Source organism: Rhinolophus hipposideros (assembly GCF_964194185.1).
Source record: "Rhinolophus hipposideros genome assembly, chromosome: 24".
NCBI classification, from domain to species: domain Eukaryota; kingdom Metazoa; phylum Chordata; class Mammalia; order Chiroptera; family Rhinolophidae; genus Rhinolophus; species Rhinolophus hipposideros.
In genome coordinates this window covers 28,091,366-28,163,454 of record NC_138070.1, presented here as the reverse complement: position 1 = coordinate 28,163,454, position 72,089 = coordinate 28,091,366, and the positions used below count along the sequence as shown (strand labels likewise).

Below are 72,089 nucleotides of genomic sequence, written 5' to 3'. Positions count from 1 at the left end.
AAGAAAATATAGGAAGAAACATCACAGACATTACCCAGAGTAAGATTTTTACTGATATATCCCCTCGCGCAAGGGAAGTAAGAGAAAAAAAAAACATGTGGGATTACATCAAACAAAAAGTTTTTTCACACCAAAGGAAACCATCAATAAAACAAAAAGGGATCCTACTGAATGGGAAAAGATGTTTGCCAATGATATATCTGATAAGGGGTTAATATCACAAATCTATAAAAAAACTCACTCAACTTAATTCCAAAAAAACAAACAACCCAATTAAAAAATGGGCAGAGGACATGAAGAGACATTTTTCTAAAAAAGACATACAGATGGCAAACAGACATATGAAAAAATGCTCAACCTCACTAACCATCAGAGAAATGCAAATAAAAACCACAATGAGATACCACCTCACCCCAGTCAAAATGGCTATCATCAATAAATCAACGTACTGTGTCTCCACTGTTTCTTTGCCCTTTTGTTGCTGTCTATTATTTCAGTGTGGTGGTATTCTATGATTTTTATTCTTTTTTTATGTTATATATACATATATATATCAGTTCTGGATTTTTTTTTTGAGTGGTTACCTTAAGTTTATGTAAAAGAAAGTTTCATATTTAAAGTATTCCATTTTCTTCAGCATGCTTACTTTCTCCATTCCGGTGTGCCAGTTCAGACCTTTACTCTGTCCCCTTTTAAGTTTTTGTTGTCACAAATTATCCCTACTTATGCTGTGATTTCTGAACTGCAATACCATATTGTCTTTTTCTTCTTTTTTAAAGTGTTTTTTTTTTTTTTTAATTTCCCTTCTTTACCCTGTATGTTATGTTTAAGTGTACAGTGTCTTATTTGGTGTAAGGGTTGCCATTTCCTGCTTCTGTCTGTTTGTAATACTACTCATGTTTTCGTATTCTTTTGCTTTTTTGTTTCAGGTCAAATGGCCTCCCTCAGTATTTCTTGTAGTGCAGATCATGTGTTAGAAAATTTCTTCAGCTTCTGTGTGTCGTGAAAAGTCTTTAATCCTCCTTCATATCTAAAGGATATCTTTGCTGGATATAGTATTCTTGGCTCATAACATCTTTCTTTCAATAGTTTGAATATTTGATTCCACTCGCTCCTGGCTTGTAGAGTTTCTGCTGAAAAATCTGATGATAATCTAATGAGTTTTCCTTTGTACAAAAAACAAGTGCTGGTGCGGATGTGGAGAAAAGGGAACCCTTGTGCACTGTTGGTGGGATTGCAGATTGGTGCAGCCAGTATGGAAAACAGTATGGAGGTGTCTCAAAAATCTGAAAATGGAACTACCTCATGATCCAGCAATTCCACTCCTAGGTATCTATCTGGAGAAATCCAAAACTCTAATTCAAAAACTTTATGCGCTCCTATGTTTATAGTAGCACTATACACAATAGCCAAGACATGGAAACAACCGAAATGTCCATCGGTAGATGCCTGGGTTAAGAAACTGTAGTACATTTATACAATGGAGTATTACACAGCCATAAAGAAGAAAGAATTCTTACCATTTGCAACAACATGGATGGACCTAGAGAACATTATGTTCAGGGAAATAAGTCAGACAGAGAAAGACAAATACCATATGATCTCACTTATATGTGGAATCTAAAGAAAAGAATAAGTGAATGAACTAATCAGAAACAGTATTGGAGACATAGAGGAAAACCTGAGGGTTGCTAGATTGGAGCGGGGGTGGAGATAAGGGGGAAGGTGAGGGGATTAGAAAACAGTCAGTAACCACAAGATGGCCATGGGGCTTTGAAAATTAATTTGGGGAATGTAATCAATAATGTTGTAAATATTTTGTAGGGTATCCAATCGGTGCTTGTCTCATTAGGGAGACTACCTCAGGGAAGATGTAGATGCCTGATCACTGCACTGTACACCTGAAGCTGAACAATAATGAATGTCAACTACAAGTTTATATGTATATACTTACAAGAAGCAGAGTACAGCATTAGGAATAGAGACAGTGGAAATGTAATGGCTCTGTGTGATGTCAGAGGGATAGTGGATGGGGGTGGGGGGTTCATACAGTGTGAGGGATATAAATGATAAACGTCTAAGTATTACTTTGTCTTGTGCACCTGAAACTAATTTAAAAAAAAGAAAAGCAGAGGTGATAGGGGACAGCCCTGTCGTTTTCCTGAACATAGAGCAAAGGACTTTTCATCATTTTTTCATCATTAATTATTCATCATTAATTATGATATTAGCTGAGGGTTTATCATATATGGCCTTTCTTATGTTGAGGTATTTTCCTTTCTATACCCATTTTATTAAGTTTTTTAATCATAAATGGATGTTGTACCTTGTCAAACGCTTCTGCATCTATTGATATAATCATATGATTTTTGTCCTTTATTTTTTTTATGTGATGTATCACATTGATTGATTTCTATATGTTGAACCATCCTTGTGCCCCTGGCGTGAACCCCAGTTGGTCATGATGTATAACCTTTTTAATGCATTGTTGCATTTGATTTGCTAGAATTTTGTTTAGGATTTTTGCATCTGTATTCATCAGAGATATTGGTCTGTAATTTTTCTTTTGTGTGTGTGTTATCCTTAATGGTTTTGGCATCAGGGTAACGTTGGCCTCATCAAACGATTTAGGGAATATTGTCTCTTCTTCAATTTTTGGAAGAGTTTGAGTAGGACAGCTATTAGATCCTCTTTGAATGTTTGGTAGAATTCACTAGTGAAGCCATCTGGTCCCAGATTTTTGCCTTTGGGAAGGTTTTGGATGACTGATTCAATTTCCTTACTGGTGATCGGTCTGTTCAGATTTTCCAGTTCTTTGTGATCCAGCCTAGGAAGGCTATATGTTTCTAAGAACATGTCCATTTCTTCTAGGTTATTGAATTTGGTGGCATAATATTCTTGGGTGATCCTTTGTATTTCTGTGGCACCCATGGTAACTTCCCCTCTTCATTTCTGATTTTGTTTATTTGTGTCTTCTCTCTTTTTATCTTAGTGAGTCTAGCGAAAGGTTTGTCAATTTTGTTAATCTTTTCAAAGAACCAGCTCTTTGTCACATTAATTTTTTTCTATTGTCTTTTTGTTCTCTGTTTCATTTAGCTCTGCTCTGATTTTAATTATTTCCTTTCTTCTGCTGACCTTGGGTTTCATTTGTTCTTCTTTTTCTAGTTCTTTAAGGTGTAACGTGAGGTTATTTATTTAGGATTTTTCTTGTTTCTTGAGATAGGCCTGTAATGACATAAATTTCCCTCTTAAAACTGCTTTCGCTGCATCCCAAAAATTTTTGTAGGATATATTTTCATTGTCATTTGTTTCTGTATCTTTTGATCTCTCCTCTTATTTCTTCTTTGACCCATTTGTTCTTTTTCCTGCTTTCTCTTTGCAGTTGATATCCAATTTCAAAGCCTTGTGATCAGAGAATATGCTTGGTATGATTTCAATCTTCTTAAATTTGCTGAGGCTGATTTTATGTCCAAATATATGATCTATCCTTGAGAAAATTCCATGTACACTAGAAAAGAATGCACAGTCTGATGTTTTAGTATGAAGTGCTCTATAAATGTCAATTATATCCATTTCATCTAATGTGTCATTTAGGGCTGATATTTCATTATGTATTTTCTGTTTGGATGATCTATCCATAGCTGTCAATGATGTATTTAGGTCCACTACTATAATTGTCTTTTGGTCAATTTTTCCCTTTAGTTCTTTTAGTAGTTGCTTGGTATATTTCGGTGCTCCCTGATTGAGGGCATAAAAATTGATGACTGTTATGTCTTCTTGTTGTATAGTCCCCTTTACCATTACGAAACGTTCATCTTTGTCTCTTGTTATCTTTTTTATCCTGAAGTCTGTTTCATCTGATATCAGTATGAGTACACCTGATTTTCTCTGAATACCATTTGCTTGGAGTGTCAATTTCCACCCCTTCACTTTGAGTCTATATTTGTCCTTGTAGCTGAGATGTGTCTCTTGGAGTCAGCATATGGTTGGGTTTCATTTTTTTGATACAATCTGCTACTCTGTGCCTTTTTATTGGTGAGTTCAGTCCATTTACATTTAGGGTGATTATTGATTTATGAGGATTTCCTATCATTTTACCTTTGGTTTTCTGGTAGGACTGTGTCTCCACTGTTTCTTTGCCCTTTTGTTGTTGTCTATTATTTCAGTGTGGTGGTATTCTATGATTTTTATTCTTTTTTTATGTTATATATACATATATACATATATATATATATATATATATATATATATATATATATATATATATATATATCAGTTCTGGATTTTTTTTGAGTGGTTACCTTAAGTTTATGTAAAAGAAAGTTTCATATTTAAAGTATTCCATTTTCTTCAGCATGCTTACTTTCTCCATTCCCGTGTGCCAGTTCAGACCTTTACTCTGTCCCCTTTTAAGTTTTTGTTGTCACAAATTATCCCTACTTATGCTGTGATTTTTGAACTGCAATGCCATATTGTCTTTTTCTTCTTTTTTAAAGTTTTTTTTTTTTTTTTAATTTCCCTTCTTTACTCTGTATGTTATGTTTAAGTGTACAGTGTCTTATTTGGTGTAAGGGTTGCCATTTCCTGCTTCTGTCTGTTTGTAATACTACTCATGGTTTCGTATTCTTTTGCTTTTTTGTTTCAGGTCAAATGGCCTCCCTCAGTATTTCTTGTAGTGCAGATCATGTGTTAGAAAATTTCTTCAGCTTCTGTGTGTCGTGAAAAGTCTTTAATCCTCCTTCATATCTAAAGGATATCTTTGCTGGATATAGTATTCTTGGCTCATAACATCTTTCTTTCAATAGTTTGAATATTTGATTCCACTCGCTCCTGGCTTGTAGAGTTTCTGCTGAAAAATCTGATGATAATCTAATGGGCTTTCCTTTGTACGTTGCCATCTTCTTTTCCCTGGCTGCCTTGAGGTTTCTTTCTTTGTCGTTAACTTTTGACAGCTTCAATTCAATGTGCCTTGGAGAAGGCCTGTTGGGGTTGAGGTAATCAAGTATTCTATTTGCTTCTTGGATTTTAGGATTCAGTTCTTTCCACAAGTTTGGGAAGTTCTCATTGGCTGTGTGTTTGACTATACTCTCTGTTCCCTTCTTCCTTTATTCTCCTTCTGGTATGCTCTCATATTGCTCTTTCTGATAGCATCAGAAAGTTCTTGTAGAGTTCTTTCTTTTTTTTTTTTTTTAACCTCTCAAGTCTCTCTCTTCTTCCATTTGTGTCATTTCCAGATTTCTATTTTTGATGTCACTAATTCTTTCCTCCATCTGGTCAGCTCTATTACCTAAGCTGGCTATTTCATTCTTCATTTCTTTTATTAAATTCTTAATCTCAAGAAATTCTATTTGTTTCTTTTTTAAAATTTCAATCTCTTTGGGAAAATGTTCATTTTGTTCTTTGATTGTGTTTCTGAGTTCATTGAACTGCCTGTCTATGTTGTCTTGCATCTCATTGAGTTTTTTAAGAACTACAATCTTGAATTCTCTGTCATTTAAGTCACATATTTCCATGCCTTTAAGTTCATTTTCTGGAGAGTTTTCATTTTCTTTCTGAGCTGTCTTGTTGCCTTTGTTATAAATGGTAATTAATGAGTTATTGTTTCTCTTCCTAGACATCTGCATGAGTGGGTTCGGATAGGAAGAGGTCTTTTGTTTTCCAGTAGATGTTGGTGGAATGTTTTATTTTCTTTCTGACTGCAGCCTTTTATTCTCTTTCATGCTATAGTGTTATATTTTCTCTGCGTTGTTCCAACTTTTCACACAATGGGAGGATTCCCTGAAAGGCAGGCTTCTCCTCTGTGAACAGGTCACCTGGGTCGCAGGGCACCACCTCTATTGGGGGATGTGGAGAGCTTCTGAAGTTCCAAAGCTCTTCCTGCACCAGTTTCAGAGCCTGTGTGTTTTAAGCGGCTCTGTTTACTTCTGCAGGGATTTGCCTAGATAGGTGGGGACAGGGGAGGGGTTGGTTGTGAGAGGTGGCCCAGAGCCATGGCAGCGACCATCAGCACAGCCAGTCCTGCAACCAAGGCTCCCTCCTGTTCACTGGAACTAGTTGGGCTGGGAGTCTGTGGCTGCAGGCTGCAATTCTCAGAACTGCAAATATTCTGTTCTTTTGATCTGACACTGCTACTGTTCCACTTCTAGGCTGGGAGGGTGGGGGTAAGGGGAGCTCTGGGAGGGTAGGGAGGGGGTGGCTAGTCTCAGTGCCTATGCCTTCTGTCCTCTGCTTGGCAGTAAGGGCTTAAACCACCGTTTTTACCTGTCTTTCCTCAGTCTTTTCTCCAAGGTCTCTGCTGTGGGCGTTGGGTTCAGCCATGTTACATGCTGGTCCCTCAGGCAGGACTGTGGGCCATAAGCAGAGTCCTAGCAGTCTGAATTCTTCCCTCTCCCACCACTGCTGTAGCTCCAGAATGCAGGGAGCTCGGAGCTCCAAGCTCCCTGCATCCGCACGGCCCACATCTCCACACTTTCCCCTTCCTTCCTCCCCTGCTCCCCCAATTTGTCCACCTTTAGATGATTTCAGTTGCATGCCTCTTAGTCTTGTCTGTCTGCTGCGCAGGAAGTCCTTTGTGGAATTATAGTTGTTCAATCTGTTGTAAATTCCAAGGGAGATTTCAAGAGCCTCACCTCACACCGCCATTTTTATGACATAATCCTGTTTGTTATTGTCAGATCTTATAAACAATGTCAAAACTCTTTTCAAGAGGGGTGTTTACTGCTGGGATTCTCTTGCTGGAGGATGGGCACAGCCCTGCACTATAGTACCCAAGCCAAGTTCTATTTGTGCTCGCCAGTCTGCAAAGAGCACCCAGCCACCCAACACCTCCATGTCCACAGCTCTGTGGTCCACAGGACCAGTGGAGATGGCTGTCTCTACCTCTGTGTCACGGTTGAGAAGAGCATGGCATGGCTTTGTCTGTGCATTGGTAGAGGACTTAGAACTGATGCCAGATTTCCTAGTCTCTGGTTATGTCTGATCTTAGTATTACACGTAATAATAATAATAGCAGCAATGCTGTTGATATAGCACTTAGTAACAATGAGGCACTTTGCCACAGTGTTGTATAAAGCAACCTCAATTTGTCCCTTTTTCAAATGAGGAAGCTGAGACTCAGTGAAGTTATGTAACTTCCCTAGCGTCACCCTGCTATGAAGTGGCAAAGGCCATCTCAAACCCAGATTTTCTGACTCCAAGTTCAGTGTTTTTCCTACTACCCAAGCTTCCTGAGGCTGTCACTCTGACATGTAGGGCCCTTATTCTAAAACAGGTACCCTCCCTCAAATGAAATCCTCATTATGTAGCACCGAAAGTCACAGTGGGGACCAAGAGAGAGCGGGGATATTGGCTGGAAGGCTAGTGAGACCCGCTCATTGGAATCCAAATTTTAGATATTCCAAGAGGGCCCAGGATTTGTGATTTGTCCTTTAGGGACAGTGGATCTTGAAGAGTGGCTCATAGCATTAGGTCTGGACATTAGAATCTTTAAGCACAATGGTCAGGGCTAGTCACCCTAGAGGGAAAACATCATTCACATCAGTTAGTGTGGCCCAAATGGCATCAACTTCAAGGTCACTGGACTGGCTCTGGGTACTGTTCTTTGTGATTCCAGAAGTTGGCAATTTCCAGAGCCTAGGTTTGTGTGCCTGAGTCAAGAAGCTGTCCCTCATGAATATGTGAGCCTGGGAGAAAGTGCCTGCCAAGTGTCTGCACGAGGGGAATTTGCTACCTGCCCCCTCCCCTTTCCCTGAGCACTCAGTGAGCACAGAGGGTGACCAGCTGGGAACGTGTGAATGGATTTGACTTGACTTCTGATTTTATGGGGACACATGTGAACAACAGAGAATTTAGAACAAAGTGTCTGAGACACTTAGGTGAGAAACCCTAAAAAAACCACTGTCCAGTCTAGTTGCAGTGTAGAACTAGGAGCCCCTCAGAGCCCTTCCCTCTAGCTTTCCAAACATTCCCAGCATGGCTCTCTGGTTCTCTGCTCTGCCAGGTCCTCACCCCAGACCTGCTCCCCAATAGACCAATAGGAAGGGCAGGGAGAGCCACCACCCCTTCTTCCTCTGGTCAGCTGTTCTGGCTTAAACTGCATGCTCTGTGGGGTTCCACAAACCTGGGCGTGACTGAGACAGCGTGAGGGTGCTCCTCCAACAATCTAATGGCAGCCACAGGGATTGCAGCCCTAAGGGAAGAACATCAGCCAGACACTGTCACCAGGTAGCCACCCTTGGTCTTTGAGCACCTTGTGATAGGTCCACTCAGTGTTGTCCTTAACTCAGGCCCCCATGGGTGTGTGTGTTGGTCTTGGCAAGGCTATCTGGGTAACTTTCCAGCCCCTTAAATGAAAAGTGCATCCTCTGCTCATTTTGCCAAAACCTGGCACAGTATCAGGACCCCTGTGTGTCCCCCCGAGTGAAGAAAGGCATAGGGTGCTCTGTGAATACGACATCACCACCAGGGTACCAGGGCAGCAGAAAAAAAACCTACAGGATGTTACATGCAACTTGTACCTTGATCTTGAACACACCAGCTGGCAACGGCTAGAAGAAACTTTCTTTTGCAGGGAAACGAGCATCCTACATTAGCAGGCTGTGTAAGGCAAAGGAAAGAGGAAACTTGATTTTAGTCATTCATTTATTCTTTGGACAAGGTTTCAAGCTTCTTGGCTTTAGAGCTTGAAGAATTCTGGAGAGGTAACGATAACTCGGACGAGAAACCTGTTTCCCAGGAACCTCGAATCAGCAAGGGGAAAAGCCATGCTCATGGATACAAGTGACCAGAAAAGTGACAACCGGGACTGCAAGGATTAGGGGCTGCTGGCTCAGGGATCTGGGATTCTTGGCTGAGCAGCCCAGGAAGACAGCTTTCTGGACGCAGCTATCTTCCCTTCTGCTCGCATGAGACAGTGGTCGGAAAAGGTGGAGTCTTCAGGATGAAAAGCAAGTTTCGGTGATGAAGCCACCCCTGGGGCTTGTGGGAAGTCTTCCTGCCCTATTTGTATTCATCACTTCAGGTTCCAGACAGCCTCTCTGTCCAAAGTGCTAAGACGACCTGTATATATTACATCTTTTTCAAAGATTTATTTTTAGATAGTTATATTTTTTAAATTCATAGTAAGTTGCCCACATTTGTTTTTTTTTTGCAGGAGTTCTCAGGTTATAAAAGAAATCACACATTTCAAAAAATAAGGGAAATGTAAAAGAAATTTGAAAAAGGAAAGAGGGGGCTCTTTGTGACCTGTGTTTGTAATTTCATTATCAAGCCCAGAGTTCTCTCCCCCGGGCGCTGGGGAGAGGAGATCTTAGGTCCTCCTGGAGGCTTATCACGTTTCCTGCCCAGTTCCTGGATGTTCAAAGACCAGGAAGGATATTAGGGGAGTATTTTGTCTTTGTGAGTTGCTTAATGTTTGCCCCTCCATCGCAAAGTGGAATCAGGGTCTTGGATCTGAGTTCTGGTTCCTCTACAGATGATAAATCTGTGGTTTTCTGCAAGTCAGCTGAACGCAAGCCCTTCAGCTGCAGACTGGGGGATATATGGGTTGTTGGACACTTGTAAACAAAACAAAAGCCACCTCTATCTCTACATGAATCTCCCCATGCATTCTAAGGGGGCATGAATCAGAACATTATGTCTAGAATGAAGGAGGTGGTGGTCCTGTTCTACTTGGGCTGATTGGAGTGTGCCTCTAGAGTGCTGTGCTCCAAAGGCCAGGCTTTTTAAAGAAGACGATAGGCAGTCTGGAGTGTTTGGGTGGATGTCATTGAGGGGGCGAAAGCCTGGGAAATGTGGGCAAGGCAAAGGTGATTTCTAAACTCCCTTTCAGTGTAGAGGTTTTGTGGATCCACAAACCTCTCTTTCCATTCCAAGAAGGCAACTGCTTGGGGGAAAGGGGGGCAGGGTACAATGCTTTTCAGACTTCTGCTTTGGTATTTAGTGATCAAAAGTGCTGAAAAAGTTCACATAGTAACTGAGCCTGGTCTCAACCCAGGTTTCACTGCCAACACCAGGGCCCTTTGGGAATGGCATTCAAGGCCCTGCAAGAATGGATCTTGCCAAGCCTCTGTTTCCTCAGGATTAGAAAATGAGGATTAGAAAAATACATCTCTGCCTGCTTCCTTCACAGAGACAGACAAGACAGAACAGCAAAATGCCTGGGAACGGCAGAGCTGAAAAGAGATTATTGTCCTTACCTGAGGACCTCACCTCCGTGTCTCACTGCTGTGCTTTTCATGAGTGAGAGCAGGCTCTCAGCAGAGGAGATGGTGGTGGGACAAGTTGTGGACCCAGGAGTCCTGACTCCAGTCTCTTTAGAATTCTAACATGAACACTTGCCTGCTGACGGCAGACATCTGAGAACCCACAGGGTTAAAAATACAGAGCCCTGGGAGGGTTCCCTCCTCAGGGGAGGGACATGAAATCCAGTCATGGTCATTACGCAGAGTCTACCTGAAGAAAACAGCCTGCAGCCATGTTCTATTTATCTCAAAAGGCTGGGGAGGTGGAAAAACACTGCTGCTGCTTAGTATTGGTGAAGCATTTGCTTCAGGGAACTAACTAAAATCTATTCCTCCTTCCAAGCATTTCTAGACTCAAGAAGGCCTCGGGGCCTTGCTGAAGGGTGGCAACTCTTTCTAGAAAGCCTGGCAGAAAGAGAAATGGGCCCAAGTCTGAAGCCTCTTGGCACCTCTTCTTTGTTTAATGGCACTTCCTGAGTGGCGTGAATGGCAGAGCTCCATAAATAACACATGTATGTCTCTGTGGGTGAGATTTGGGCTTACAGGATGTGTCCCCACAATGTCAAAATGTGCAATAATTGATGTAAATGTAAAATTCTGAGTTAAACATGGTAAAATTCTTACAGATATAAAATCCAAAAAAAGAGAAATGGCAAGCGTCATCTTGGTAGAGACCCATTGCTCTTGCATTCCAAGTGTCTGCCCCGCCCCCAGAGCTATGTTAGTCATGCATTTGGACATAGATTAAAGGTCAAAATACCAAGCACAGCATGTCCTTCCGCCATCTTGTCTCCACCGGCCCCTCTTCTGCCTCATCTACCAATAGTCTTCTCTTAAACCAACATATCTTCCCTTGAGTATTCCCCAGATCCCAAAGCCACCTTTGCTCTCCAGCCTCCAAACTATGTCTCCTTTAGCTACTCCCCACCTCCCACAACCATCTGGTGCAATTCTATCCTTCTGATAGCGTCCATCTCTAGGAAGCTTCCCAAATGTTTCCAATCAGAAATAACCTCTTCTATTCATTCATAACACTTCCCTTGCATTTATACCTTATTGTGTGTGACGGTCTTTTCCTCTACAAAAATGTTAAACTCTCCAAGGGCAAGGGCCAGGTTTTATTCATCTTTGTAACTCCCCAAAGTGCCTGGTGCTGGACTTGTATCTAGGAAGGCCTTCAACAAGCTTTAATGAGTACAATGGAATTTTCAAAGACCTCCCTTCATTCAATTCTATTTCTTTTTTCAAAAGTACCTTGACCTGGAATTTCACAGAGTCATATGCTTTCACCTTTAATGGATAGCAGTGATTGTTTCAGAGGAAAAGCATTTCATGGAAGTCTTCCGCAACATCTTCCCATTTTGAAATCTGTGTAACAATGCTCTTTCCTTTCTGGCATCTCAGTGGGATTATCCAGTTCTCCTCTGCAGCAAACACATTCAGATTTACCACCATTCTTTCACCAGACACTGATTCTCAAGAAAATCAAGGCCCAAAGATGAAAGAACACGGTCCAGCAGAGTCCCTCTGTCTGGAAGGCCTGGAGGGTGATGTGTTTTGCTTGTTGTGGAATTACCATTGTTACACTTCCCAAATCAAAAAAGGGCTCTCCAAGAAGTCACCACCCAGGAGTCCCAGCTGAGGCCTGGGACACAGGCAATCTCTTCCCTGATGAACAGAGTGGAGATGGCTTATAGGTTTATGTCCAGATAAGATTCCAACTTCGTTTCACTGTGTTGGAATAACATGTGGATGTGCTTGTTTTACAAAAAGCCTGAAATTTTGATGATAAAGTCATGTATCAGTAAGTCTTGAAGCAGATACTGCTCATTTCTTCCACTCTGGATGGGACACATGGGGCTGCCGAGAGTGTTGTCCACATGGCCAGTTAAGACCTCCCTCTTTCTGCAGAACTAGAGACTAGAAGAGGGAAGTGCTGTCCACCAGGAAAGAATCACAACCACATAGCCCAAATATGAGTGCTAGCCTTGGAGTTGTATTACCAAGAAGGGCCCCTGCCCTCAGGTAAACGTTGAGAGGGGCTGTGTGGGTGAAGACATAATGAGACACCCACATGCCCCTGATGATGAGGTAGTCAATGGAGGATTCACCCTCCTTTCCTTCCACCTGAAAGGACAAGCTGTGTACAAACACACCCGAGTCACTCAGCATTAGTTATTAGGAACCACTTTCAGATCCTGCGGCTTTCGTAAAAGATATTCTTTTAATGTTTACTTCCTTATTTCTAAATGAAGGGCTTATACTGCTATACACTGCTTTTTCCATGTTAGACACTGTGTATTGACATTGTTGTCTGGGAGGTTAGCTCTCCCACACCCTGTTCCTTCTACACTTCCCTCCTGTCCATCCTCTCTGTAAAGTCATGTCAAATATTGTATTATCTCAAAACTCAATGTTTATGTTATTATGACTCTCTAAATATAGTTACAACTGAGACAAGTAGTGTATTATTTCCTTTTCTTTATAAATGTTTCTATGTAGTAAAGTTAATAATTTTCTCATTTACTTGGTTCTCTGTATATCTATTACTGACTCATTTTGAAAATCTCCTTCAGAATCATAAACCTATGGTTGTTAACCTACATCGGGTGACTCTGTCCCATTTTCTCGGAGAGGCAGCCATCCCTCTGGCCTGGCTGTTCTTGGGGACACTGGGCAGATGTCGTCCAGGCTAGCCCTTCACCATCACCCAGGCAAACCTCTTCACATCTACCTGTGCTTGGTCTTTGTGTCCCCGATTTCTTGTATTCCTTTTCTGAATTTCTTCCCTCTATTTTGGCAATTGCATCTTCGAGTAACTTCTGGAGAACAGTCTATGAGAAATAACATTTGAACCTTGCATATCTGAAATTGTTTTTATTCCACCTGCACATTTAATTGCAGGTTAAATTAGGCCTAGAATCATTTTCTCCTGATGATTTCAACGGGGATATATTCCACTGTTTTGTAGGATCTTATGCTGCTGTTGGGGAATCAGGTGCCATTTCGGTTCAAAATCATTCATAATCCTTTATGTGTACTATGTTTCTCTTTCTTTATCTGTTTTTTTTTTTTTGAAATTTCATAAAATTGCCTTGATGTGTGTATTTTAACATTTTTTGTTCTGGGTTCTTAATGGGCCCTTTCAATTTGGAAACTCATGGCCTTTAATTCTGAGAATTTAATAAAATATATCTTTATTTTATAATTCTTCCCCTCTATTTTTTTTCAAGTCTTTCTTTCTAGACTCTTATGTACTACTCTGGGTCCTCCAAAAAGAAGATGCCAGGACAGAATCAAACATATAAGGATTCTGTTAAAGGTGATACCCTTGAGAGAAAACAGGGAGGGTCTGGGGAAGACTGTGAGGCAAGTCTGACCCATGGTGAAGGAGACAGAGAGGGAAGTTTGGAGGTGGCACATCCTAGACTGCTGTCCCACCCCTTCCAGGGACTAACCTGCCTTGGTGCCAGGCTTCACTGAGTCAGTGGCTGGAGCAGTCCATGGGAGCAAAGCCTTGGGGTAGAGACTGTGATGGATTCCAACAGGCGTCGGCTGGTGCCTCAGCCTGCTCTGCTCCCCATACTTGGAGGTTGGCTGTGTCCATCCTCCGTCATGGCTGCCATATCCTAGCACGTAGATGCTAAGTCTCTCCTCCTCCTATACTTTTCTTATCTTTGTTCTCCTGTCCTTAATCCTTAGAAAAGTGTTCTGAGAGGTTTTCTCAGCTTCGTTTTCCATTGATTTTATCTGCTGTAATATTTTTAATTTTCAAGTGCTCTTGCTTATTCTTAGAATCTTCTTTTCTAGCCTTCTGTTCTTGTTTCACATCTGCAATATAACGTTTTCTCTCTGGAGGTAAGTGGGGGTTTTTGAAATTTATTTTGCTTCCTACTCTGTTACTCCAGGTTCCCTTTATGTTTTGTCTTGATTGTTCTCTTTCATGCTAATGTCTGATGCCCCTTGGCTGGCTGTTGGCACTGAAGCTCTAGAGAGGCTCATTGGAAGCTGTGAGGGAGGGGGTGGCTCTGGTCCTTTGAGTTAGGTGATGCCCAGGTCTCAGTACTGGGAGATCTTTCCCCTCGGCTTATTGAATTTCCCTGAGTGAACCCCACCAAACTCCCAACCTGCCCCACTCCCTGAACCCTTCCCACCTTACCCTTCTTTTGTGCAGCTGCTGTCATACACCTGGATGCTGAGTGGAGGAAGGGGGTCATGGGTCTCCCATTTAGTGGGCAGATTTTTACACAACCCTCTTCTGTTTCAAGTACAGTGCTTCACCCCTGCCCTCAGCTAAGTTTGAAGAACCCCAATCTATACTCTCTGTTTTTCTCTAGAGTAAACCTCAAACCCTAGGCTGGAGAACTTATTTCCTACAAAGACTTACAACTAATTGTGCTCTTTCCAACCCCACACATCAGCCCCCTTCAGAGGTACCTGGGCTGCCCCACCCCTGGGCCTTTGAGAGCTTGCAGCTGGCCTCTTGCTGACTTCTCCCTGGGCAGGCACTTGGATTCAGCTCTTGCTGATCTGCCCTGTTCATTTGTTTCCCACCTTCCAACACTTTATAAAAATCCCTTGACTGGTGTTGTCTCCTTTCCTGTTCTCTTTGTCTTTGTGGATTTTTACCTTTTTAAAAAAACTTCTTTACTCTCATTTTTGTTGAGTTCAGGAGGGAGCAAAAAGAAACATTTGTTTCGTCCACCATATTTTCAACTTAAAATTCTTTTGAATTTCATTTCCTGATTCTCCAAATTGTGAGTTCAGTGCTTTGAAAAGAACCTGTATAGTAGGAGAAAGTGTACAGTGAGAACTGCTTTTTTTTTTTTAAATAACTAGAGCAGAAGCAGGACAATGACCAAACCTCTGTTGCATCACATAAGGAAATTGTGTCCACCTCGCAGATAATCATGTCAGTGAGGAAATGGTCAGGACGAGCCTGCTCATCACAGGTGGGCCTGGCTTGGTGAGCCCAGAGATGACTGTCCTTACCTTTCTATTGTACATTGATGAAAATAATGCCAATCCCAAAGGTTGTTAGGATGAAGCGAGGTGATGTGTGCAGGGCACATAGCACAGACTAGATTGTTTCCCTTCTGTCCAGACCAGGAGGAACTCACCCTGGCCACATTGCTGTGGCTGGCTGCTCTCGCCCTGGTGGTCCATCCTGCACCCACTCATGGGCCCCAGAACTTGGTTCGGCTTTGCCACACCCTGTTTGCTGTCCCTGTCATCTGCTCCTGCACCTGTTCAGGGTTCTAGCCCCTCATAACTCGTTCTTGTGTGCATGGGATACCCTGTCTTCCCCGGAATCTGACAGGCACTTCTAAAGGCCTATTATTTACCCAAATTGCTCCAGTCAGAATATTAGTCATGATAGAAGAATGTCTGAAATGTTCCACATTTCTTTAAAGAAAAAATAAAGAAAACCACTCCATGGAGTTGGTCCTGCAGCTCAGGTGCAGAGGTGGAAGGCTCAGGGTGCTTTAAGGAGTAAATGCTGGCAGATGCCAGCAGGGTCAGCCCAGTGACCAGGACAGACCCAGGGAAAGAGGGGAGAGGCATTCTCTTCACTGTACAGGCTGCAGGCTGATGAGGTCTCACTCTGTGACAGCAGAGGTGGGAGAAGCAGCAGATGGGTGAGACAGGAGCAGTTTCTCCATGAAGACGGTGGGCAGGGGAGAGAATAAGAAGACGAGGTACAATGGTTTTATGGAAGGTGCAGTGTTCCATCAGGCATAATGTTTTCACTTGCACATTATAACCAAAATCGTGAAAGTGGAAGGAGGAATGCATCAGCCCTGCCTTCTCGTTGCTTAGCAACTACCTCTTTCTCTTTCCCAGCAGATCCCCAGGGGCTGTTTGAAGGTGGGAGCAAGGGCAGGGGGATAGGGTTAAGGTAACTACCTGGTCTGCATAATAATGGAACGTTTGACTCTGTTGTGCAGGACATACCTGCCTTGCAAAGGAATGAGGCACTTAAGAAAACATTTATTTTCCTCATTTGGGGTTTGTTCTGCAGTCTCTGAGAACTAATGTTTACCTTTGAGAGGTGTGGGTTTGTATGTGTGTGTGTATTTCCAGTCGTCTGGTGGATAACTGGGAGAATAAAAGGCATACCCACAACTCACACTCAGAAGTTGGCCTGCTTGGGCCCCTGCTCTAGAATTTGGTTCGCGAGAACCCTTTTCTTCAATTGTCCTGTGCAATCCCAATGTTGCTTCCTGCCGGTTTTCTGACCGTCTCACCCTCTCAGAACAGACAGGTTCCAGGCTGGGAGAAGCAGAAACCAAGATGGGGCTAATAGCGCACAGATGGGGAAACACCTAAGTGAGAGGAAATAGGGCAGGAGCTAGGAGAGCCATCAGACCTGATCAAGGCTGACCCTGAGTGAAGCAGAGAAGGAGGGAAAGTTGATGTATCCTAGCCTGCCCTGGAGTTTAAGGAAGGTTCCACATAGCCATGCAGCATTCTCCAGCCAAAGGCACGCTCAGAGGAGCACGCCCCTCCCCAGTAGTGGTCTCCCTGTGCTGGTACAGTGCTCAGCCATTTTGGAGAGGAGCAGCCGGGGCCCTGGATACTCATTTCCCCTGCATGTACAGGTCGGCAGGGCACATTCTCATGGTCCCACACCCGACTTGGGGAGAAGCTCTGCTCAGAGGTGGAAAGGGGTGAACATGGGGTTGGGAGGCTATCCTGAGAGGTGGGGTTGGGATACCTAGAAAAGTAGATAGAGGGCCACACAAGTGGAGCATGGGGAAAAGAGGTGCTTTGGGAGGAGGGGTGAGCCTAGGGACAGGGGAGCAAGGGTGGGAACTGCTGTGATCACAGGAAGCCCTCTGTGAAGGAGAAGTCATGTTTAGCATGAGCTTTGAATTTCCCCTTGTGTTCTTTTTCCCCCATGGTCCTGCTGCTCCCAAGAAGAGATCTCTTAAATCAAACTTCACATGAAAAATGCTACTATAAGCTGTTTTACTTACAACTACACTATTATTTTTCTTTTACTATAACAACAGAATATACTTATAAGTGTTTGAAAACACAATTCCTATTTCCCATATAAGTATGCATTCATTTCTATTTTATCCCATTTATGAAAATCATGATGTATTAATTCCCCTGTGTACTTGAGTGGTGTCAGAATCACTGGAACACGGACTCCGCACAACAGTATGACTCTAGCTTCTCCTGCTCTTTTAACCATGTAAGCGCAAGTAAAGTCTGATATCCCATATTGTCTTGTGTCGTGTGGAGAAGGGGACAGACAGTGAAGGGATGTGTGGCCTATTCATATTACCCCCCTGTTACTCTATGAAAACAGAGCGACAGTTTATTAAGGAGACTGTTTTCTGATGCGCTGGTGGTTTCCAGTGATGGTCCACGGAGGACACATCACAGGGAAAGACAATGAAAAGATAGCTACTCAGGAGGGTGTGAGATAAGACCTCTTCTCCTTCAATATAAATGAGAGGGAGATGACACCAGAGGATGGGGTCGGGAAGGAGGAAAGAAAGCTGATACGTGGGATATGTTGATTTTCATGAGTGTTTACTCAATGCCAAGTGTGTGTCACATGCATTACATACATTGTCTCGCTCCCCACCGCAGACCTCCGGGGGCAAGAAGCTAAGAATTGCCCCCAGTGACAAGGTTGGTGGAGCAGGGGCTCCCTCCCAGTCTGCTTTGCTCTCAAGTCTTTGCTACAAAGCCCTACACTGTACTGGGACCAGGGAGATAGATGAATGGCCAAGGAATAGTCAGGTCTGCCTCTACGCCTCTATGGTTACTGAGTGAGCAGGAGAAATTTTGGAGGGGCTCCTTAGGGTCCCCCGATACTCCCACCTGGGAGCATCCAGCCTAGATCCACACATGCGCAATCTTACCCATTTGACTGGTGTCAGCCCTAGCAAACTGGCCTTTTGGTTCCAAGCCATGGCTCCATAAACAAATCTTTCTTAATTAGCCCTGGCAGCTCAACACCTCTGGTGTATCTAGCTCATTTTACTACCACGCCTACTCTTGTTGGATCCGGTTCTAAAGTAAACTGTGTTTTTTGAGAGCTGTTGCATACAGATGAGGGGGCAGACAGTCTGAGCTGACCCACAGACTCATAAAAACCAGCAGGACCTCAGGCACCCTCACAGGGGAAACTCAATCTCTCGGACCAAAGGTACAAGGACTCGCTCACATCAAAGATCCGACTGCTTTTGGGAGGACTAAGAAATCGAGGTTTTGTCTCAATATTCACTCTGGCAATCCATGAGGTAAGGGGGAGAAATGCCATATTGCCCCGTGGGTTGACAAAAAGGAGTTAATTCTGGTAGAAATTTAGCCCTCATTTTTCTACCTCAAATCTAAACAGAGTGTCCATCACTCCCTAGGGGATAAAAGTGTGGTTAAAACCACTCACTCACTTGATGCTCTTGATCTTCTGGTCACATGTGGATTACCCACTGTGAGCTTCATCTTGCCCTCCGTTGGCCGTTTCGCAGCCTGGAGCGGGAGGGCAGTTAAACCCTGTGGTCACCCCACGCCTGGTGCCATGCTTCTTTTCTTAGTAGTAGACATGTGTGTAGGTAGAGCTTCTGTCTCTGATGGCATCTTCAGTTGCTGCAAGATCTTGCATAATAACGGAAACTGTCTCACACCTTTTCCATCATTAAGGTAGAGGATAAAAGTGCTAATGAGGGCTAGTATGGAAAAGGTGTAAGGCTTATGTGGGTGAAAGGTGTTAGTAAGACATTTCATTTACATTCATCAAAATGCCTTTTCTTCATTTTTTTGAAATGTTGCGTGATTCCCAGTGACTGTGTTTGGATTTCTCAACATTTGTTCAGCTCCCTAAATATTGCAGTGACAAATGCTCTATGGCAGTGAGTGCCACTCTTCTCCTATGCTCTGCTTTATATGAGCACAAGAATGAACACGCATGGAGCTTCCTTCTCCAAACATGTCTGCTGTAGATTCTGTGTATAGTTACTCAAAAGAAGTTTGTCTATTGCAATTGGCAAGCTTAAGGGAAAGTGTGGGCTTATATTTCCTTTAGTGGGCACACAAAATGGAGCAAAACATGGTGACTGTGGTCAGGAGGCCATGGTTGACAAGACTTACCCAACCCGGCGGCAGTTTCCTGTTAGGAGCCTGGCTTGGGTTACGCGACCTTGTTCTCTGAAGACGCGGCCTCACTAGGTTAACTTTATTTTCCCAAGAATGATGGGGGTAAGGGTATCTGGGAAGGTCTGAGCCATCAGCAGAGCTTTTTAAAATTTTATATTTAAGGCATGAAGATGGATTTTCTTCTGTGTAAAGAAACACAGCAAGTCAGTTTAGGTGCAGGGCTGAACTTGCAAAGAAGCACAGTGTGGATCACTTGTGACTGGTTCTTGGAAAATTGGTGTTGTTGGTGGCTTTTGGTTTTCTCTGATTTTTAAAAAAATATGTAATATGCTGTAATTGCCAAGTACGCTTTGCTCTGCAGAGCTGAGATTGGGAATTTCTCATGCATGTCCCTTTCCTTTTCTCAGCGATTCATTTTTCTGTGCTAGGTTACAGATCAATCCACCTTGGACCTTTTCACAGGTCAGTGGTTTCCCAAGGATTCCACTTTGACTCCCGTGCTTTGCCTTTTTCCCTGTCCATGGCCTCCATGGATTGAAGGTTTCCTAACTCCTTTTCAGAGTTCTCATCGGATTGCTTATGTCTCAGCAGTTTGATCCCAAGTTTGACTCAAATCTCACTCCTCCTGGTGGTCCTATCATTTAAGATGCTAACGATGACCATCTTTCTTCTCTTTATTATCGTCCTCCTCATTAATGTTATGTAAACACACACACACACACACACACACACAGTGCCAAAAAATGTATACACATTTTAAGAGATGTCTTTGGAACCCCCAGTGTGTGTGTGTGTGTGTGTGTGTGTGTCTGTGTGTGTGTGTATTTATATTTATATATATTGGCAAGCTTATATATATTATATATAATTAATTAATTTAAATATATATATGTGTGTGTATATATATATATACACATACACAGGCATTTTCTTCATTTGCCTTTCAACAAGCTCATAATGAGCACCCGCTATGTTTTGGGGACTGTGCTAGGTCGTGGGCAATTACAGAATAGCCCCTGCTCTCCTGGCACTTACAGTTTACGGGGTTATGTACGTGCAGACAGGCACTGACACTCTAGCAGGATAAATACTGTGATGAATGGGGCAGTTACCCGGCAATGGAGCCGTGATATAATCATTGCATGGACAGGAACGACATCCTGCTTTACCTACAGAAAACCTCATGGAAGTATGATCTTAAACTCCCTGGGTAGGCAGGAGGGGGCCTGGTGGGGGTAGGAATTCGGGCATTCCAGAACAAGGAAATGGCATTTACAAAAATACAAAGACATGAGAGAGAGTGGCATATACGGTGAATACTGAGGTGGTGTGGTAGGGGGAGCGTGGTGTGGGGAGGGGTGAAGACAGATGAGACGAGAAGCTACAGAGCAAGACCACGTGATGAAGGAGCTTGTGTGTGATGCTGAGGAGCTTGGGCAGTGTCTTGAAGGTGCTGGGAGACCATGTAAGATCATATTTACATTAAAAAAATGTTGCTCTGTCTGCAAAGTACAAGGGAGATTGGGGAGGGTCAGACCATTGCCCGAGAAGCCGGTCAGGAGGTTGCTAAGAGGTAGGACATACAAAATCTAGTGGCAGACTGGCAGCTGGGATGAAGCGTGGCTCTGAAATAGGAACCTGCGAGTTGGTTGACCTCATTCAGGAAACTTCTCCAAAGTCCAAGTGATGAACAAACTTTGAATGGAGAAGAGCATTTTCTTTATGTTTACCCTTCCTCCCCCACCCCCCAACACCCACTATGGCCTCTTGGCCACAAGGAGAAGAGTTGATGGCCCTGAGACATTATGGGGAGTCAGGGACTGTGTAGGTCAGGGGACTGGTTTTGCAGCTGCCTCCTCCTCAGAAACAAAGCCCACCATAGGCTGCTTGCTTTTCTGTACCTTTGAAAAGCATGCATACCTGGGGAGAGGGTTTCTAGTAGAGTGAGCCCACATGTCTTTTACCTCTGAGTATGAGGCCCCAGATGAGGCCAAGGGCACCGTAATCTTGGTACACATGACACCCCTAAGGCACACTGTTGGAGCTCTGTGCTGAGGAAGCGGAGCCAAGTCACACAGGCAGAAACGGGCACGCTGGGACGCAGACCCACCTCTGTCTGACTCCAGTGTCCTCCATACATTCTTCCTTCTTTCACTTGGTAAGGGAAAAAAATATTAAGTGAGCTCACACAGTCCAGAATACCTGGAAAAATCAGCACTTTGGGGTTTAATTTCTGACCTACTTACTGAAGGCTAGCCACTTTAAGGCAATCCTAGGACTTTTCTCCCTACGGTTGAAGTAACTCCTAGGGTTCTGACAGGGACTCCAACCCAGCTTATTTGTTGTAAGGCCCATGAAGATTATGCCAGAATGTGTTTTGTTGCTAGGTCAAGTCACTACTGATGAATTTATTGGCACAGAAAGAAAAATTTGCCCAATAATTAATTGAGGATAGTTGACTATAGTAATTAGTTTTAAAGACTTCTGTTTACCATCTTCTCTTTTCCCCACATCAGCAGGGCATTTTCAGAGGTGGAGGTGACAGTCAGCTTGAGGAGAGGGTTGAGCGAAAGCCCAAAGTTACCATCTACATACATCTCAGGGTCACTAAAATCATTCCAATTTGACAGTTTGAGAAAAGAAAAGAACTGTGATAACTTAGGGTAAAGCCAACAGTGAAGAGAAAAGGCCTTGGGCCTTCCCAGTCTGCTCTGTCTCCTGGAATATATATGATTCATAAATAATATCAGCTTTGCTCTAGGTAGCAAAAAAAAATGGTTGGCTTGATCATGTAGTTTATAAATCTTCCTGAACAAGCAGGGCGTATGTGGAAATTGGAAAAACAAAAGAAAAAAAAACCAAAATCTTCAAAAAAAGAAAAAGGATGAAGGAAAAATTAGAATGGAAATATATAGGAGGGAAATGCCTAGAAAAGTCAACCATAAACAAAAAATAACCTTAAGGTGAAAGGGCTCACTGGAGTCTGCTCGCTGATTCTAAACCATCCTTGCTGAGTGTGTTACAAAGGATTTTCGGAGAACGAATGTGGCTGTCCTGGCCATTGTTTTGTCAGAATCCATGAGCAAACAAAGGGAGTGATGCCTGAACCCAAGGAACTCCCAGACTCTGATTGAAGAATAGCAGAAAAATACCAAGAATGATGCAAACAATGGACAGCTTCAAGACTATTGGGAATCCAAAGATGCTCTACCCCAAGTAGTTGCTTCTTGAAAACTCTTACTAAGGGTTCTAGCTGCTAATATAAAACTCAACCCAACATTCTCACATTAAAAAAACAGAGCAATGAAACTAATTTTTAACTACTCATTCTAAGGGCTCATCAAGTCCAGCTCACCCATTGTACAAATGTAGAAACTGAGGCGCAAAGGAAGCTATGACTTGCTCAAAGTCCCCAGGAAAAATATAAACCTGAATTCATCCAGCGTTTTGGATCAATAAGTTCCTCACTCGAAGAAGCCTGTCATTTTCCTATATCCGTTCCCCAGTAGACAATAGTCTGTATCAGTGTGTCTGTATCTCCCCTTTGCTACGTTCTGCAGTTATCAAGCCTTATAAACTTTTCATTCCAGTTAGACGCATATTACCCACCTATGCTTCTAAAACAAGATTCTTTTTCCAATACGTTGTGAAATACAAGCTTGAAATTTCAATTCTTTTAGAATTTCCCAATGTCCTTGGCCCTCCCTCTCTTCCAATTGCACAAACACCAATGTTTCTTGGCTTGGATTCAGGAACTGTGTCTACCAAGGTATATCAACATGCCACCATATCCCCAGGGAGTGGATTTAAATATGCAACACAACCCAGTTGAAAGCAACAGGTTAATACTGTCTTTGCAGTTAGAACAACCAAAGTTCTCTCAGGTGACTACCCCTAGGGAAAGACTCATGCTTCACTGCCCTTGATTAAATTCTTGGGAACTTTCTGGCTCTATCCAGATCTGCCATTTGTCCTTGAAGAGTTCAACAGTACTGGGAAACTATGACTAACTGTTGTTAGCTTCTCATAGGAAAAGACTCCCTGAAATTTGGCCCCTTGGAGTCCAAGTCCAGTGATGAGATGTTTGGAGAGATAAGCATGGTCCCAGTCTTGTGCTGGAAGGTGCATTCGACCATTGCAGGGACCGGGGTATTCTGATGCTGTCAGGGGGTGAAGCACTGATTAATTATGCATTGAGGAGGGAGAGCTTGAGTCGGATTCAGAGATAAGTCACAGAAATGGTCAGAGGGTCACTGAGAAAACTTCTGTGGAAGGCCAGACATTGCTAAAGAGTAAAGACACAGTCCCTACCCTGCAGAAGTTTCCATCTCACTGGGAGGACGAGCATGAACGACAGGCACATTGTACCTGATGGGTCTCTCTGACCCAGTCTGTTTCTTGGACAACCCCAGTGGAATGGAGTGGTTCAGGAGAGAAAGCTCATCTTTTCTTCCAACATTCCATCTCTTTAGATAGAGAAGAGAAAAGGAGTTCTGAGAGATCCTAACCCAATGCTTATGTAAACCAGGTCTGAGAATCCTTTGTCCAAATCCACTGTGTAAGAACTCAAGGTTTCCTTCCTTAGCCAGTGCAGATGCTCACCAATATTAAGGCCCAGACTGGATGAAGCCCTCTGGAGAAAAAGGGTAGCCAAGAAGTGGAGAAAAGTGTGTACAGGATTTGGATTTTATTCCCTTTTTATTAAACATATGTTTCTTTGGCTGGGTGTTTTGCAGCCTATGGTAGTGTTTGCAGATTTCGATTTCCACAAAGATGCTTCTTTAATTCTCTTGCGGCAGTAAGGGAAGGGGTGTGGAGAGGGAGCGGAAGTGACCCAGTCCAAGCTGGCACCTGGAGTGACATGACTGGGGAGATTGGTGCTCAGGGCGTGAAATAGGCCAGTTTCTTCCCACGGTCTGACTACAGGGACAGTGAAGTGAGGTTGGGAAACAGGTTGTCATTTGATCAGCTCGGCTGAGGGTTGTAGGCCAAAATTGCTGACATATGAAGGGGCTGGTTTTCTCAAACCTACAGATGACAGAATGACATAGAATCAAATCTCAGCCTAAGGATTTGGGCTGGATGTCAGGAAGAAGCTTGGTCTGTAGAGCTATTGAGAGGCACAGGTAGATTTCAGAGGGAAATGGACATAAACTTCTGGCCACGTTCCTTATAAAGTCATGGAACCTATGTCTATCTCTCTGGAAGGTGGTGTAGGGCCACTTGTCTACAGGAATGGCATGGCTTGGTGCTCTTGGAAGTCTTTCTCCACCGTCTTGGAAGGGGCTTATCATGAGCCCCTCACTCTTGGTCTTGTATTCTTTCACCATGGAGGTGAGTCCCCAGTGATTCCACTCTCTGTAGTGCCTCAAAGGAGGAGAAATATGTTTCTAATGACACACAGTTTAAGTGTGGACCAGAGAGAGCCACTTTGGGCTCCGTCTCCTGGGTAAGCCTTTCTTCAGGCTGCCTGGGTCTGCCTCATGAATGAGCCTTGCAGCTTCCTTTCTGCCTGAGGCTCCGGACTCCCCAGACCTGCTATAAACCTCAGGCAGCCAATAGTCAAGGCGTTTAGGCAGCCAATAGTCAAGGCGTTTCCTCTCCTCCTTTCCCTGCCCTGCCTTCTGCTTTGCCCAGCTGCTGCTCGAATCTCTTGCCTCTTCACTCCAACATGTTTCTTGTCCTGTTCTAAACCCTCTAGCAAACTTCTCTACATGGTGCCATCTCAACTGACCCCCAACCCCTAGCTGGGTCCCTGATCATCCGTCCTCAGGCACAAGCTGAGCTGAGGGAGTGCTGCCTCAGGAAGCAATCCTCTTTAATCCCCTCAGCTGCTGCTTGGAAGCTGGCGGTGCAGTAGGTCCTGTCTTTGCGTGCTTAGCCATGTGGGTGTGGGGGAGCCCCAGGGACTCTAACAGCCAGACCCCAGGCAGGCTAATTTGTAAACACAGATACAGTAAACGCCATCCACATATATTTATTTGGTGGCTAGAGACCAGATGCTGAGCCATTTCTAGGCCCTGTCTGTGACTGGTGATGAAGAGAAGACAGGACATCTGACAGAAGGATGCTGGTTTGGCTTCACACAGTTGACTGTCCCTGCCCCCAGTTAACAGAAGTCATCCTGGACATTGTGCATAGCATATCTTTGCTTTTCGAACGGTTGTAGGCAGGCTCCAGCAACGTAGCCCCCACATCCCGGAGAAGGAAATTACTGCACCAGGAGAGGGGCTGTGGATGGGCCCAGTCACACAAGTTGGTCAGTGGAGAGCTGGCTCATCTGGTTACCATGGGTCTTTCCTTGATATCACACCTGGGTTTCAGAGCCGCCCTCCCTCTCGCTATTCTGAGCAGCTCCAGATAAAGGTATATTCTTTCTGCGGTGCTTGTACCCTGCCATCTCCTCACCTGCAGTTAAGAGTCTCCAGGCTGTTGTGTCTCCAGGCCCCTTCTTGGTCAAGCTGATGTGGGCTATCCTTGCAGTGGCAGTGAGCTAATTTTCAATATTCCAATTGGTAATACCTTCACTTTTCTTTATAGAGAATTTTCTGGAATCCCTGACCTAGTAATAGCAAAGAGACTTCCCGAGTTCCTTAAGCCATCTCTGCTGCAAGTCATGACTGTTTAAAAATTCATTCGTTTCTACACTTACTCATTCCACACTATAAAGTCTGTGAAGTGTCGGGTACTTACTTGAGGCAGATATTGCTTCTATTTTATGTTGTCAATTACACGTGAATTCTTCACTGGAAACCTGCCTCAGCATCATATCGTCCTTTCAGTCAAAAAGTTCTTCCTTCTGTCTGACTGTTCCCTCTTGCTACAATCCCACCTCACTTTTATGCAGTTTGTCACTCATCCATCTGAATTCTCCCAGACTCTACATCATTTGATCTGCATGATGGCCCTGCGAGGTGGATATTAGTATTTTCATTTGACAGATGGGAAAACTGCGGCTGGATTTGTGCCCATCCCGGGGAGAGGCAGGCCTCCTTCCCGAGGTTTCCTGTCTATCTGAAATCCTACGACCCTGAGCAGCGCCCTCAGCAGGAGCCAGCGGGTACTGCTGTAGGTGGGGAGGGAAACCACCCACCCAGCCTGGCAGGCTTGTGAGGAGGCAGAGTCTGAGCTTGCCCCCAGCCTGCATAAGTACCTGTCCTCTCTCATCTTGGCATTGCTACCCCCACCGCCTTTGGCGCCCAGTGTCCTTCTACTTACCGACACTTTTCAAGGTCACCCTAGTTACTGTGGCTTTCTTCGCCCGTATCACAATCTATAATTACCGTGTTTATTTGGTTCTTTTTTATTATCTGTCTAGCTCTCTCTGCCTCCCTGAATATCAATCTTGTTAATGCTATATCCGCAGCTCCTAGCACAGAGCCCAGCATGTGACAGGCTCTCAATAACTATTTATTGACAGAAGGACAACAAGAAAAGAAAGAAGGAAACAGAATTGGGGGCCTGTTCTTTACCTAGGCTCCTGCTTTTCTGCCCCTATTTTAGATCAAATTCACCCATCTATGAGCCTTGTGTTAGAAGGATCCAGGAAGACTTGGGTTCCCATCCCAGCTCTGCCTCATAATAAGCTATTTATTTAACCTCTTTAAGCCTCAGTTCCCTCTTTTGTAAAACAGAGATCATTATACTTTCTTCACGAGATCACCGTGAAGACCAAATGGAATACTTTCTGCAAAGCCCCTACCCATTTCTGGCACGTGGAAGACATTCAATAAGTGTTTCTTCCTTTGCCCTTGTAGTAATTTCAATCCTTCAGCCCCAATGCCGTAAAGTAAAATCAAACCCCGCCATATGCCTCCAACCACATATGAGAGGTGATCTGCCTGGCTGGTATGAGGACCAAAGAGAACACACCACCAGCCTTCCATCTGGGCCAAAGAAAGTCTCATTGGAAGGGATGCATTTTAACGAGTTTCTTGCAATAATTAAACGGAAGCTGGCAACATCCACACCAGTTGAAATTACAGTCGACTGCATTCTAACTTTCCAGCTGTGTGAACTTGGATCAATAACTTGGCTTCCCTGATCTCTCGTTTCCTCCTCTATACAGTGGGAATAATAATGATGCTGTTTCTGTCAGAGCGTAGTTATAACCTTTGAGTTTGCACTCAAAGGTGGAGAGTGCTTGGAACATAGTGATATTCACAAACGTTAGTTATTGTTGACCCATAAAAAATTACCCTCGGATTAACTAGCTTCAATAAAACTTTGTGGCATATTCATTAATTGCCAGTTGCCTCCTTTCATCTTCAAATAACACTGAGTGAGATATACCCCCTTCCCATTTTCCATTCATTCATCAATTCACTAATTCAATAAACACTAACTGTAGCCAGTGTTAGCCATATGCTATAGTAACAATGACTAATTGTCAATAAAATATGGTGGTGTATTGTTGACTTATTCAACTACACTATCGCCCTGTCACCTATTAGTGTTGTTGGCATTTAGGAACTCACCACAGGTAGTTTTCACACCATCCCTGGACATTTATTTGGTTGTTAGTTGGTTGAGCAAGTAAAAAAATGTGTTCAGCTGCAACTTCTCTCTCTCTTTCTCAAGGTTTCGATTAACGTAGTGGGTGGTTGTGGCACTTACAGAGCTGAGGTTGGCTCAAATTAAACAAAATAAATATTAAATAAGTTGTGCTAAGTACTAAGAAGGAAAAGAAGTGGACGTTAAGAAAAATTTTTTATAGTAGGAACTTCACCCCAAGATGACTGCACCCAGGTGTGCTGCCCCAGTATGCCGGAGATGGGAGGTGTACCTCTCACACCTGCCCACTGGTCATGGGACCTGAACCCTTGCCACCAGCTCTTAGAAAAAGGATCGGGATTGGCGTCCATCACCAAGCCCTGTGCTCCAGCTGCCTCTGGATCTGGAAGGCTGGTCACGCTAACCTCAGAGGAAATTTAATTGGGCTGCTACAATTGGATCTTCATGGTCTAATCTAATCTCATAATTCTATGAGCAATCTTTTTCTTTCTGATCCTCAGCCTTTTGTCCCTTTTGTTTGTTTTTCTCTAGCAGCCAGATCAACAAAGACTTGTCCCTCTGGGCTTCATGTATGCAAAAATGCCCCATTTGCAGTCCCCTTTAAAACAGCCCAGAGCCCGCTGTCTTTCCTCTCCCAGAGGTTCTGGTGGGAAAGCCTTCTTGATGACTCAGGAGGATAGGGATAAGGTTGCAGAGAATGCCTTCCAAGGCCTGCCATCTCCCCAGGCAGGACTAAACTCCCTTCCCTGCATTTCCTCTGTAGCTTGTGAAGGCACTTCCGAGGTTGTCTTTGGATCTGGAGGGAGAGCCAGCTGCCACCGGCTCAAACCCAGACGTGAGAGTTAAAATTATTCCCCAAATGTCAGCTGAGCCTTTGGCTGTCTCTTCATCAGGGCTCCTCAGCCCAACTAAGCAAGGAAGGAAGCTGACGTTGTTGAGTTTTCCCTCTTCTGGACCCTCTGCTGGGTGTTCTGACACTGGATCCTGTTTCAGCGTTGTGAAACAGGTATTCTTATCTCCATTCGGATGGAGAACACTCAGGTTCAGAGAAGAAAAGCAATTTATCTTGTTGACAAATGGAAAGAGTGGAATTTAAAGCCAGGTCTATACTATTTTACAGCGCATCCCTCCTCTATCTTCAGGCACCTGTTAAACCCCATCTTGTCTTTGCCAACCCCAGTGCTAGAGCACAGACATCACCACCCTCCAGGTGCCAGGGAGCCAGCAGTTTGGTCAGTGCTAAAGCCAGTTATCCATCTTTTCGCAGTTCCTGGTGGTCTTCTTTCCAACTCCTCCATATGGCTCAGCGCAGCTCAGGGTGCCTTAGCAAGATGGACCATGCCAGATATAAAACACTATGGGGAAAAATCCCATCTCTAAAAAGTTATTGGGAGTATAGAAGGGTCAGGAAAATTACAATTTAGGTCTGGGCAGAGCAGCAAGACTGACACATCCAAAAAAAAAAAAAAGCAAGCAAACATAAACAACTCACATTGAGCTCCAGGGTCTTTATTGCTCATTAGCTTTTCTTACCGACTTTTCTTTTCTTGTTGTTTTCCAGGTTAATCGATTACATTGGGAAAACAGCTCTGTAGGAACACAGGCGGTCAGCTCAGTCACGCACCAGTCAGCAGCAGAGCTGGGACTCAAGTCAGACTCTGGAGCACGTGTTTTAAGCAGAGAGACAGCGGGGCGCCTGCACGCATTCCCCAGGTAGACTGTCTCGTTTCCTTCCAGAGGAAATAGTGCTCATAAGAGGACAGGGCTATACTTTAGTTTCTGCCCCCCAAACCATTAGTTATTTATGATCCTAAGTAAGATCCAGGTCTGGTCCTGATGGTGTGTCATCACACAGTCATTTTGACTTATGTTGATCCAGGTGAGTATTTTTTTAAGGTAGGCAACTGAAATTAAAGTAGAGGTGGCCTGGTGCATTCTTTCTTGCTCTTGATAATAATCCTTGTTCAGGAAGCACACAAGGAACACCCAGCCCTGCCTTTGAGAAAGGGGCCAACCTCTGGGAACACAGAATGAGTGGTTTCCTTTCATCCTGTGAGAGGCCCTGAATATGGAATCCACACTCTGCCCAGCTGTCACTCAAGGAAGCAATAAAGACCTGCCCCCCCATCCCAGTCATGCTTGAGTCCCTGCCTCTCTCCTTTGTGCGTGGGGCAGGAGGGAAGAAATGGTATGCGGGGATGTGGGGAAAGGAGGGGTTTGAAATGGTCCTGTGGGATTTTGGCTTATCTGTGAGGTAGTGTGGAGACTCCAGAGAGGCCTGTTTCAAAAAGAATTGGATTATTAATGTCACTGACTCCAGGAATAGAACAAGAGCTATGGACAAGGAACAAAATGCTAGAATAAAAAATAATTAAAATTTTAAAATGTACCGAGAGAAGGAGAGAGGGAGGACATGAAATTGAGCTCCCATGAGAGTTTGAGAGAGGATGAGTGAGTGTGAGAGGGTACAGGAGTCTGGGTCTGTGGTGCGGGGGGGGGGGGGGCCCAGGCTATGTTAAACCCCTCCCCCATCTCCAGGGTATCCCATCAGATGTGCCCAGTCTGTAGGCCTGCCATGCTTGGGGAAAATGCATACTTGGCTTCCAAGTACATGACTTTAGCCCAACCTACGGCCCTGGGAGGTGTGAGGGGCCAGTGGGCAGAGCTGAGATGGGGCTTCACCTGGAGCTGCCAGTTGTGCAAGGTTCTCAATCCTGTGGAGCTCAGGTGAGAGTGGATGGGTGGGAGGTTTCCATGCTCTGCTCATCTGCTCCACCTGGAATCTCTCCCATAGATGCCGGGAGATGTTTCTCCATGTGCTAGGAGAACTTCTGTTTAAGAGAGAGGATAAGTGGAAAAATGCTTTCTGTACCCCCAGGCATTTGTGACCAAGAAAATAATTTTGATGGTGGTGCCTCCAGAATCACAGTGACCATTTGCTGCAGGAGGGAGGTGACAAGTTCAGCTGAGGGCCCAGCCAGGGTTGTGCTTCTGGCTGGTGCTGGAGGAAGAAGTAGAAAGAGAAGAAGAAGAAATGATGAAGAGAGATGAGGATGGAAGGGCAGTTTGCTGAGTCCCTTCTAAGCAACAGGCACTAGGCATGTGTATTTTTTCTGTACCAGCTTGACTGAGATCTAATTCCCATGTCATACAATCCACCCATTTAAATGCACAATAATGGTTTTTTAGTATATTCACAAAGTTGTACAATAGGCATCATTACAATCAATATTAGTATATTTTCATCACCTCGAAAAGAAACATCATATCCATTAGCAGTCATTTCCCATTTCCCACGTCAACCCACATCCTGGCAACTACGAATCTAACTTTCTTTCTCTATAGATTTACCTATTATAGACATTTATATTAATGAAATAATACTACAGCTTGCTTTTTCAATTTAGCACATTTTCCAGGTTCTTCCACATTGAGCATGCATCAGTATTCTTTTTATGGTCAAATAATATTACATTGTATGTATATGCTATATTTTATTTTTGGTTCATCCATTGATTGACATTTGGGTAGTTTCCACTTTGGGGCTATTAGTGGGCAGATAATACTGCTATAAACATTTGTTTTTGTGTGAACATGAATATTTTCAATTTAATCCTCATAACAAACATTATCATCACCAATTTTTATGAAAAACTGCAGCTCAGAGAGGCTAAGTAACGTTTTTGAGTTGGAAAAGCTTCTTTTGATTAGATTATGATAGAAGGGCAAACAAGAGGAAATAAAGTGGAATTTAACTTTACCTTTTCCAGGTCGTTATACACACCATTGAGTAAAAAGAAACGAAAGGAATGAGAGAAAGTGCGTCAGCAGGTCTGCTGTAGGCTCCACTGGCCTCTCTCAGGAGCTGGGTCTCAGTGAGGTCTTATGTTTTCCCTGCCCTGGTGTGGCTCGAAGGTCTGGGACGTGACTCCTTGTCCTGCTTACCCTCTTCGTTTCAGTGGCAGACACGAGAATTTGTCAAGAGCAGTTCATGACAATTGCTGGAATAGCTCCTTGTGAAGAGCCAGGTGGGAAGTCTCTGCAGCAGTGTCCCCATTCTGAGAGGGCTTCCTAGGGTGGGTTCTGCCTGGTGTCAGGAAGTGCCCCCACCTCCCGAGAGAAGAATCCAGCTTGGGCCCAAGAGCAGTCTATGGCATGGAACAACAGGGTCACAGAGGCTGTTGGCTCTGCTTCCCTCTGCCTTCAGGGCTTTCCCAGAAAGTTCTTTGACATGGGAGGGGGGGTGACGTGCCGCCCCATTAATGCAACTGTGATGGCTCTGCAGAACGCAAGCCAAAGCTGGTAATCATTGACCCTCAGAAGCTCCCCAGAGCAGAGCAATAGAACCAACAAAACTAATCCACTGCCCCATAGTTTATCGTGAAGCCTTGCCCTTCTCAGAACCTTTCTGGGAAGTATGATGCTATTGCAGCCTGGACACTGGTGCAGAGAAGCCCAGAATTAAAGACATCACAGATAATGGCATGACTGCATCTTTCATTCAATGCACAGCTGGAACTTGAAGGAGAAATTGGAGCTGAAGGTGGAATTACTGCAGGTGTTAAAACTTGATCATTTTCCATGACTAGGTGTTGTCTAAGCTCTTTCTAGCCATCTGTAAGATTGAAATGAATGTTCCCATTTTTCAGATGAGAACATTGACACATTGAGAGGTTATGTAGTACTCAGTATTAGAGCTAGTATACCCACTTCTTAAATCCTGCCTGGTAGGCTACTTGATGGGGCTGTGACAGGGAAACTTCAAACATAAGCTAGATTGTGGGACCAGACGGCATCACACCCAGAATCCCTTCCAAACTCAAGAACCTGGTGTTCTGTGCCTGCTACTTTGCACGCCAATCAGAGCTGGGCTACACAGACACAAACACCTTTAGCCATGCGCACAGCATCATGAATACTAGTTTCCCAATGCCTACATTCAAAGCATTAGCTGAATTATTCCCCTATTTTATAAGTTGCCAAAGTTTGCAATTCTATATGTTTTCTTAAAAACAAAGTGTACTTGTTGCAGACGCACAGGGAAAACCATGTTCAGCGCCTTCAGTCCACATGGAATTCATTCATTTCTAGGCTGGAAAGACTGAATTGATATAACAACCCAAGCCACATAGAACTAGAAGGGTCGGACTAATACCAGGGTCTCTGCACACATAATAAATACAACTTTCTTTAAACATTTAAATTTTTTTTATTAATCTCTAGTGCCATTTGAGGTGGGTGGCTCAATAGATGAGATTTCAGAATTGTTTCATTGTGGATATATCCAGTTTTCAGAAAAACAAACTTTCCCCCAACACACAAACTTTTACAAGGTAAACAAGTGAGGGATAATTATTTTATTTGCAAAAACTATCCTTTACTTTATAAAATAATTCAGTAAAGAATTCCTTTAAATAGCTAACATCTTAGTGTAATATGACTTACTGTATACAAGCAATTTCTGTTCACATATCATCTTTTGAGAATACCATATATTGTTTTCAGTCTAAGATTATATATCTAGACATATACAATGATATTTTCAATGTAATGGAGTTATTTTAAAATGGGAATGAGAATAAAGACCATATGACTAGAAAAGTCATTGGATCATTGTGTTAATTTAATTTGCAGTCGTAAGTTCATCAGAAACTAGAATTCATCAGTTAAGAGAGCGACCCTGAGGAGGTCTGGCCTGAGTGCTCATAGAGATCTGGGAACTTGAGTTGGGGTCAGAATCCACTGGAGGCAGAACTCTCCCTTTTAACAATGCTTTCCTGCATGGAGGGGTCCCATCTGTTCCTGGGACAGACTGAAATATCACACAGGATTTGGTAGAAATATGTCCTCTCTCTCCAGACAGCAGCTATGTTTGTTGTTTTTTACTAGGTATTTTCCCTACTATGCTTTCACCCCAGTCTGAGTCTTAACAAAGGCATTTTAGCAATTCCAAGCCCAACAAGGGAATTCCAAACCCTGTACCTCTTGTTCACCACTCCAAGTTTCATTCATCCGAGGTCAGACAATTAAATTCGCGAAATTGTTTCAAGGATGTTGCTAATCTTTTTTGTTATCAAAGGGATTATTTATTATAAATCTGTACCAACTGGACAAACATTTAACCAAGTTTACTATTTGGAAGTGCTGAAATGGCTGCGTGAAAAAGTGAGACGACCTGAACTTTTCGTCAACAATTCATGGCTCTTGCATCACGACAATGTACCAGCTCACATGGCACTGTCTATGATGGAGTTTTTAGCCAGTAAACAAAGAACTGTGTTGGAACACTCTCCCTACTCACCTGATCTGGCCCCCAGTGACTTCCTTCTTTACCAGAAGATAAAGGAAATATTGAAAGGAAGATATTTTTGATAACATTTAGGACATCAGGGGTAATATGATGACAGCTCTGAATTCCAGAAAAAAAATTCCAAAATTGCTTTGAAGGGTGGCCTAGGCGCTGGCATCAGTGCATAGCTTCCCAAGGGGAGTACTTCAAAGGTGACCATAGTGATATTCAGCAATGAGCTGTGTAGCACTTTTCCTAGAATGAGTTTGCAAATATAATTGTCAGACCTTGTGTATGAAGGTCTTGGAAAATCATCTCCTGTACCTCTTCAGACAGAGGTAAGTGTCTTGATGTTCACGTTGCCTTCTCAGTAAATGAGCCACTGGACAATCCAGGCTACAAGAAAGCTGATAAGGATTAGATTATGATGAGACCATGGCTACAAGGCCACTTGGTACAAGTGTCTGTCGATAATCCAATCATCCACCTATGTGAGTGCTCAGAGACCAAGCCCCACCGTTGGGAGTGGTGTTATGCTCCATTACCCTCTCCACAGCCCCTTCTGAAAATCAAGCACTCTGAAGCATTCACACCTTACTGTATTTATTTATTTATTTGACAATTATTTATTGAGCATCTACTCTTTGCCTGACAATGAGATAGGTGGGCACTGGAGATACAGTAGTGGAGGAGATGGATAGGATCACTGCCCCCAGACCAGCACACAAGCATGTCTGTAAGTTAAAATAACTGTAAATACTACAAATGAAAAGTAAATAATACAATAAAATATTGTGGAAGGGGAAACTTGACTTAAACGGGGAGCTCTCCTCTCTTTGAGAAACTGACGTTTAAGTTTCTTTTTGAGAAATGACATTTAAGATGAAACAAGAAGTCAGCCTGGAGGGGAGAGTAGAGGGCCAGGGTTCCCAGCACGGGAAATAGCATGTGGGGCAGGCTCAGAAATGTTGAGCCACTCGCCCAGGTTTCTATAGTTGGTATGAGGCAAAGCTGGGCCAATGTGTGTCTTTTCGTCTCTGTAGCCCCAGTCTGTTGCCTAGGCATGACTTCGCCACTCAATAAACACTGCTGAGCTGACTGCCTCCAGGCCAGGATGCTTTGCCCTCTGCTAGAGCAGTGAGTACCCAGGGCTCAGCTCATCATCACTAGCAGATGCTCTTCGTCCACTGGGAGGAAGCTTCCCATCCTCCCACACTAGCCCTCATCACCACAACAAACCTCTGACTGTGGAAGATGCAGTAACTGCACCCGTTGATGTCTATAGATGTCTCCACATGGGAGATGTAATTCCCATAACTTCAGAACATTACCTACAAGGAACTAAAGCCAAGACAATCTCTAGAAGCTTCCAAAGTAAGTACAGTGGAAGATGCAGTAACTGCACCCGTCGATGTCTATAGATGTCTCCACATGGGAGATGTAATTCCCATAACTTCAGACCATTACCTACAAGGAGCTAAAGCCAAGACAATCTCTAGAAGCTTCCAAAGTAAGTACAGTGCTCAACAGAACATCTTCAGCTGCCTCCATAGCTGCTTCCTAATTACTTCGGCATGATGACCATTTCTTTTTTTTTCTTTTTTTTTTTTTTTGAGTTCCTGTTCACTTTATTAGTTTCAGGTGTACAAAACAAGGTAATACTTAGACGTTCATCATTTATATCCCTCATACTGTGAACCCCCCTCCCCCCATCCACTATCCCTCCGACCTCACACTGAACCATCACATTATATATATAAAATTATAGTTGGCATTCATTAATGTTTAGCTTCTGATGTACAATGCCATGATCAGGTATCCACAGTATCCCTGAGGTGGTCTCCCAAAAAGGACGCATGTCCATGATGACCATTTCTGAACTGTGCCTGGCATCAGGAGGCCCTTTCCGCGATCAGGGCCTGTGACCTTCTCCTCCAACATGTACCCTCAGATCTAATCCAGTCGATCCTGTGCCCTCTCCAGGGGGCCCCCACCCTCACTTTTCTCCGTGTTTTTGCTCAGGTTTTTCCTTGTCCCTGGAAACCTGTCTCCTCTCCATTAATCTAGACCCGCACTCTCCTTTCAGGTTCAGTATCTGAAAGAAGTCTGTCCTCTTGCCAACTCTTATCCTCGTAAGTGATCTCTATGTTAAGTAAGGAAATGTATGGCAAGTCACCATTCTTGGTGCACTGTAAGTAGGATCTGAATAAATGTTTGTCTTCCCTCTACATTGCTTATTAACTATTTTGAGTATGCCATAGGGCTTAAAAGCAAGACCTACTCAGTCAGGCAGACCTAGATTCTTCTAGATCTTTTTTCTCTTTTGCCTTTCTGCTTTGTGACCTTTGTCAAATTGCTTAACTTCTCTGAATGTCAGTTCCTCATAGGGTTATAGTGAGAATTAAATATGTTAATGCGTGTAAGAGATTTTGGACTTGTGTGGGAGCCACACAGTAGGCATTCGGGGAGAGGGTAATTTCAGAGCTCCAGAGGACACCATTTGCACTGTGCTCTAGGGGGCGCTGTTCACACAGACTGCAACTCTCTCCTGGAGCTGGGAGCGGGATACTGAAACTCTCCATGGCAGTTTTCGTTGCCATTTCACACTCTCCAGAGATTTTTCTCAGCCTTGGTCTTTCTCTTCATTTTGAACTATGCGTCTTCACTTTTGCCTTCGCTTACATTTTAAACCTGGCTCAATCCACTCACTCCCAATAAAGCGATGCCTTCACTTAGAAAAGTGCTGAACTCCTGAAGTTTGGAAGAGAAGAATTCTTAGAAAGTCTTTGGACTAGAAGTCTAGTCTGTGTCCGTGAGTTTCTCTTGTCCTCTAGGACTCTCCCACTCTGCTGTCACCACTCTTTATGGCCCCTATGTATGTGTTTGTTGTTCTCCAAAATGCTGAGACAGGCAGAGATGAAGTATCCCCTTTTGGTCCTTATTTGCATAGCTGAGACATGCTACACTTTCAAAATACTTTAAGAAACAATTATAAAGAACAATAAGAAAACGATATTGAAAATAAACACAGAATAAGCGTCAGCTTCCAAAGCGTAGGTTTCTGACTCCACAACAAATCCATGCTGCCACCAAAGGCTGGTGAGATCCTGTGGACACTGTTCTTGGGTCCAGCTTCACTAGCTCCCAAGCTGACTGGAATGGTGGGAACATCACGCCTCCTGACACTTCCCACCGGGACCCAAACCAGGTGACATGAAGAGATACAGGTCTTTGTGGTGAGAGTATAATTATCTCAGAATGACCTAGGGCCCTGGCAAACAAGTGAGCTAGATAGAATTGAAGACCTGAACTTGAAAATTTTAACTAATTTTAATGACTTTTTGTACTTAAATTTGGTTGTTTCCTTGATTCTTCACATCCTGATACAAAAGCAAACATATGTACAAAGTGTACATACGTTAGTGTGACTTTTGGAAGCAATGGAATTGAATTGGTTCTCACCAATTGGCTTGCATAATGGTTTTATGATCGTAGTTACACTTCCTCTTTTGTGTGCCCTCATGTCCTTTGTGGTGGCAATGCCTTCCGGTCAAAGAGCACCAGGAGCACCCCTGTAGGTGAAGAAGTTGGCTTTTTGTAGCTAGTGAGAACACACACCATGAAGAACCGTAGGGAGCCTCATTGGAGAGTGTTAGAAAGCACTTACATGGGATTTGGACTGGTTTTAGGTGATTTGGGGAATATTTAAGGAAACAGTACTTTGTTCTGGGTTCGATGTCAGGAAGTAGGGGGAATTCTATGATTGAGTATGTTAATAAACCTTATCTAGAAGGAGAGAAGACTGATCTGAGGCTACAGCTGTTATTTGTGAAGAAACAACGGTCACTCATCACAGCCAGGAAAGGGGGATATTTTGGTTGTTTCTGTGGTTTGGAATGTTCATGTTTTTGTCTGTTCAGCCATGATTATGAAGTGGCCTCGTCTGATATTGATGTTCTGTGAAATTGTGTTTGACCGGAGAACACCAAGACCTAGGGCCAGGCCGCTCTCTGACGTCGGGGCTGCTTTTCTCCTTTTCAGTGGGCATATGTATGTTGTCAGCAATACCATCAAATCCTAGTTAATGTGCATGGTGAGAGAGGACAGCATTGCCCCTGGGTACCACGGCCCTGGTTAGCCTTGCGTTTGATAATTCTCTCCCTGTTCTCACCTCTCCAAGATACGGCTTCTGCCCTAATCATAGACAAATCCTTCATAAAACACATTGGCAGTTCCCAGGTCTCCTCGTCTACACTGGAGGATGGGCTCTGCTGCCAGTATAGTTCATAGACAGTGATGAATTGTCACAACCATGGTCACTCTCTCTTAGAAGCCTTTTCCTTCATTTGGCTATCATCTCCAACACAGCCCATTAGACTCTGTGTATATGAGACCCCAAATGGCCTGGGTCAGCCACTCCTGGTTAAACTGCTGCTCAAGTTTCAATTTGCAAACGAATAGCAGTTGCTGCTATTTATTGCATTGAGTACTGTGTTTTAAGAACTTTATATATGCAGTTGCATTTAAAACATACTACAACCTTTGAAAATATATTATTACAATCATTTCATAGGTAAGGAAACTGAGGCTCGGTAAGGCTAAGTGGCTTGTTTAGGTCACCTGGCCATTAAATGACACAACTGTGGTTCAGATCCATGTCTGTGCTTACCCACGATGGAGTTCCTTCCACTCGGCCACACTGCCTTTGGTTGTGACCTGTGCCATGAACATCCTGGACCAGAACTCCCATCCTCTTTTGGTCCCTTTGCCTGGCACACCTCTGTAGCTATTCAGACAATGCTACTGGACCACAGATGCCTATAGAACACGGTGAGCCTTATGAGAACACCAAGACCCATAGACCTTGCAATTCCCTGGCTGTTGTTTCCATACTCTCTTCTCTGGAAGGAGCCAGGCACCCAGGAAGGCTTGTGCAGCATTCCCACCCTGGATATAAGACACATCTTTTATCCAGGACCTGTGTGGACACTCACCCCGAGGAAAAGGTGGGATAGTCCTAAAGTGCATTCCCCCATCTAGCCTGGAAGAGTCCTAAGGCTCCTTTACATGCCCATGAGGCCAGGAAAAATTGTTTCCACCAACCTTGCCAAGTTCTATTTGAGAACCCATGCTGACCCCAAGTGAGCTGCCTGATATTGTTGAAGACAGCACAAATCACTTCTCTAAGAATTACTGAACAAAAGACAAACAATGCCTTCTGTCTACAATAGGTTCCAGACGTGAAAGGGGTGGTCGGGGAGCTAGATGACTTGATGCTCCTCAGGGCTCTGAATGTTTGCAAATCCAGCTGGGTGGCTATCCTCCAGTAGCTTGAGACCATTTTCATAGAAAACAGGAAATCTTCTTAGTTAGGTGCATTTATTTTAGCTCCTTAGCAAAGGTGTGTTGAATAGTATAAGCTTGACATCGAGTCTGTTGGGTCTCCTCTTTGGTGGCTGCTTTAAAACCATGTTCTCAACCCTTTCAGGGAAGCAAACCTGCTGCACTGCAATTATTGAATTACTTACCTGAATTACTCACTTAAAACTTGAGAGCAGGGAGTGTTACCTTTTGGGTTTCTTGTCCTAGCACTCAGTACATAGGAGATGTTCAATAAATAGAGTGTTTGCTTGATTATATTGGTTAAGAAGGCAGAGACCATGTCCCATAATCCCATTTCATGCCTTGCTGTGGCAAGTCCTTAAGAAATGTGTGTTGATTCAATTGATTGTTCTGAAACAAAGCAGTACATTTTCATGGAAACTTGAATTTCTTCTCTATCACCATTGCAAAGGGACTACAGAAAATCATTTGACTTCTGCTCTACAGACCCCTAACTCGTATTTTATACCTCTAACATATAATGTTGACTCTCGGAAACATCACAAAGGGAACTTAGGCTGTGTATGAGTTGTGAGAGGTTTGACTAAAAGGCAGATGATAGTAAATGTATTTTTATCTATATGGAGAAATGATAGCCTTCATAATTCTGAAGAAGAGATAGATAATAAAAAGCAATGTCTCTTTGCCCTCCTCTCTCTGATACAGTGGTTGCTGAGTGTGCTGGGGTGGGAAGGAGGCAGTGTGGTAAGTATTATAGGAAACCCCCAATTCATAGTGGTGTATTGTCATGTGGATACCTGCAAAAGAACAGCCTCTGTACTGGTTTTTAAAATATCATCAATGAGTACAAACTGCACACACCTCACTTAAAATGGAGAGGGATTAGTGGACGTAGGTGTTGCATACAAATGAAGTGTGAATTTTTATGGCAAAAAGGAGATTCCAGAAGAAAATATGTTTGTTTTCAAGAACTTGAAGGGCTGTTAAATAGAGGAGACTTCAGACTTATTTAGAATTCTAATGAGTTGTCACTGAAGCAGAACTAGGCCAGTTTTCTTTCTACCAGTCTCTCCTCTAGGTCTACAACAAAATAACCTCACACGGCACACCAAGTGCTGAGGGCCATGGCCCTTGCTTGTCTTTCCAGCCCAGTGCCTCACCGAGGCCCCAAGCACTCTGTTATCTATTTCCCCAGCACTTCATTCAGCTCCTTCATGCTCTTTCTTCAGTTGCCCCTGTCGTTGTCACATACCCAGTAGTGCACTGTGGTTGGCATTACCACAGGAATGTCTTTTCTAAAATATTCCTATTAGAAAGAGAGCCACGTAAGTGACAACAAACTCATTGCTTTTATGCTTACGGGATCTGACAATTAAATTCACTAACTTGTTGCAACGATGTTGCTAAACATTTTTGCTATCAGAGGGATTGTTCATTATGAATTTGTACCAACTGGACCAACAGTTAACCAAGTTTACTGTTTGGAAGTGCTGAAAAGGCTGCGTGAAAAAGTGAGACGACCTGAACTTTTTGCCAACAATTCGTGACTCTCGTATCATGACAATGCACCAGCTCACATGGCACTGTCTGTGAGGGAGTTTTTAGCCAGTAGACAAAAAACTGTATTGGAACACCTTCCCTACTCACCTAATCAAGCCCCCAGTGACTTCTTTATTTACCAGAAGATAAAGGAAATATTGAAAGGAAGACATTTTGATGCCATTCAGTACATCAAGGGTAATATGACTACAGCTCTAATGGCCATTCCAGAAAAAGAGTTCCAAAATTGCTTTGAAGGGTGGACTAGGCACTGGCATCAGTGCATAGCTTCCCAAGGGGAGTACTTCAAAGGGGACCGTAGTGATATTCAGCAATGAGGTATGTAGTAATTTTTCTAGGATGAATTCCGAACTTAATTGTCCGACCTCGTTCATTGATTAATTTATTTATCATCGGTCAACAAATATTTATAGAGGTCCTATTAGGTGTGACTCTAATGCCACCTTCAGGCCTTAGCCTCAAGGGCACTTCTCTGCCTCTCAGATGAGGTGCTCTCTGGAACACTCCCTCTATTTCCTATGCTGGCCCTATCACGCAGCATTTGATTGTTTTTCAGCTCGTTTGCATCTCCCATCGCCACACTCAACTGGAAGCTTCCTCACTATGACAATGACTGCGTCCATTTGGTAAAGGACTGCTTCCCTGATGTCTCCCATGGTTCCCAGCACACACACTAGTATCAACACAGCAGTGTTGAATAATGATAGACATTCATGTACACATAAAGGCAATGAGTTTTCTGTCAGTTGCAGAGTTTTGGCTGAGGGTGGATACCCATTTAATAGATCTTTTGTAAAAGATGTGTCTTTGGGCACTATGCAAATCATACTACATTGTAATTGCCGATTTACTGAGCTCACTTCCTCATTCGACTGTGAGCAACTTGAGAACAGGAACAGAGTTCTATTTGTCTTTGAAATCCTACACAATAAGTATGTACTCAATATTTGGAAAGTTTACAAAAAGTTTATTTCCTGAGAAAAACAAAAAGTTTATAGAACAAGAATGTTGAATTCTTGAATAATTCACTTGCTTTGCCAGGCTAAGAATATCTTGGTAAACATTAGCTAATATACAGCCTTTTGTTTGCTATTAAGATTTACTGATTTCAATAGAAAGCAACCTAAAAACTGCAAGTTACATAACCCAGACACTAGGGCCAATCTCGAATCACCCAATAGTTCAGAAAAATACATATTGGCTCTGTCTGTGGTTGGAGTAAATGCCTTTGTCTAGGCAAAGTCAGATATGTGCTGTGTATAATGGGTCTGCTGTGTGAATAATGGGTTTGGTCAGAGGATGAATTTATCCTGTAGTCTTGCATTCTCTGGGTATAATTCTTCTCACACTTTGAATAAATAAATCAGCAAGATTGGCTAATCCAGTACATGTGAAAAGTACCTTCAGTGAATGCCAGATTTTATAAAATAAATCCAACAATAAAGGCTGCTTTTATATCTCAGTTTCTTACATAACAGGGACTGTTGTATAGAGAGATTAACATGGTATCTTGTTTCTTCCTGGTGTGATGTTACTTTCATCTTACAAATATGTATTTACCCATGCCTATATATTCACCTGTGTCTCAGTATCTCAGTGTGTTTCAGAGACTAGGCTGGGAGATTGATGATAACTAATTGGTTCTGGCGAAACGTTATTAGGCTTGACGTACGAGAAACAGCAAGAGAGCCATAGAGTGTGGCAAGGAGAGGAGAGAAATGCTGGAACACAATCTGTGCCTGCTGCCCAGGGACCTCAGCTGGTGGTTTGTCATGTCTTAGCATGACGGTATTCAAGCCATGTGAAGTTTGAAAAGATAAAATACATACCGAGGTTGGGGCTTGGTCTGAGAATAACCAATTGCCTTGGTTTAAACCACACAACTCGACTACCCAATGAAGTGTTTTCAAGCTAATACAAATTAGCATCAAGCCACTGACCAAAGACTAAAATATATTAAGCTGGGTCTAAAATCAGCCCACATACAGAAACCAACTCCCAATACCAGTTCCTTGCTTTTCCCAGACATGGATGCTTCAGGTCGGAATGTTTTTAGGATGTTGGTAAGTGCAGACCATCTGGGGAAAACATTATAAGCTGGTTTCTTTGGATTTGGCTCTTTGCTAAGCCAGCAGATAATATTTTATTAGTAATGTAGGCATGAAAACCCAAACTTATCCAGAGATAAGTCAGGGGGTAATTATGCACTCTACAGAAATATTCTTTATCTTCAAAAGTGAAATGAATTTAAGAGAGACTGAAGAAGAAGAGTAGTAGGGAAAAAAAACTCAGAAATTGGTGTGTTAGGAGCCATCTCTGAAATTATAATGTAATGACAAAGAGCATGTGCCTTCAATTGATAAGTGTTGGCTTTAGAATTTATTATTTTAGGTGAGGGCCACTCTATGAAGATCTTTTTCAACAGCGTGAGCTTCCACAAACTTGGGAAAGGGAGAAAGTCCCAGTGAATGTAAGCAAATTTAAAGGATGTGTGTGCAGAGAAAAGGGAGAGATTGGGAAAGGAGGAGACTCTTTCTTCCTCCATGAGCCTCCCTTGGGACCATCCCCTAATACTCTCTCGGGACTTGAGGTCAACGAGGGTTGGGTGGGATGAGAGCAGGACCCTCTGAATGTGTACACTGCTGTTTGCTCTGCTGGTAGCATATTCTTTCTTTTATGTCCTCAAAATTTTAAATCACCACAATTCTGCTTTTCTCTTCACCCCTTCTACTTGGTGTTAGTGTCTTGTGTTTTCACCTGGTTTAAGACTACGAGCAAGACACTGTGGAATATCAGTTTTGTTTAAAATTTATCACTAAGTTGGTTTCGCTTCCTAGTTTGTATGAATAAACACATTTTTGAAGGGGAATTTTGAAATCTATTTTAGAAACATATTTGCATTTAATTAAAAATACCACGAAGACATTGCTAACTGTGATGGGCACACCTTGGAGTGGTGGTAGTCTAGAGGAGGTGGTAGTCTCATGTTTAGACACCTGGGTTTCATCATTTTTGGCTGCTTGGGGGGGAAAAATTCCTTCACTTTTTTGCTGTAAAATGCAAGTCAAAATAAGGTTGTTAATAACAAACCATTGGTCAGATAGTATTTTGAAGAGCTGAAATCATTCACTGAATTATTCCATTTATGTTTTTATAAATAAATGCTAAGTGCCCATAGACTGTGCTAGCAGCTGGGATGTAGGATTAAATAAAACATGGTTATACCCTTATGGAGTATTATTTAAATCAGGACTCCTCAGTCCTTCAGCTTGGGAGCAGGGAAGGAAGTGTGAGATATTGATGGTGACCATCATACTATTTTGGGGGGGAGGGCGGGGATAAGGGGAGTGAATCTTGGCATACCATGGAGAGAGAGAGTAGGAACAGACTTGCAGACCAACTGAGAAAACTTCTGAGATCAAATGGTAGGATTTGACCAAAAGTATTGAAGAACTCTGTTGAAAAGGAAGTTGGCTAATAATTGTCTTAAAATGTGTCAGGGAAATTTAACGTTAGAATACAAAATTTCATAACTGAGATGCAGTTTGGTAGAGGTTCTTTTGGACTAAAAGCAGGGAACCTTATGCTCTAGTTTTCATCCTGCCACTGGTTAGGTACATGACTTTGAGTATGTCATTAAAATTTTCTGAGTCTCAGTTTCTTCATTTAATAAATAAGAGAATTGAATTGGATCAGGATTTCTCTTGATTTGTGAGTGCCAATAGCAGTACACAGATGATTTATGTAGTATATAGATGAGCGGGTTTTTTTCATAGTTATTTATTTTCATCTATTACAAAAAATGTAAACAGTGCATCAAGCTTCTGCTTTCACAACATTGCTTAACATAAGGCTAAATTTATTAAAGAAAAAGGGAGAGCTCATTTTAAGAATTATATCGAATAAATCATGCTATAGATTATAATGATTATCACAAACATTTTTAAGGTTGTGTGTGACTGTCTAAGATCAAGAAACACTGCATATATGCTATTTTAGGTTCCTAACATTTTTATCTCTTTGCAATTATTTTTCCTCTTTATATTTAAACAATATGTTCTTCTAGTGGAAAGTTTCTATTGAAAATAGTATTGGAGTATCCGGAATAAACTTGTCAGCTTGCCCAAATCATCAGTAACCCAGATTGTTTGGAATGATCTTTTTGTACATAGTTAGCTCTTTATGTGAGTCACCTAAGTCACTGCTGCTATAAACATATTTTTTCGTTTTGTTTTGTTTTTCTTTGATGTGTTTTCAGATCAAGGTGGTGACAGAAAGAATGTTCAAACATCTTCGGAAATGGTTCGTCACTCGCTTTTTTGGGCATTCTCGGCGAAGAGCAAGGCTGGTTTCCAAAGATGGAAGGTGCAATATAGAATTTGGCAATGTGGGGGAACAGTCGAGGTTTATATTCTTTGTGGATATTTGGACAACTGTGCTTGATCTCAAATGGAGATACAAGATGACCATCTTCATCACAGCCTTCTTGGGGAGTTGGTTCCTCTTTGGTCTCCTGTGGTACGCTGTAGCCTACATTCACAAAGATCTCCCTGAGTTCCATCCTTCTGTCAACCACACCCCTTGTGTGGAGAACATTAATGGCTTGACCTCAGCCTTTCTGTTTTCTCTGGAAACGCAAGTGACCATTGGATATGGATTCAGGTGTGTGACAGAACAATGTGGCACTGCCATTTTTCTGCTTATCTTCCAGTCTATACTTGGAGTCATTATCAATTCTTTCATGTGTGGTGCCATTTTAGCCAAGATCTCCAGACCCAAAAAACGTGCCAAAACCATTACATTCAGCAAGAATGCAGTGATCAGTAAACGGGGTGGGAAGCTTTGTCTCCTAATCCGAGTGGCTAATCTTAGGAAGAGCCTCCTTATTGGCAGTCACATATATGGAAAGCTTCTAAAGACCACAGTCACTCCTGAAGGAGAGACCATTATTTTGGACCAGATCAATATCAACTTTGTAGTTGATGCTGGGAATGAAAATTTATTCTTCATCTCCCCACTGACAATTTACCATGTTATTGATCACAGTAGCCCCTTCTTTCACATGGCAGCAGAAACCCTTTCCCAGCAGGACTTTGAATTAGTGGTGTTTTTAGATGGCACAGTGGAATCAACCAGTGCTACCTGCCAAGTTCGAACATCCTATGTCCCAGAAGAAGTGCTTTGGGGCTACCGTTTTGCTCCCATAGTATCTAAGACCAAGGAAGGGAAATACCGAGTAGATTTCCATAACTTTAGTAAGACAGTGGAAGTGGATACCCCTCACTGTGCCATGTGCCTTTACAATGAGAGAGATGCTAGAGCCAAGATGAAGAGAGGCTATGACAACCCCAACTTCGTCTTGTCGGAAGTCAACGAGACAGATGACACAAAAATGTAACAGTGGCTTTTCAACACAAGTAAAAGTTTCAAAGATAACTAGTGATTAGAGGCATTATGAAGCAATCGATAATTTGGGGATATGGAAGTAGGACTAAAGACTTCCAAGTCCACCAACACAATGCCCCTGAACTTTATAACCATGATCCTATGAGACCCATCGCTCTACAAAGCAAATGCATCAGAACGTGAAACGTATTAATAGGAAATTGGAATATGGAAGTTGTGGGAGCTTACTTGGAATCTTGAATATAATTATTTGAAATCATGCAATGTTGATAGGAACAGACAAAATCATCAAAAGTCTCATGGACAGACCAAATGAGATCTTTTTAAGAGTCTCCGTGCAGAAGTTATGAGCTTTACATAGGATCAAGGAAAAACTAAATTCTCACTTTGATTCTACTGACAAAAAAGAAGCCACTTTTGTTTTAACATTGGCTGTTATTAAAGAAAAAGTCTCCTGAGTTGGGGGAGATGAACCAATCAAAGACGGTAAGAAAAGACGGTTACACAAAGAACACCTGTGAGGCTCTGACCTTTTCGAGCCCTGGTTGTTGGAGCATCCAGTCAGTCTGGGTCACACAGTGTTTCTGAAGCAGCAAAGGGGAGGCTCAGTCCATGGACTCCACGTCTCTCCATACCCAGCATGGACAGGAGCATTGAGCCCAACCCGCTTCTTGGCGTAGCTACACCCTGCCACCTAAGTTGGGTTTTGGCCCAAATGATCTCATGTGGTATACTTAGACAGAAGCTAAATCACCACTTCGGCATCTCAATGAACACTTTCCTGCAGGGAAGAATGCTTTATTTGAAAATAGTGGTGATATTTCTTACAATTTGTATTAGATGGGATAGGGGGCTACAAATCTGTTAAAAGACTATCTTCTGATCTTCCAAGAAAGCGAACTTCAAAGAGGAGTTTGAAGGTATAAAGTCAGTTTAGAAGGAAAGGTACCTCTAGTGCTTCTGAGAAAAAACATTCCTTGTGTTTTCCTGCCTGGGATTTGTATTGAAAAGCTGTTTCTAAAAGAGATGTGTGAAAGAAAAAGAAATGGGATATGGCCCCACAGTGAGGACAGTGCTAAGTTTTCTTTTCTCTGAGGGCCAGCACCACGTCTTCCTAAAAGGGACCAGCATAATATAAGGACAGATCTTTAGAAGGTTTTTACTGTGAATATGTTGTTCAGTTCCCCACCTATTTTATTTTAAATGTATTCTGGAAAGGATGGTACTCAAAGCTGCTTAGGAATCAAAATGTTTTCCATATGTTGATTAATATATTAAATCTCTGAAACTGTGCACATACTTTCCAAAAGTGTCAGTTATTGCATATCAATTGTGACAGACCAACGGGTGGAAATCCTCTTGCTGAGGGTGGACTTTCTTCTGGGAGCAAAGTGAGGGGGGGGGAGGTGGCAAGCAGGACGCATATGTTGTCTTGACTCCAGCTTCCCCGGAAGGAAATGGCCTAGGCGGCAGGCATGCCCCTTCCTGTGCAGCTCCATCAAATAACTCCAGTGTGAGTCTTGGCACATAAAGTAGCAGCTGCCGGCAGTTGTCAGTAGGTATGGCTTTGTTTGCCTACACGCGGGGTTGAGTTTGTACAGATCCATCCACACAGCCTGGTCCTTCTGACCCAGACCAGTGGGAAGTCTGATAGGTTCAGGGTTACACACTTAGTCAGTGGCCATAACAGTGGACACAGCTGGCCCACATGGGAGACTACTTTATACTCATAGATGTGTTGGCATTGCAATTTATCCTACTGACAAAGTTAAAGGAAATCAGGTATCTCAAGGTTCAGGGAGCTAGACTTCTCTGCTGGCCCACTATTATGAGGGCTTACGACTCTGAAGTCCCTTTATAAACTGAAGGGGAAGTATGACGTGGGTTCTTCACATCAGCATACATGCCTTTTGGTGTGTTCTCCTCCTCATTAGCAGCACGCTTGGGGACTGCTGGAAGTGAAGTGATCGTAAACAATCTGTTTCTTTTGATTGTTGCTGAACAACAACTGGAATCTTTGTGACTGACATTTGTTTCTGGGTTATTACGTGGAAGCTTATCTGATTCTAAATATTCTTTTATAAGGATTAAGGCATTCTGGAGTCTCCTTTTGAATGTAAATTCTCACCAACTTTCTAGCAACCACTGACAGACATCAAAAAACCCTTAGGAAGTGAGGTCCTGCAGGTAATTGTTGAAAGTTTTAAGGGGTGGCTGGATCCCCAAAGCAGCATGAGAACCCTGGACATTTGGATAGAAGAGGTTACTAAGGGCATAGAAGTTCAGTGCGTAAAGAAAATAAATGGGAAAGAGAAGGTTCCAGAAAGCCAACTTGCCTATAGGTTAATGGCAGTGCTGAAGGCAGGCTTTTTATTGCAATATGCTACTATTGTTCCCAGTGGTACCTGACTGGGTACTGCTATTGCTATTGAAGTGCCATGTTATTACATTTACTGATTTACCCATTTTAAAAGGGATTCAACATTTCTTATTCAAGAAAAATTGTATCCCATTGTACACTATCATATTCAAAGTTTCCCTTGGTACTGATTCCCCTTGAATTGCCTAACTTATCTCTGTTGCTGTGGGGATTTTGACTTGGAGAGTCTGATCCTGGTTTATCTTTCTGGACTTAGCTTGGCTCAAGCTCCAATATTTAGAGTTAAGATTTGGGAAACTGTCTAACAATTGATTCCTCAAGAGAGAAAGGGTAAGGAAAAGATCCTCTCTTGGTTGCCAAATCTAAGTGAGATGATTGGAGTGTCTGTTTCCATGGCTAATGGGTGTGTAACAGGACAGCAAAGAACTTCCATGATGGATTGTGTGGACAGTTGAAGGGGCGCCTTCCTTGGAGATTTTTCATAAAAACGAGAGATGGGTCCACAACAGGGTGATTCTGTGACTAGCATGGGGAATCTTCCCCTATTTAGAACAGTCGGAAAACCTCTGAAGCAAAGTATGCAAATGAGCCCCTGGCCCTGCCCCTGGGCCGTTGTTGTCTGCCATTACAGGAAGTGTGTGTCAATCAAAGCTTGATAGGGGAGATAGAGCATTTTATTTTGGAAGCCAGAAGTTTGAGAACAATGACTGGAATTTCCTCTTTCTGTCCAGCAAGGGCTGTTTGTCACTGGGGAGATAAAAGTCCAGGGGTAGGGAATAAAGGTTATCGGGAACTGCGCAACACAGAGCCTTGTTGTGGGGGGAGAGGGGGGAAAAGAGGGAGGGGGCGCGGGAGGAGGGGTTATGGAGGAAATCTATTTCAATGCCTGTCATTAAGTTTCCATTAAAAGAACATTCAGTTAGGAATTCAAAAATAATTTAATCTCCCCAGCCAGACGCACCCAGCTGGACTCCTTGGAGCTGAGCCCTACAAGAGGGAGATTTGCACTGGGGCTTCAGGGGTAGGAACTGGTGTGGACTATTTCTGCATCGCCATCCAATACACGCTTGACTGCACTGGGTGTTCTAGAAGACACATGTATCGTTCAGCCAAGTGAGAACCCCCAAGACTTGTAGTATAGAAGAAACTTACCATAGGGGCTACTTACTGAGTTCGTACTAGGTCTTAGGTTCTGTTTTCAGCATTTTGTATACACGACAATTAATTTTCTCAACAATCTTACAAGGTACTATTATTACACCTATTTTTCACTTGATGCAGCTCAAGTAAGGAGCTTGTTTAGAGTCACTAGCTAGCAAATGGCAGGACTCAGACTCAGACCCAAATTTATCTGTCTTGAAAGCTGATGGGTTTAAAATCACTCAGGTCTATATTCTAACATGCATCACCCTCTGAGAGCACTTGCTGGGGCGTCAGACATTTACCTGGAAACCATAAATAGCTGGCGCATGTTCCTGGCCCTTTCTTACACATTGCTTAACACAGGGAGAAAGCCCTGGCCACTGCTTAGTAAACACCTGTAGACTTACATGTTCTAGGAGGAGGCTACCAGGGCCTGTTGATAATCTGCCCATTTGGCATCTGGATGTAACATGGGTATTCGGAAGATTTGCCTAGCCTGTTGGTAAAAACTATCCTCCTGTATCTATGCTAAATATATGCTAAATATACATACTAATTGTATATGTGTTGTTTTATTTCAATCTTTGAGTAAACATTCATTTGAGCTAGAGACATGTTATTCTCATTTTGACAGATGGGGAGATGGCGCCTCAGTTATTCCTAGAGAGCAAAGTCTATATTCCCTATTCACATCTATGTTCCTGGCACCAATACAGTGCCTCACCGTCAGCAAATGGTTTTTGAATCAGTGAATGAATGATTTGCTCAACTCAACGTGGTTAGTAGTGGATATGAACCCATATCTATCCAGAGAACTTTTGACCAAGTTACATCATTCACTAGCAGTGGGGCCTTGACAAATGACTTAACTTCATCGAATCTCAGTTTCTTTATTTATAAAACAGCGCTAAGGGCAACAGGGTTAAGGGGAAGATTCAATAAAATAACAGGTATAAAAATCCCTTTGTAAAAAGTAAACAACTATTGACATGGCAAAATGGGGTAGGAGCACAGGTTTGAAGCTGAGGGACTGAACAGGAGAACTTTGGTCCACAGGGCAGATGGCTGCCTGATGCTTCATGGGCCAAGAAAGCAGAGTCTTGGGGGTGGGGTTGTGACATAAACCAGAGGAGAGGAGACCTCCAGAAATAAATGACAGGGCTCACAGGCTTACTGGATATTAGATAGGCTGAGTTGGGGGGGTTTGAGTTGAATTCTGATGACTTCATTTCAATCTAACAGATGCTCATTGAGGGCCTACTATGAGCCAGGCCCCGGGGATGCAAGAATGAGGAAGAGAGGCTGGTTCCCGCCACTGTGTGCTAGAGGATCCTGAGGGGCTTAAACCAGTCTGGTCCAGTCTGGACCACAGCTAAACTTGAAAACTGCTGACTGTGAAGAACGTAACATTTTTTTTGCTTTGTGCATAAAATGATATAGACATTATTGCTAACAATAAGATTATTGATTATAGTTTTAACATCATTTGGGATTTAAAATTTTTTTTTTTTTGCAATATATACTACTAGGGATGTGCTGTCAACAAATTGTTTTAAAGTCATTTAAAACTCTTATCTGTAATTATGCACTGACTTGACATAGAGTTAAGTTCATTTATTTCACTTTATTTCCAGTTATTAGAGCTTGCTTGTTTTTCTTTTTTGATTCAACTATTTTCTTTTATTAATTATGCAAAGAATTTATATGGCTTCAAAAATGATAGAACAGGGTTTAGAAAACTCATTTCTATTCCTGTGCCCTCTCTGTGCCCTTCCTTTTATAAAAGGTAACCATTTTTATTAGTTTTGTCATGCTGCTGTTTCTTTTTGAAAAATATAAGCAATACATATGTATTTATACCCCTCATTCTTCCACAAAAGGTAGCATTCTGGAAACATTGATATGCAGTGTTTTGTTCACTTCACCATATACCTTGCAGATCACTATGTAAGGATGATGGTTGATAATACCAACACCTGTGGGATTCCCCCTGCCACTTTCCTTCACTGATGCTTTTGCAATAGTTGTTGGAATCTTGCTCCAGAGGCCCCTGCCCTCCTGTTTTGAGCCTGACAGACTGTGGATGGGCCTGTTTTGCATTCCTAAAAGCCTGCCTCCTTTTGCAGGGTGCCTGCAGAACTTACTCTGTCTACAGCTTAGGAGGAAACTGGGCTCTCAGAACCAGGGTTCATTATATGGCTTATACGGCTTCATTTTTGAAGCCATATAAATTCTTTGCATAAATAACCAGGGTTCTGAATGGGAGACCATCTGCCGGGGACTAGCAGCTCTTTAAGGATCAAACCTCACTGAAATAAAGTCAAAACAGTTTTCCTCAAGAGAAATCTCCTCACTCAAGTTCACTTTATTTTCAGTTATTAGAGCTGGTCTGAGGTCTCTGCAAGAGAGAGGGGGATTCAATTCCCAGGGAATTTTGGATAATCACCTTTTGATGAGAGTCCAGAACCCACCATTGTCTGCGAAATTTCATGCACAGGTATTACAATTAATTCAATGAATTAAATCAATAAGTGCTATACTTGAAATAAGAAAAAAGCAGTGAGGGAGACAGAGTCTGGGAAAAGCTTCTTGGAGGAGATGGCAGCTGACCTGGGCTTAATGGATGGGTAAGATTTGGAAGAAGGGAAGGGGAGGGGTTGAGAGGGGGGTGACCAAAAGGGCACACGTCCCAGGCTAACAGAAGAACAGGATGTGCATATGCACGGAGCTTCTGGCAGGTGATGAGCTGGTTTATGAGGCCACTGCTTTAGCATATGGAGGGAGGTGGCACTATATGGTCAGAGAAGTCAGACGTTTGGTGTCAGGCTTACCTTGGGATCCTGGCTCTGTCAGTCAACCACCGGAGTCTTTCAGGGGGCAATGGCATGATTAAGCAAGTATTTTAGGAATATATCTCTGGCGTTGACATGTGGGGTGGATTGGAGAAGAAATTAGAGGTGGAAACTAGCTTTCTAGGGAGGGAGGGAGAGTGTTAGCATTCCTATCTTTCAGGAGAGGAAACATGCTCAGAGACCATAAAACTTGCCCAGGTCACCTAGCTGTGAGGTGGGTAAGTAGGGGCCTGAGCCCAAGGCTTCTGCCTTCTAGTTAATTCAGGGCTCTTTCCTGAGGCCACCCACAAACCTCATGCCTGAGGGTCACTGTTCCTGAAAGAAAGCTGACCAGGAGGATGGGAACCAAAATCAAGGGCTTGCTTGCCAGGCCCAGAGGTCTAGAATGTAGGAAATAAAGAAGGTACCACATCCCTGAACTGTTTTCCTTGGGGAGGGGGGGGGGAACACAGAGGCCATGTGCAACTGCCTTTGCATTTGGCATCCAAAGAGTCTGGGAAGAAGGTGAGAGACTGTCTCTATGGTCACAGAGGTGACATCATTTATACCCATAAAATGAACAGTAGGCAATCCACTAATTACTGGGCTGTTTGGACCACCAGCAAGTTGGTTTCAGTTAAACTAAAATTGGCAGCTAGAGACCATAATTATCCTGATGGGTCTCAGTTCCCCTGTTCTCCTCCTCACTGGTGCTGGTCAGACACAACCTGAACCTGGGACTGCCTCTCAAAGATATACCCTGCTGAAAGCACGGATGACAAAAACACAGGTAATAATAGAGGAGAGTTGAAGGCAGGGGTACAGTGTTAAATTCAGGAGCTTTGAAGACAGACAGACTTGGTCAAACTCAGCTTCCCACCCACTGGCTGTGTTACTTAAAACTAGTTCTGAACCTTTCTGAACTGCTTTTTTTCCAGTTGTAAATAATTATAATACCTATCTTAAAGAGCTACGATAAGGACAATAACATAAAATAATACATAATCAAATAAAAGCACCTAGCACAGTACCTGGTATAGGCTCCCAATCAGTGGTAGTTTGAGTGATGATGAAGTTGAGATGATTCTGTGATGATGGGCAAAGACAAAGCAAGGTGAAGCCTGACCAATGCGGCTTGTCCCACACGCTGTGCTTTATTCCCTGCCTGAGCCTCACCATTTCCCACTCCCTAGATCCTCCTTTTGCTTTCTATTCCTGGCCTTGATCTTAACCTGAGACAAAATACCTCACCTTCTTCCCATCACTGCTTCTGCTTCCACTGAGAATGCACAGAATCCTAGAAGATTAGCAGGGGGTAGATGGGCCGTGGGGGTGGGGGTGGGGGGGGGAAGAGCCTATGAAAACACTGACCCTACACTGTTATTTTACAAGTGGAGAAGCTAGGGGCTTCAGGAGGAAATGGCTGTCCAGTGTGTCTTTAATGGCCCTTGGAAAGTGTCGCTTGTTGACCCAGACTGTGCTTCAGACATTCCACCGGTGACTAGGAGAATAGAAGGAGGTAACATATGTTATTGAACTGACTAGAGAGGAAGGTGAAAGAGAGAACTTACAAAAGTAGTCTATATCATTATAGTGCAGTGTGTCTCTGGCCAGGAGGTGGCGCCATACACTTCCAGATCACAAAAGTGAAAGTGCCTGATTTAAAAATCGATCTACAACAGTTAGGTTGTAGAGAGAGGGCTCTGGCATACCCAGAAAGCTCTTTAATAGCCATTATAATATTTAGAATATTTAACAGAGAGATACAAAATATCTGGGTCATATAATCATTGCTGTGCTGGTAAAATGATTGTGAAGGACTTTGAAAAACGAAATTGTGATACAATTGTAAAGGTTTATAACTCTAGAGAGAGTAGAGTGGCAAAGGAGAAAAATGTTACCATTTATTAAGAGTCTACTAGAGTCCAGGTCCTTTACATTTTCTCTACAATAAAGCTCAAATAACATTATTATTCCTATTTTACAGATGAGAAGACTGAGGCTCAGAGCGATTAAGATACTTGCCCAAGGTCCATGTGTGGCTAGCGAGGACAAAGCCTCGGGAGGCAGGAACAACCCACTCATCCAAGCACAGGTCTTGCTGTGTTAAAATTCACGGGTTTTCCTCAATAACAGGCTAACTTCTGACACCTGGAGGCCTGGGTTCCAATCCTAGCTCTTCCTTTCTTATGGATTTGGCAAGTCACTTAACCTCTCAGAGTCTTAGCTTTCTCCTCTGTAAGATGAGGATAATAACCAGACAGGGTTGTGAAGAAGATCAATTGGGAAAACGTGTTAATTATAAAGCAAGATTTTATTTTACGGGATTTTATTTTTTTTGTACTACAGATACCTAATAGTTTAATTCACATAAAGACACACACAAGGCTGTTTACCACAGGATTATTCGTACTGACGAAAAACCTAAGTGCACCATAATAGGGAAATGGGTTAATGTAGCGTGGGATGAAATACTGTGCTAATACACCCCAATACATAATGGGGTGAAATACTATGCTACTTTCACCAAATATTTGGGGACTCAGCAAAGTCCTGGAGACATGCTGGAAAACAAAATACACTAGGAGCTCTGTGGAGCTCATATTCTAGAAGCAGCTGACAGGAAACACAGTTGTCAAAGGGGAGACAAGGCGCAAGGGGTCCTAACCTAATCTGGGACACCAAGGAGAGCCTGCCTGAGGAACAGATGTCAAGGTGAAACCTGAGGCATAAGGAAGAGTTAGTCAAATGATGTGGGGGTGCAGAGGGTAAGGATCAAGAGAGGGGGTGCTCCAGGAAGAGGAAACATATGTCCAAAGTCCAGGATATGAGAGCACAACACATTATAAATCACATTTTAAAACCATGTAATGGTTTTAGACAATGTTCTCAAAATGTCAAATGAAACAAGTGTCAACCAAAAATATTAAACAGTTTTTTAATTAAATTTTTTTTTAATTTAAATTTGAAGTATATTTTTAAAACATAGAATTTTGTTGCACACGTATGTATAAATACACAGATACATGTTATACATGTTTATATACATATGAAGAAAGACAAAGATGTAACCACAATCCATTCATCCATTCATTCATCATCCAATGTGTTTTGAGGGCTGACAGTTCTGGGGATTGTTAAGGGTAGTGGGGATACAGCTATGGAAAAGACAGTCAAGGGCCTCAACTTCGTGTACTTACTTTCTAAAGGAAGGAGATGGAAAATAAACAAATGCATGTATACATTTAAGAAAATTTCAATGACACAGGTCACAAAGAACATTGAAAAGAGTCGGGATAAAGAATGACTGGATGGAGGGAGGTGCTTTAGCTAGGGATGATGAGGGAAGGCTGCTTGAGGAGCTAATGCTGAGAACTGACCAATGGGAAGGAACCAGCTAGCAGAGATACGGGAAAAGACTATTCTATCCAGTGGTCCTCAAGCTTGGGTACACACTGGCATCATCTGGGAGCCTCAAAACATACTGATGGCTGCTGCTCCCAACATCCAGATTCTGATTTAAATCCTTGGGTTGGGGGTGCAACCGAGGCCCTGGGGTTGTTCAAACCTTCTTATGGACTTTTACAAGCTTTTCTGGTGACACTAATATGCAGTGAGGCTGAGAACCACGGGTCTAGGTGGAAGCAAGTATAAGTGATTCCAGGGATTATCCAATCACCTTTGTGGGGCAACATTATGATCGTTTTTGTTGCCATTTAAAAAAATATTCTGTATTTTATAGGTTTTTTATTATAGACATGCATTTCTTCTATAATTTTTAGCAAAAGGTAACTGAGAGACAATCCATTATACTATCTAGAGTTCTAAATAAAGATCTAGGCCTGGGCTCGATCTAAGAAATTTGAATTCTAGCAGCTGCTGAACTAATAAATAATAAATAATATTATATAATGAATATTATATAATTATTATATAATATATTATAATATATTAGTATATATAGTATATATATTAGTATATATTAGTATATATAGTATGTAATTATAGTATATATAGTATATATTATGTAACATATTATACAATATTATATAATATTATATAATTAATATATAACATTAATAAATAATAATAAATAATAAATAGCTGTGCAATCTTGGGCAAATTAGGTTACCTCTCTGGGCCTCAGACATTAACTATAATTTTATGATTCTGTGAACTGGCACTCTGAATGAGGAAGAACTGTCAGAGGCCTGAACAATTAGAAACCTGATTCCATGCAAGGGAAGTTCTCAAAATAGCAACCATCTCTAAACTTCCAGGGCGTGGGAGGATCTTATCAGATACTTCTTTTGTTTTTTAATGTAATTTTCCCATGAACTTAATTTCTGTTGTTTTCTTAGGTTGTCTCTGAATGGAACATGAAAAGATGAACCAGGCCCTTCTCTTTGTCCCATTTCTCTGGAGCAGCATGCTCTCACTCTGCTATCTACCCCACCACAGTGCTGCCACAGTATCTAGGAGAGCTTGGTTAGAATTGTCCAAGGCCACCTGGCAAAAATGCCTTCTATTTGGCCTCTGGAATTTGCCAAAACTCTACCCACATTTCCTAGAATCACTCTCTTGCCTCTTGCACTTTCCCCGAGAGCACACGAGTCCCAGGAGTTGAGCACTTGGGTTCTTCCCCAATCACACCACATTCTTAAGGACTACATTTCAAAGTGGAGAGGAAGGAGAGATGGACAGAAGTTTGTTTCTTGTTCCGCTTCCTGATTGCGTCCTGGCCCTGGTGAAAGGCTCCAGTGTGTGGGGCCCACTCCTGAACTCTGTGGTCATGATTTCTGCTAATAAGCCGACAGTGAGGTGTGGTGTGGTGCCAAGGGCAGAGCCCTGAGTCCAGGTTCCTCTCCTGGCTCTGGCCCAAAGGGGAGGTGTCACTTCATTGTTGTGGGTCTCTCAGGAGGGTCCAAGTGACAGGAGTCCAATGGGTGCATCTCTTTCCCATAATGAATTCACAGTTTTCACACCAGTCATCTGAAATTGGCCATGGTGGAAGTATTCATACCCTGGAAATCAGCAAACGCTTCAAATCAGGCCCCTGGCTTCTACCCACTCCCAAGACTCAGTTGTTAACATTTAGCAGCATACCACAGAAGGTGTCTGCCTGCCTCAGCTGTGTCCACAATCAAGCGAGAGCTCTTGTTGTAAGTGCAGAAGCCCTGGGCTCCATTGCAGACTTCTGAAATCAGGATCTTCAGGTCCCCTAGGTGATTCCAAAGACCTGTACATCAGACACTGGTTTTCTGATGAATTGTGGAATCAGTGAATTACATGTCCTTAAAGGTCATCTTTAGCTCTAAAAAACATCTGTTTCTGGTTGCTACCTGATGTGTTCATAGGCTGGTAACTGGCTATGAATAGGAATCAACCAGTACTAATGTTTTTCTTGCAAATCTGGGGACTGCTTTGCTAGTGGCTGAGACTGCTGACCTGTTTCCACCTTGACAAGGTCATTTCTGCTCCCAAGTCTTAAGACAACCAGATCATGCATTGGGAGGTCCCTGTAACTATCTGGTCCTCACTAGCTGTGCTGAGGCTTCAAGGAAAAGAACACAGGCAAGGCAGAAAAGGTTTCCTTTTAGATATGACTTCCCAGGGGAAAGCTAAGGAGCACAGGAGTAATGAGGCACCTGCAGGAATCCTTCTGTGCCCGGGTCCACTTCTGGACGGGGGACATCTTCCTAGCTCTTCAGGAGCTTCCTAGCTCTTCTATAGCATGTTGTTGCTTATGACGCATGGGACTTACTGGTAGTTCTTACTATGATTTGGGGAGGAGAGGAAATCACTGCCAAAGAGAGACAGAGGCAGAGATGTTTTTAAGTAGACGTCACTGTCCTGAAATTCTACTTTAGAACACTTAGCACACTCCCAGCAAACAGACCCCTAGCTCAACAGCTGCCAACAGGAATGTCTTCTTCAGTGAAGACTTAGGATGCCTGGGTTAGGGAGGAATCTGCAATTTGTCCCTGAGCCCGGCGAAGCACCAGGTCTGCAATACACGGTCTTCACAGCTGCCGAGGTCTTTCTCCATCCCTCTCTTGCTTCTATCTCAGCCCAGTGCTCTGCCCTCCTGTGATCAGACTTTGACTTTCTGAACCCAGCTCTTCTCTCTGCCTTCCAGAACAACTCTGAGTTAGGTCCCTTTTGCTTCCTATGTCCCATAGCTTGTTCAGCCTCCAGACCTGCACCCTTGACATTGGACCACCCTCTCTGGATGCAGGTGCCTGCCCAAAGGCTCTTCAAGATGTTGGTTGTAGTCCCATGTTCTGGCCTTTCTACACTGACTGAGGGATATCTTCCTCTCCTTCCATAGATTCTCCCCCACGCCCTGGCCCACCCAGCCACCACCGGCAATTGAGAGGCAGGTTTGGGATCTGGAGGAGTAAGCCAAAGAGGACTTCTGAGACTGGGGAGGCCGACGCCACGGGCGCCCCTGAGGGGGTGTCTTTGCTGACCTTGGGCAGGAGGCAGGGACAGAGTTTTCACAGAGAACCAGAGGGGGCACCTGAGTAAGGGTCAAAGTTTCAGCTTCCTCTTGAACTGACTCCCAAATCTTACCCCTAATTACTATCATCTTTTCAAGAAAGCCACATTATAACTGCCAGGTCACGTGAACTCTGGACTGGGGAGGAACTCCCAGTGGAGCTGAATTTCTGCCGCCCCAGCCAGGCAGGGGCGCAGCCTGGTCCAGAGCCTATCCTGCGTTGCCCCCGCCCCCGCCATTCCTCGCCTCCGCCCCCATGCCCCGTCGTGTCCCCCGACCCCCGACTCCCCGACCCCCAGGTCCCGCGCCCCGGCTGCGCCCTCCCTGGGAGCCGGCGGCGGCGGCGGCCGGGCGGGCGGTGGAGCTGAGCCTGAGCCGGCTCCGGCCGTCTGCGCGCCTCGCTCCAAGGCAGCGGGGTGAATGGACGGCATCCAGTCCTGCCGGCAACTTGAAAATAAAAATAAAAGAGGGAAAAGAAATAAATAATAAGGAGCGCGTCAGAAAGCCAAAGAAAATACAATTGCAAGGCCCGAGCAGGCTGCGAGCCCGCAGCCGGCCTGGGCGGCGAGCCTTTGGCGTTGGAAGCGGCGGGGCCTTTGTGCGCCCCCGGCCACCCCCTGCGCGGTCTGTCCCCATTGAGGAAACACAATCTGGGTAGCGCTGCGACGCGCCCGCGCCCGGGGGCCAGAAGGGGCAGCGAGCACGCCCCCGCCCCACCACAGGGACCGCCTTGTTCTTTGTGCGGGCAAATATTTATTTTGGTTCAAGTGGACCCCTTTCCACAAAGACCACCTGGTTGTAATCAATAACACCTATTTTCAGATAATCTGCCGCTCTCTAGGCAGAGCCCACGGAACTCACCCAAACAGAGACCTTTTCAAAGGGAATTGTAAATGGGCTGGATTCACAGAGGGTTGGGGGAGGGGTGGGAGTGGGGGTGCATGGGAGAGGAGAAGGGGGGCTCACGGACCTGGGTGGTCAGGCCAGAGCTGGGCCAGGTAGCTGTCTCTCCTGGACCTAACTCTCCCCCACACCCCAGGCCTTGGTGGGGCTGCTTGATGGGGGTGGGGTGGGAGGGAGGAGGGCTTCCAGGAACCTTTCTCTAAACAAAAATCAAATTAAAAACTTGTCCTTGATGGGCCAAATGTTGCCGCTGAGGGAGACGTCTAGAAGCAGAGCAGTTTCCTTTTCTGTCTGAGAGAGTATCTACCTTGTCAAATCAGGGTTCTGGGATGAAGCGCAGGAAAGTGCGCTCAGCTCTAGAGATCTCAGAGGGGCTTTCCATACCTTACTTGTACAGTGGGCTTCAAACCGTGCCCACCTCACAGGGCACCATTCATGCCAGAATGTATGCTGAGCACAGACCGGGGCTGGCATGGTTGTAGGTGCTGGGATGCAGCAGGAAAGTGAATGGAAAAAAACGTGCCCTCACGGAACTTACATTCCAGTGGGGAGAGATAACAATAAACAAGTAAAGGGGTAAAATACTTAAGAGTGAGGTGTGTTACAGGAAAAAGGAAGTATGTGAAGATGCTTTGAAAACTGTAACGGGCTTTGTGTTTCAGCTCTGAGGTGGAAACAGCTCTCCCGCTGGGCCAGTTTGTCTCCTCTGTGGCTGGTGTCAAGGAGAAGAGTCAGAAGACAAGTTCACCTCCTAATATAATTTGACAGCCTCAGAATCCTAATCTATAAATTGGGCTGGATAATGCCTATCTCACTGGGTTGTTGTAAGGGCTAAATGAAAATGGAGAGCACACTTCACTCAATGTTAGTTCCTTCCTCCCCAAATGCCATGTTTTAATCTAACTCCAGTGGAAATGTAGTATCCTATTGTGATAGGACATTTTTCGACTTTCCATACATAATTTAAAATTTCTGAAGCATGCAGACCAAATAAGGCCTGGAAGCTGGGGCTTGGGGTTCCTTTCATAGAAGAGGCTGCACTAGGTGGTCCCGCACTCTGGCAGTAGGGATGGCCTAAGGCAACCAGTCCGGGTGTCTGCCATGCCCACAGCTCCATTTAGGAAGAAGCCTACTCTGTACCATGTGACCCTTCTGGCCACCACCATTGGGCCCTGACCTAAGGACAGCCAATCCGTAGACTTCAAGTAAACCTTGAGGTGCTCACAGCGAGGTGGCAATGATTAGCTTGGTAAGTAATTACCTAGGCATGTTAACTGGGAAATATGGAGACTGAAGCACATGGTAGTGGGAGAACAAATGAGAAGATGTAAAGAGGGAATCTTAGTCACAGGAACGTAGGAGCATTGCCCCTTGAATTCCTTACACTCTAGTAGCTTTCTTGTCCTAGGCTCCACAAGGCTGTCTGTCCATTTCTACAAGGTTCCTGTCTCCCTCATCCCCTCAAGTGTTTTACAGTAAATTCCTAGTACTTGAGGAAACCTGAGTGAGTGCTGGTGCTTACCATCCAAATTCCCCATATTCTATGAAGTCTGTCTAAATAATGTAGAGATGTTCTGTAACCATATATGGCCAGGGGAGGGGAGGGGAAGGACAGACCAAGGACAGGCATGTTATATGCACAAGGGTGTTAAAGGCTCATCAGATAAGACTTTCAAGAATTTTCCTTCTTTATTTGTTAGTAAGGAAGGGCTCCGTGGTGTCAGAAGATTCACTGTAAGTCCTGAAAAATAACTTCTCAGATCCCAACGCTGTTTGCTTCGTCCTTTGAGATGGTGGGAGACAGATGACAGGACTGATTTAGTTGGTCTTTGTCCTATTTGGGCCAGGCTGGGGCTGAATTGATGTCACTGCTCTTCAACAAGAACTTGGCTTTCTCCCTCTGATGAGATGTCCTCAGCATTGATTCTTAGCTCTGAGCTTTCTGAGAGATTAAACCCGGGCCCAGACACGCTGGTGGGAGTTGATGGTCCAGGACAGATTATGATGAGAAAGGGGTAAGGGACAGGAAGAAGGGTGGTGTGTTGGAATTTGGGATAATTGAATTTGCTGTGCAGCCATCACTTATGACCTGGGTCACCCGTGGCTGGATCTTTGGTCATAAATCCACTACGACCAGGAAATTCCATGTTTAGGCCAATCTTCTAATTTTTTTTCTGAGACCAAGATGGTTGAGGATTTAGCAAGGAATGGTTTTCACCCTCTAAAGATGCTGTGACTCTGAGTAAACTATTTTTTTCCCATTAAGATTGTTATATTTATGTCCTGGAAAACCAAGTACCAGTCCCTCTGTCTTTTTCTCATAGCTTCTCTCAGGAAAACCAGCAGGCCCTCAGACATAAAGGACACTTGTCTATCTGTTGTGATTACCCAAAATGTTGGAGGTGGAAGAGACTCCCCCAGGGACGTGTGCTTTTCAAGTCCACATTGTAGTTTTGATTCCAGTTTTCCCTCTGTTGTCTTTTGGACATTTGCCAATACAAAGCTGTGGGGCCATTTGTAATGAATTCTCAACAAAGTGAATAACTGATCTCATGAAAACTTGCAAAGTAAGATTTAACCTGACTGCACATTGTATATGAATGTGATTTTTATGACACCTCCAGCTTTTTCTCGAAACCCTACTAATATATAGCATGTCCCTCTTGGAATTAGCAAAACCTCCCCATAGGTAAGAGGCCGGCATCTTCTAGGAATGCAAGTCTCCTAAGTGTGCTGGGCAGCTTAGGGATGACTGTGTTCTCATCAGTCATCGATGTCCCCGTTAGCTGCATCAGACTGATGTAGCTTATTATGGGAATGGAAACCTTCCTTTCCTCTACTGCTCCCTCTTTACTCCCATCTGCCCAAAACCTTCCTCCAAACGTTGGCTGTGAGCGTAAGCTGCCACTCTAGGATTTGGTTGCTGGATTGAAGCCACTTAAATTAGAGCCACTGGAGTTCTGTGTCTTGTATTCTGATCAGGTAATCACTGAGATTTGTAAAGATTCATTATGAAAGGGAAAGAATGAGAATCATCAGCAATACTCTTTTGAATGGAGGTTTCAACTATAATCCAACTACCTTTGCTTTTCAGAAGTTAGTGGCAAGTTCATATTTCTTCCCTATAGACCAAGTACCTCTGGATAGAATTAGCATTCTCCACATTTTAAAGTTTCCAAATGATGTCTGATACAAGTTGGTTTTCTGGTGGTCATATGTGCTATTATGAATTTTTAAACGATAAAACTTTTAATTACGCTGAAAAACACTAGATAAGTAGAAATTCCTTAAAAGACAGGAAGAGCAAAGGAAGAGAAAGCTGTCAGGAAAAGCTGAGGTGTCTGGAAAGTATTGCTAGAATATATGTGATGCCTGATTAAACATTTCTGAAAGCCAGAGCCTCAGGGCAATATCACAATCAGTGGGGAAAGAAGTCTTCTGGGGAAACCAATTAGCACCAAACCCTGATTCAGCAAAAATTGCCGGGAAATTATAACAGTGCTCTGGGCTTATAGTTTGTCTCTCCCGTGTGCTTTATTTTCTGTATGTATCTCTAGGGTTCACGGATGGAGAAGCTGCGCTTTGGACATTTCTGCCTACTAGGTGCAGTTGGACAAACAAGTGTGGATCGGACCCTTCTCTAAAGCTAGGTACTTTCTAGGTCCTAGGAATTCTAAAGAAGAAATTAGACACAGTTCCTGCCTCTTATGTCCTTATAGCCTAATGGAGGACAAAGATCTTCAAACATGAATAGATCCTGCCATCTTTAATTGTTGTGTCTGAGCAATACCCAACAACCAAAGGTAACGACAAAGTCATGCTCTTCTCTACCCCAGGCTCTATCAAACAACATTAGCAGCATATCCCAGAAAATTGCTTTTCGGCACTAACGAGCCCTGTCCTGTCCTCTGCCCTCTTCCAGTATCTCCTCTGGATACCTAGCATAAGATTTTTATTTCATTTTCTCCACCTAGCCCCCATTCCCAACTAGTTTCTAGCTCGTTAGCCTCTCTAGTTAACTCTCATGCCTTTCTTTCACTGTTCTTCAGATTCTGCATATCGAAAGGTGCAAAGATGCAGAGGTGTGTGTGTGCCCTTTTGTATACACACACACACACACACACACACACATTTGGATAGGGGAGTGCAGAGGCAGGCAAAACCCACAAATTAGTGAATTGCATAGTCCCTTGTCTCCACTCACAGCCAACATGTACACACATGAATGAGATATGTGTAGTCTTAAATGTATATTCACGGGTCTTCCTTTTTTCCACTTCCCTTCCTTTTCCTCTTTCTTTTCCCTTCCTTTCCTTATGTTTCCCCTCTTGGAGAATTTATTCCTAAACTAATACATGGAGCAGAGCAAGGTAAGTACCAGAGTGCAGTGGTATCAGTGCCTGAACAGGGCAAGAAAGGCATCCACCTGAAGTGTCCGGGAGTGTGGTGTTAGTACCCAAGTGGAGTGAAGAGAGTACCCAGGGTGGGGGAGGGGCAGCAGCCTGTCATGGGGGTCAGGGTTAGAACAGGGTGAGTAGGGTGTCCCTGTAGTGGAGGCCTGGCTTGGGACATCAGAGTTTGAACAGTTTTAGGAGGACATCCATTTGGAGGCATAGCCCGGACATCCATATGGAGGGTACCCATGCAGTGAGGGTTGCCAGGATGAGAATTGAGAGCCAAAGCAGGGAAAAGAACAAGGAATATGTCACCAGGGGGTGTGGGTGCAGAAGAGATGGGAGATGGGTTACATGCAGGAGGATCGAAGAGTAAACGCATATATTATGCTTATTGGAAACCACATTTCTCTTTGTCAGATAAGGAAATCTGGAAATAGGGAAAGGGAAAAACTATCTTGAACCCTGTGGTATTAGACTGGAAATGGAAGCATCAGAGTGAACTCTAGGTTTTCAATATATGTGGTCTGACAATTAAGTTCGCGAATCTGTTGCAACCATGTTGCTGACCTTTTTTTTGATAGTAGAGGGATTATTCATTATGAATTTGTACCAACTGGACCAACAGTTAACCAAGTTTACTATTTGGAAGTGCTAAAAAGGCTGCGTGAAAAAGTTAGACAACTTGAATTTTTCGCCAACAATTCATGGCTCCTGCATCACGACAATGCACCAGCTCACACGGCACTGTCTGTGAGGGAGGTTTTAGCCAGTGAACAAATAACTGTACTGGAACACCCTCCCTACTCACCTGATCTGGTCCCCAATGACTTCTTTCTTTACCTGAAGATAAAGGAAATATTGAAAGGAAGACATTTTGATGACATTCAGGGCATCAAGTGTAATACGATGACAGCTCTGATGGCCATTCCAGAAAGAGTTCCAAAATTGCTTAAAGGGTGGAGTAGGCACTGGCGTCCGTGCATTGCTTCCCAAGGGGGAGGACTTCAAAGGTGACCGTAGTGATATTCAGCAATGGGGTAGGTAGCACTTTTTCTAGGATGAGTTCACGGACTCAATTGTCAGACCTCGCATGTAGATAGATGTAGAAATCAATCTCTATGTATATATGATGGTTAATTTTATGTGCCAACTTGATTGGGCACAATCAATACCCAATAGCTGGTAAATAGCGATGCCCACATAGCTGGCAAAACATTGTATCTGGGTGTGTCTTTGAGAGTATTTCCAGGAGAGGTTAGTATTAGAAAGAGTAGACCTAGTGAAGAAGACCACCCTCACCAATGTGGGCATCATCCAACCCATTCAGGGCCTGAATAGAACAAAAAGGGGGGGAAAGGGGAATTCTCTTTCTCTGCTTGAGTTGAGACATCCACCTTCTTCTGCCCTTGGACAATGGCACTTCTAGTTCTTGGGTTTTCAGAGGCAGACTGGGACTTACATTTCAGGCTTTTGGACTCACTTGGACTGAATTACAAAACTGGCTCTCCTGGTTCTTCAGCTTGCAGATGGCAGATTGTGGGACTTCTTGGCCTCCATAATTGCATGAGCCAATTGCTATAATGAATTGCTTCACATATATGTATATCCTATTGGTTCTGTTTCTCTGGGAACCCTGACTAATACAGCATGCATAAGCATTGAAGTGTCTGTGTATGTATGTACATGTATGTGTGTATATATATACATATGTTGCCTAACTTGATCCCCCGAGAGGGCCGGTAGCAGTAGCAGTGAGCACACCTAGCATCCAGATATTGGCTTCTAAATATCATTTGCCACTAAAAAGTACCCGTTGTCCTTAGAGAAATGACTGATTCCAGCCCAAAATAAGTTGTGGGAAAAGTAAGAAAGTGCTTAAAGACTGATGGGAAGATGTCAAAGGATTCAGAAGCCAACTTGAATGGCCTCCCACTGGAACACTGTAATCCTCAAAGTAAATAATGATAAGAATATATCATATCTACTGAATAAGACAGGAAACCATGAGTCTTGCAAGATATAAATAAATGAAAGAATACATTGAAACTTGATGGTAAATGAGATGTTTACATAATTTCAAAGTATCTTCCCACAAAATACTTATTAATTACAAAGGGGAAAAGAGTAACTCTACAGTGGAGAAGCCTGGCAGATACTCCATTAATCAAATCATCAAAATGAACTTGATCAATAATGGAATAAATTGAAATTGTGTACCACATGCAGGCTTGCAAAGAGAAGGAAGTTACATCACTCCCGATACTCCTGTCAGAGATGCCAGACCTAATTCTAATCATGAAATACCAGACAACCCCAAGTCGAGGGCCATTCTATAAAATAACTGGCCTATAACATTCAAAATTGTCAAAGTCCTGAAAAGTCAAGGAAAGACGTTGGTAGTGTTTCAAACTAAAGGGATGTGATAACTAAATCAATGTGTGATTCTGAATGGGATCCTTTTGCGAAAGACAATAGTGGGCAATTAGCGAAGAGTGACTGGTGCTGGAGGATTCTGTGTTGGTAATCTGTCCATGTTAATTTTCTGGTTTTCATGATTGTCCTGTATTATGCAGGAGAACATTATTGTTGTAGGACATACACACTAAAGTATTTGGTTGTGATGGAACATCAGTGTGGCAACTTATTCTTAAATGGTTCAGTAAAAAAAATATTCTTTGTACTGTTCCAAATTTTCTGTAAGTTTGTGACTGTATCAAGCTTTTATAATTTTTTAAAATTAAAAAATATATTAATAATATACAATAGAATAGAGGAGTATGGTGGAATTCTATCTTATGGCATCAGAGAAGAACAGAGACCTGTACAGAGTTTTGAATGTTACGAGGACCTGCCTTTCAACCAAGACACTCTCTTGTATTGTCATAGTTCTTTTCAACAAACAGATCATTTTTACTTACAGTCTCGTATGTAACTCCTGTGATAACCTTATATGATTATAACTATAATCCTCCTTTGACAGATGGGGTGACTCAAACTCAGAGAAAGTCAGCTATACTTAGGGCAGTGGAAATGCTGGGCTTCAGAACCAGGTCTCTGACTCTGTCCCTGCTCTTTATGGATTCACTGAGCATCTATTTACTGACCAATTACTGTGTGCTGCCTCCTACGCAGCACAAGAAAGAGACAGAGTGTCTTCTTCTCATGGAGCTTACAGGCTGCTCTGGGTATGCAAACAATCTGGGTCCAAGCTTACTAAGCATAAAATCCCAGCTTCCGACCTCTATTTCTCAGCCTATTGAAAAACCCAACCCAGCATTTCTGACGAAGTGCATTTTTAGCATTCCTTCATAACAATCTTATTTTACTTGCAGCATCCTGATCTTGGCTGCATGCTCTGCAGACTTTAGGTGCACACGGAGCTGGGGAAGGGCAGAAGCCCAAGAGGGGCATGGTGGGGCTGGGGATGGGAGAAAATGCCGTGGCTCTCTGGAAAATCCAATTACTCCCACTTTTCACTCATTTGGAAAATGCCTTTGCAACCGCAAAACAAAATCTACTTTACTCAACTCCCCAAACAGAGTGCCCACTAGTTAACAAGGACTTAATAAAAGTTCTTGGAAAAACCTAGGAAGTACTAGCAGATAACAGTGATTATACACACACTTCCTGTACAGTAATTTATAAAGGGGTTACCACATGTGTCATCTAATATCTCATAGGAACTCTTGCACGAGATAGTTATTGCTCAGCTCCCCAGTTCATAGGTGCAGATAAATTGCCCAGTAGGTGCAAGGGTCAGAATTTGAACCCAGGTCCTCTGGCATTACATCCTTGCTCATTTAGCTACCTAAATTGCCTCTCTCTTCCCACTAAGAAAACACATGAGGTAACTCAGCTAAAATCCAGAAGGTTACTTTAGCAATTGTAGGTAAGTGAGTGGTCTCACTGGAAACTTTTTCTGTTTCCCCCTAGAGCTTTTAATCTAAGTGTAAATTGACTATGTGCTTAGGAATTTACCAGCTCAGACAGACTGAAACAATTAGACAGGAGGCCAAGTAAGAGTGAGAGGGAGACAGACCCCAGGCATGTGAGCCGACATTCCTTTTAAAAGCTTCCCTCCATATCCTTTCTCAATTGGCTGAAACCCTAGAGGTTTGACTGGCTAAACCACTTCCTCTCAGAAGTGTCTGTCCCCCAAGGGAGCTTGGGATTTGTAGTCTTGAAATCAGCCGACCTTTCATAATCCTTTATCTGACTCCCTGACTGAAGGAGTGCAGTGTCAATTTCAGTAGCTTTCCATATGATGAAGTGTCCACTGTGCCTTTTGCAAAACACAAAGTTCTTCCTGGATACGAGTTGAAGGCTCTGTTTATTCACCAGAAACCAATCCCCTATTCCCCTATTCGAGTTCTTTATTACCTCCTCTCGCTCTCCCATTGATACTAAGCACCATTTTACTGGCGGCTCCTGAGGGAGTGCTGGACCTAAGCCCAGCACTGCTGTTAATGGTGGAAGAACCTCTGGGCGGCAGATCCCCAGCTAGGTGTGGGAGCAGGGCTGGACAGCAGGGGGGCCAGGCTCCAGGGGTGCTTCCCAAAGTGGTATCTTTTCAATAGTTTTTAAGGTAATATGTTTACATGATGGTTGTTAATGAATATATATTAGAGGAAGTAGAGTGTGAAATCAAGTCCACAGATGACTTACAGAAAGAACTGCATTTTGTTTTGTTTTGCTTTGTTTTTATTTTCAACAACCACTGCCTTGGCCTGGCAGCACCTTGGTTTAAGACAGACAGATGTTCCTTTCTATCCTGGTGTTCTGGAACCTCCTGATCTCATTTGGTCTAAACTAGTCACACCCCATCTGAGAGCCCATGCTTTATGCATTACCCATGGACTAAATAAACATCGGACACATTCATTGTTCAATTACATGCAGATAACCGTTGGTTAAATAAAATAACAATCATTTTTGGTGTTATTAAAATTCTGGTGGTCCTAACCATTAAAAATGTTGCCAAACAAGAGTTATTGAAACTATAGTTTCCTTTGCGTGGAAGTCAACAATACTTTTTAACACTAAAAAAATCTGACCTCCTGTTCAAAAGCGCTGTTGGCCAGCATCCTAAACTGTGGGGAAGACCGATTTCCAGTAGAACTGCTCACAGCCGCCTCACGTTCCTCTCTGCTTGGCTTGAACTGTTTGCTAGAATGAATAAACTACAGGGCGTAGGTGCAGAATAGTTGAGTGGGGGATATACCGAACTAGAAAGCAGGAGGGCAAAGATCCTGTTTGTCCTCTGCCACTAGCCAGCTGGATAGCTTTGAGTAAGCTAGTAAACCCTAAATGTGGGCATTACAGGAGACTGAATGCCAGCCCTTGCTCCACACAAATGCTTTTAAGGAGAAAATGGTGTCCTAGTCCTGTTAGGGAGTGGGCTAGCCTCCGAAATGTGTAATGAATCACAGAGGAACAAATTGGCAAGATTTGGCCAAAGTTCTAAGACTTTGTAGAGGTGATGAACATAAATCAGTGTTTAAATAGGATGTAAATAATAATATAAACAGAGCCGTTTTAAAATGGAGCCGGAGCTGCCATGCCAGGGGAACTGCCTTGTAGGTCTTTATGCCTCAAACATTTGGAATGTTGAAACAGGGCAAAATAACCTTTGAACTGGGCCTAACCAACCTTGTTTCCCAAGGAACTGTTTGCAAGATAACAAAAAAGCAGGTATTCTGACTACTGGACTGATGATGACTACTGAACTGAAAATTAAAAACATTATTTAAAATTAGCATCACACTGTTATGTTATGTACACCAATTAGAAATACCTTCCTTCTATGGATGTAGTTGTTCCCCTTCTCCTTCTCATAAATACCCATTACCTTTGTCTACCAATTGGAACACTATTTGGGCTTTTGCCTGAATCAGTACATCCTGCATAGCTATTCTTATTGGTTTCAGGAAATGCTGTTACCTCTCACTTAAAAAAAAAACCTTTTTTACTTTTAGGTGAACAAGAGCATATAAAGAAACCCTCTTCATAGGGTGAAATCCCAATAATCTGAGAATTCTTTATGTCCCTCCATTTTCCCTAACAAATACTTTGCAGATTTCAAGATTGATGTCAAAATTGTTTGGCTGAGATGGAGATTTGCAAAAGAATTCAGCTAAACTATTCTTACACATACGTGGGCTTCATCATTTCTTTCTATGCGTGGGCCACTAATACCAAGTTTTTGTTTTCTCTTTTCTTGGAACTCACTAGCAAACCCATACAGATATATACATACACACTTATTCCTCTAAAAACTAACTTGTTGACAGCAGGAGACATGCAATACAAAGAAAATGAAAGAAAACATTAGAATTTCAGTTTCAATTTAATTAATTAATTAATTAATTACTTTTTTAGAGTAAGGAAAGTTTATTAGGATACGTTCTAAGGGAAGAATGGGACAAGTCAAGAGAGACAATGGCCTCAATTTATTTTTATATTGCTCTTTGAATTTTCTATTTTGTGTTAGCTTTCTGGTATAAATAATAATAATGTAACAATTTGAGTGTATGATGTATAAATCAATGTGCATATATTGAGAACATTTGCTTAACATTTTTTAATGGATGGGTGCTAGTTAAAAAAAAATTGGAGACTAACATTCTGGAGCACATCCTACTTCATCTAGGTGGACATGTTGTCTGGAAGGTACTTAGAGTTACCCAGGGAAAATTATGGGGTTACTAGGGCTGTAAGTCTAATTCCTTACAACATCAAAGACTTTCCAGGATCCATTCTTTTTCATTATAAAATAGAGGAATTGAAAACAAGTTACTTAACAGTGAAGCAATTGGAAGCAAGTTTCTTCCTTGGAAAGAAAAAAAGAGACCTTAAAAATCTGCATGGACCATAAAATCCTGGCATGAGGCCAGAGGAAGCTGAGCCATCTTATTCTCTGTTGCAATATTAGGAAGATGGCCATTTGGTTTTGAGGAGCTTGGTGCATGCAACAGAGCAAAGTCTAATCGACAAGGTCCATTCTGGATGGACCTGTTTGCTTTGTCCTGGTTCTAGGACACAGGTTGTCCTTGGCCTTGGCTGAAATCCTATAAAACCCTTTTATGCTGGAGGAAGATTTAAATAACATTAAAAAAAAAACCACCCACAAAGAACAACAAAAGAACAAACAAACTGCAAACATCATCAACAATGTGAAGGTTAGCTTTAAGTATCAACTTGACTGGGCCACCGGTGCCCAGATTAAACATTATTTTGAGGTATGTAGTGTGGGTGTCTCTGGATGAGTTGGCATTTGAATTGATGGATTTAGTGAAGTAGATTGCCTTTCCCAATGTATAAACCAATCCACTGAGGGTCTGAATAGAACAAAATGGCAGAAGAAGGAGGAATTCACCCCTTTGCTTTCTGCCTGCCTGGTTGAGCTGGGACATAGCTCTTCTGCTGCCCTTGGACAGGGATTTATACCATCAGTTCTCCTGGTC

General features: G+C 43.1%; 1 protein-coding gene across 2 annotated transcripts; it reads left to right on the top strand.

The window, feature by feature from the left end:
• Positions 1–29,439: 29,439 nt before the first annotated feature.
• On the top strand, positions 29,440–47,768 carry KCNJ1 (potassium inwardly rectifying channel subfamily J member 1). Of its 2 annotated transcripts, none has more exons than XM_081036532.1 (2): positions 29,440–29,585; positions 45,323–47,768. In XM_081036532.1, the coding sequence occupies exon 2, from the start codon at positions 45,344–45,346 to the stop codon at positions 46,460–46,462; it is 1,119 nt and encodes a 372-aa protein (XP_080892658.1). In that variant the 5' UTR covers positions 29,440–29,585; positions 45,323–45,343; the 3' UTR covers positions 46,463–47,768. The 2 variants fall into 2 exon arrangements, with proteins under 2 accessions (XP_080892658.1, XP_080892657.1); XM_081036531.1 differs by lacking the exon at positions 29,440–29,585 and adding an exon at positions 43,053–43,127.
• The last annotated feature ends 24,321 nt before the right edge of the window (positions 47,769–72,089 follow it).

What these genes read in the sequence shown, in the direction of transcription:
- KCNJ1 (XM_081036531.1), top strand. Translation starts at nt 43,092, where the DNA reads ATGGATGCTTCAGGTCGGAATGTTTTTAGGATGTTG. An exon ending in GGAATGTTTTTAGGATGTTG is followed by an intron (nt 43,128 to 45,322) that starts GTAAGTGCAGAC and finishes ATGTGTTTTCAG; the next exon opens with ATCAAGGTGGTGACAGAAAG.